The sequence below is a fragment of the Ambystoma mexicanum genome, chromosome 5q, assembly GCF_040938575.1.
Source record: "Ambystoma mexicanum isolate Mex_15411 chromosome 5q, UKY_AmexF1_1, whole genome shotgun sequence".
Classification (NCBI taxonomy): domain Eukaryota; kingdom Metazoa; phylum Chordata; class Amphibia; order Caudata; family Ambystomatidae; genus Ambystoma; species Ambystoma mexicanum.
In genome coordinates, this window is record NC_090933.1 from 321386159 (window position 1) to 321458247 (window position 72089).

Sequence of the window (72089 nt, forward strand, 5' to 3'; positions counted from 1 at the left end):
CCCCTCCTTTTCAAAATGCACATCCTTTATGTCTGTGCTGTCTAATCAAAACAAAATGTCTCCTGCCCTTCATTCATCCAACCCATTCCCCTTCTTTCCTCCCCCCTTCCTGTGCCGCCCACAATCGGGCCAATTATACCTCCGTAGCCTCCAGCGCCTCTTCTAGCTCCTTTTGTGCCTTACTGTCATGGGACGTGATAGCACTCAGTGTTGGTATTTATGAGGCTGGGGCAGTAGCCGGGGTGGGCACATATGTTGGGTTTGTGTGCCCAGTGGCTGGGCAGGTGGTAACTGCGTAAAGCCCTGTATGTGGGGGCACAGTTCCTGTCCCCTGTGTTCTCATGGACATTGCATCTAAGGTGGCCCCTTCAGTATTCTGAGTTCCACCCCCATCATGGTCCTCCACATCCTCTATCATCTTCCACAAATCCAATATCTCTTTTCTCTTTTGAAGCGGCTTAACTTTATATTTAGCTGCTAAAACATGTTCATGTGGTCTAGTATCCCTCTATTGTGGGTGCCCATTGAGGGTGCCCTGCTCTGGCCAGGGGCAGAGCATCCCCTCTTGTGTCTCTATCACCCACTGTTTGTGATACTTCTCTATTTTATCCCTGTACAATGGCAATGCACCATACACCATACAATGGTGTCCGCCCTCTCATCTTGCAATATGCATGTTCAAAACGGCTGCCTTTACAAATCTGCACTGGACACAGTTTTATTATAAGTAACTACCAGTCCACCGGCCCACCTCCCCGCCATCCCCTGTGAGCACTTATCAATACTGGTTCACCTCTGGCCTCTTCTTCTTGCACAAAAATTCATAATACACTTAAAACAACAAGCTAAAACAACAAATTAAAACAACATTCACTACTTCACAAAACAAATAGCGCCATCATCTTCCCTCACTCAGAAAGGTTTCCTACACGCCTGTTTTTCCTCCATAAAATCTTCTTAAATTACCAAAAATAATATTAAAACTAAATATTGCCAAGTGGTCTTAACGCATTCTTCCTTTACCCACAGAACACTCTCATCTACACACCCTGACCCTCGTTGTTATCCCTTGCAAGGGGTGTACTTAAGTCTGCATGTTCACCTGAGCTCCTCCGTCACGGGGTCCCAATAACCGTCTGCACTCTATCCAGAGCTGTGGCCCGCTTCAATGAGCAGAGAGGAATTCTGTAGAAATGGCACCTGCACACGTCTGGGGTTTGCACGCTTTGAACTGGTGATTGCAGGTGGTCACGGCCCTTCCAGAGAAGCAGCCTGGGAGCTTCTGGCATCACAGGGGTTGCTGGGATCACGTTGGGATCACCAAATTTAGGTAAGCCCTTTAGATGCACCCACCAGAAAAAATACAATGGACTATGGGAAAAAGGCCCAATACAACTCTTGCAAGGATAACAAGGTTTATTCCATACAAAAGGAAAAAGCGCCAACAAAGGACTCTGCTGACGCGGAACGTTCTGTCAGAAAATGCATGAGCAGCACATTATAATGATACATAGCATCATCAGTGACAACATTACATACAGTAGAAACCTGTGCAGCTGGTTGATGAGACTCTATATAAGGCCACCTGCTCCATAGGGAATGTCATTGGTCCCATCCCCGCCCGTCCATCAACTTCCACATGGGTGATGCTGCACTCATCATCTGTCACAAGCTGTTGCAATTAGCAATTTATTTGCAAACTAAACAACACATCTCTATCTAGATAGCAATGTACCTGGAGCGAGCAGACAGGGCCCTGTGGGGAAAGCGGAGGCCATACTAACTCACACACTTCCCTCACTCCCAAACAGGCCGGGACCCTCTCCAAGGTCTTCCACCCTTGTTCTGGGCTATAATTGTATCCCTCCCTGCACCTCGCAGCACACATCACGTGACGTAGAAGTGAAGGCAGGAAAGCCCTGCTTTCTGATCGATCAGTGGCCTAACAGGTTTTGCCTGGGGCTGGCTGGTACCTTGGAAGTCAGGGGTCCTAAAACTGGGGCGTTTGGGTGCCATAACTTAGAATTGGGACTGGTGGAGGGGGGGCAGAGGCCCATGCCCTCCTTCTCATGGGATCATATTGTTCACATACAGTTAGCCCTCCATGCATGGCCTTGCAGGGAACATTCCTCCCAGGGCATGAAGGTTGGAAACAATGTAGGACAATTAAGGGTTTGTGGATCTGTGTAGCTCTGGCCTTTCTCATCAGAGTATGAGATAACACCTATTTGTTTGTTCATGTTCGAGGCCTCGGCCTGGGGTGCTGACTGTCATGCTAGGTTTTATGCTTTGGCTGCAGTATGGCTGCTAATATCTAAGATGGCTACTATTCCTGCATGTGCACTACATCTACAAAGCATGCAAGGATGATATCGTACAGAAACCTTGAGGGCACTCGCCTGCCCCCTGGTCTCTTACAGTACCTGCAGCAGCCTTTGCCTTATCCTAAAGCGCTTAGGGGTGTGCGACAATCGTGTCCCCTTCCGAACACCAGTATGGACACCTGTTCTAATTACATTCTTCTTTCTCTTCCCTCAGTACTTCCACCATCAATCGCTCTTTGACAACTGCTCGTCATAATCCTGTTTCTTGAATAGTTTATGGTTGATTAAATAGGACAAATGCTCAATACTGATTTACTATCCATTATCATTCATGCTTGATACTGGAACTTATTTCCTCATCTGAATTACTATATGCATCAAACCCTATGCGTTTAAATGTAACCACGATATGCCACATGCTGGTGATTGGTTTTTTGCCTGCACACATAGCATTAATATCACGATGGGACTGCTAGACTTTCTTTCTATTCCAGGGTCTTTTTTCAATGTCAATTGCCCGTGCTGGTGACATTGATGTAATTTCGTTTTGCTTGGTTACATGCGCGTTGGACACACTGCCACTCTAAGTTCAAGCAACACGGTTATTAATAGTTTAAGTGGAGTGCGAAGCGTTTACCAATGTGGAGTGTTTAGTAAAGTTCTCGTGTTTTTCTCAGCAAAAAGGATATTGCAGAACATAATGCGAGGACAAATGATCCGTGCCTGATTTTCTGCTCTTTGGCAGACTGCGATGTAGTTATTAATGTTGTTTCAGTAGCCACTCGTTTCTGAAACCATGTAACCAGCCTGTGTTCCCTCTTAAATAAAAAAAAGTAATGCTCTGTTACCGTATTCTATTCTGACCACTAGAACAAAGAAGATTACCTAATGTATTGCAAGTCAACCCTCCCCCATTTGTAATATCCCTTTTTTTCTGGAGGAGACGTGATAGTGTGATTCCAAAGTCAGGTTGCATCATGTTTTCTTTCACAGAAAGCAGAAGAGCTAAACATATTGAATAGAATACACGGGGTTTCATGGTATTCTTATTGTACTTGGGAACAATGCTATGCAATGCCACTTCCTGTTTTGTGAAGAGGGTGAAAGGTTGTGTGCCATCACTTCCTGTGAGGTCACTTGGTGGGGCAAATGCCATCACCTCATGTGATGTCATTAGAGGTCACGGGCGTGTGATGTCCCCTCCGCTACCACCCCACCCCCCCCCCGCTGATAGGGAATGAAACCAGGCACCCACATCACACTCCCCTCTTCCACATGACCACCAGTTTGTGTCTGCTAAATATGCAATACGTTTCTCGCAATTTGGAAACACAGACAGAATTTTCCTCTATTCAAACAAGTCGCAAAAATTGACCCGTATGTTAGATGACACTGTTTTCTCCAGACCATTTGCTCCTTGAATTCTATGGTAGACCAGAGCATGGGAAGCAACAGAATGCGTGCAGCTATGCCCATGCATAGGGCCTAAATGCCCACACTTTATCTGTGCATCAGAGCGGTTCCATTCTTTCTACAGGGCTTTCCTATTTCAGTCAATCAATGCCTCACAATTACCCGGACGTTGACCACACTCATCATTGATCTGCAAAATACCATCCATCTAGAACATTTCTGGCCATGTGACGAAAGAGTCGGGGAGTGCCAACTGAAACAAGCACTCTGCAGAAAGCAACACTTACATCCAGCTGCATGCACTGGTGGCAGGCTCACAGAACATGCTAACAAGGTCATGTAGAAATATTGCCACGCCACTCAAAATTGCAGCTCGCTTGCTGGAGCTTTACCAGCAGACGACCGGGGTCTGGCTGGCTGGTCCCTTCAGTGGCACAGAATCGTTGGCACAAAATACATCAGTAACATTTGAGAACATGCAGTATCGATGTCCAGTAACTCAATGCTCAGTGCAATTCCTGACAGTCAGCAAGTGAAGATGCAAAAGAGGAAACGGCTACCTACATGAGCACACCTGACCGCTGATGACGCCCACCTGCAAAACGTGCTCACCCATCAGATTTGTCTCAAAGAAGCTGGTGCATCATCATGTATTTGCTGTAAAGATAGAGGCCATCAACAACTTGAAATCATCATATTCACTCAGAATGCACTTCTCATGCGCAGAACTTAAAACATGATCCTGTGTGCAGCTGGCCCAGTCCATCTAGGCAAGTATTTCATGCAGGAATGTAGAGAAAATGTGCCTCATTACGACCCTGCCGGTCAGGAAAGAATGGTGGCGGTAAAACCGCTGCCAACGTTGTTTCCGGAAAGGCTGATTCACAGTCCTGCAGGCAGGAGGTGTCACTCCCGCCAGGTCCGACCTGGCGGGTTTAACACCACCCGCCTGCAGGTGGACATGGAAACACCCGCTCTGTCATAGACGGAACCGGTGTTTCCATGGTCCCCATCCCCATGGAGTCCTGCGGGACTCCATGGGAATGGGGATTTACAGAATTCTGCCTTCGAAATTCTTGAGTCACCGGGGTCGTAATGTCCCGGTGATTCCAGGAATCACGGAGGCAGAATGGTAATACGGGTCTGGCGGTAGCCTGCTGGTTTTTCCGGCACGGTTACCGCCGCACTCATAATGAGGCCCACTGACATTTATTGTCAATGACAGCTTGTTGTTCTACGAGCAGCTCAGAGGAAGCTGAGTGGTGGAGGTCCTATATGAACACAATATTAGCAGTTCATATTACCGTTCTGATGCTGCCAGACCTGCTGAAGACACAAAGACATCCAGGCCAACATCCTCACAAAGTGAAACCATAGCAGCTCCAATATATACCACATCCAAAACAGACAAAAGCAAATCGCAAAGACCTGTTGAGCTGAAACACTGAGGAGGGGACAGCTTGAAGACGGGCTGAAAAGGCCAGACTTGAGAAAAGCTGAAACTATGGTGATGGCCAGAGTGCTTCAGCCACGTGTGACATTGTTACAACCAGGAACAACATAGGACATGCAAATACATTTGTAGGGGCCACTGATCATAGACTGATAGTGAACATTACCCCACAGCCATTAACTCTGTGAACATTAACCACCCATTGCGTTTAGCATACATTGTATGCATGGAGCTGCAATACTGCAATTATGACTTTATGAAAATGCTTTTCTTAGTGAAGTGGGGCAGTTTCTTACCCTTTATGCCAAATATTTAAAGCTCTTGAACACACCAATTAGGATCCCAAGGTTTCTAGCTCACCCATCGAAATGGCCATTTTGAACCAGGAGGAAGGTGGGCCTCAAAGGTGTGACTCATTTGGCAGATCTGCTAAGGAGCACAAGAGAGTTGATTAATTTCACTGAACATGCACCCAGAATCCCAATGGCGATTTGGGCCAAAACAATGAGAAGACTCACATGATGATGGTATCTACATTGGTGACACCGACCCCCCCCCCCCCACAAAAAGGCTGTGCTGTGTGTGCCATGGAGGCCAGGGAGCCCCAGATTACGATGATATAGCTGTTGAGGTGGGAGTCTATGATGGTCATAGGGAAACCATGAGGGGATGGGGGGCATTGTCAGGTGCATGTAACGGTTAAAGGGTGAGGTGGTAGCCTCTGGAGTTTGAGAGACGTCATAATACCTTTGATCATTTGTAGACATATTAATTCATATCAGTAACCATTTGAATCGTTTTCTTAGTGCTGAGGTTTTCTGGTGAAGTAAAGCTAACCAAAAATGACACGAGAATTATTGAAAAAGGACCTTTTTAAATAGCTAAAGAGGAGGGTAGTTTGTGGGTTTGTGTGCACCCTCGGGCGTAAGTGTTCCCATCACATTCCACGGCACTCACAGGACATTCACTTTCTGCCATCCCCTTTTTGACCTCGACTTGCATTGTGTCCATTATTACAGCCAGTGTCGGCTGTGCACTGTGCCATGCACACACACATCTGCACTGTAAATGGAAGAGGTGAGTATCACGCAGCCATGAAGAATGTGATGATACTATCATAAAGTGGCTGCTTGGTGATTTCCACATGCTATTTACGGTGAGCCGTACATTGGGCATTTGAATAACTGCTTTAAATAATGTTGCAGTGAACCTTCTCCAATCTAATTCACTGCAAGGCCCTAACTTTGTCTTCTCTGGCGCAGATTCAACCGTTGTGGTTGGCAGCATGAGCTTGTTTTTAACAGCAGGACTATGGAGATAAACTTGTGCGACTGCTCTGCTGAATAGAAGCTACGTGCCTTTTATGTAACTGCTATTTCTTTTTTAAATTCACACTCAAAGTAGAATAAGGATTCCAACAGCCACTACTATTGTCACACGGAATTAATATATTTCTCATTTAGAATATAAGTGTGGTCATACAATCATGTTTAAAATGAATACATTTAATTGTTCAAATGTATCATATATTCTGTCTCCGATTTGTATAACAATAAAAACTATAAGCAAATGAAGAGAGCTAAAATGGCGCTCTCAACTCGGTTTATGATATGCCCAGCGGCGTTGCTAAGGGCGGGGGCTAAAGGGGCTATAGCCCTGGGTCTTTTAGTTGTAGTCCTGGATAGAAGCTCAGGTGCTACAACCAAAATGCTATCTAGCCCCGAGTCCTGCCAGTCCCGACATTAGCGCCCCACCAGTCCCAACGTTAGCTTAGCCCCTGCTCTTTTTCAGACCTAGCAACACCCCTGGATATGCCTGAGCACACAAGTGACAGACATGACCATCTAAAAGGGTCCCTCAACTAGGGTTAGCAATCAACTACAATGATGATTGGAGAGGGATTATTTAATAGAACATCTTAAAACTGTGCCTGCATGATAGCACTGTGTATGTCTATTGATGAATGTGAATTGTAACATGTATGTTAGTTTGTGTCGTTTTATGGGTGTTTTAAAAAGTAGGGAATTAGAATGAAGTAGAAACTACTTGTTTTAAGTTATCCTGTAATTTATTTTGATTAAATATATTGTAAAGGTTTTTTTTTTAGACACAATAAAACAATAAAAATAGTACACATACTTACTATCATGGATAATAATAAATTGAGCTATAAATATTTAATATGTTACCTTTAAGATTATAAATGAATAAATCCAGGCAGCTGGTATCAGCTTTTAGAAAATGTATGGGAATAGAGATTGATACTGCGCTTCATTTAACATATCTGATCTTGAGCTTTATAGTGTAAGAAGAGCGCCTGAGAAAGAGAGGCTTGGAAAAGAGGAGGCAGCAAGATCTGGTAGGATAATGAGAGAGAAGGGAAAAGTTATCTTTATGAGGAAGGAAGGGAGCGTTAGATTAGGAGTGTGGTGGCTGTAAGAGAGACAAGTTAAACAAAACACAGTGGGCCTGATTTAAAATGCATGTTTCAATGGGGAAACTCCATTTTAAAATGCATGGTATATCAGGCCCAGGGCGTTGACAATGCCTTTAAGAAAGATAATACTATAAAACAGCTATAGGAGGGCAAACTGTACGGCACCGATATTGATGTTTTGTCCTATGTGGTGATAATGCTGGTAACCCCCAGAGGGAGGGGAGCAGGATTCATGTTGTGATGATGCCATAAAGGCATGAGATGACTGTGAACACCTATGAGGGTAAATGATGATATGGGAGGAGTCTGGGGATCTATTTGAATACCTGAAGTGTCATTTGTTTACACATAATGCCCAAGTGAATACTAGTTTTCTTTAAATACTAGTGGCAATAGGATAGGGACTGAGAAAGATTAATGATGGACTGAGGGGGCAAAAACATGTTTTAAGAGGTAGGAGGGGAACAGAAGGGGCTTGACTGTGGTCCCAGACAGTGGCAAAGGAAGGGTCAATGGAGACAGATAAGGCGAAGGAGGAACAAGAGGCTCAGGATTGTGAAATGGCAGAAAATATATGTGACTTTTTCATTAGCATAACACCACGTGTAGGGCAGAGACCAGGAGAGGCACAACAGGAGGCACTGTTGGGGGACATGTCTCCCTTGATGACCTTGATGCCCTGCTCCCACATGGCGCAGCAGCCAAATGGGATGGATTCTGCTGGGGCACAGGCATCCAGAGGGCCACCACCCACATATGACCCCTATGGAAGTGATTCAGAAACCTAGCCAGCTCGCATCCAAAAAGTACCATCTGGTCAGGAGGATGGAGAGTACCAGCAAGCTCTGTTTACATGTCTGCATACTCTGGACACCCGCGCACCTTAGGACCTTGGCTAAGGAGTTCCCAAATATAAGGGAAGAACCCCAATGATTTGTGGAGGAACTGCAAACAGTGCTGTAGAGTTAGAACTCACCATGGGCTGACATGAATCAGCTCATGAGAATAGTGATGGCACTGGAGGTGAGACAACGGTTAGTGGAATGGGAAACCTGGCCAGCCTCTGAACCAGACACAAGGGATGCCCTGGTGCAAAAATGTCGAAATGCAAACAGAACAAGTGTGAATCTCCTGCTGATTACTTAGACAGACTGAAGGTGGTGTTCACTCAGCACTCCAGTATTACGAAGCTGGAGGAGACAGCTCAAGAGGCTATAGCAAATTGGCATGTTTTCAGGTCTACTCCCCATATAGCTTAAAAATGTGTGTATAGGCAGGCAGACTAAGCCGTTAGCAGAGCTAGTGGCAGGAGCAAATCATTGCATCGCTTGCCAGGAGTAGAATAACAAAGTGTTTGAGAATAAGATCATGTCATTACAGATGCAGAGCCTTCAGGGACAGGTGCAGGGACAGCTCAAGGGAATGGCACATTATCTGTGAAATCAAGTACAAAGGGGGGCTGACAAAGAGGTAGAGGACGACCAGGGAGTCTGCAAGTATATCAAACTCAGCAGGGGTGTATACAAGACAACTGCAGCAAACAAGACAATGGGAACAGTTTGACGGCAACAGGGGTGGGGTGAACAGGGGCAACAGGTACACACAAATTGGAATAACCAGCAGTCCCCTAGAGCACCAGATTCTTTGATTTGTAATTATTGTAAACAGGAGTGCCACTGGAAAAAGGAGCGCCCATGTTGATGACAGAAACCACACCCACAAGGTAACATTTACAGAATAATGCCCAGAATAATGCCCAGCTGACACAGCGAGGAGGACAGATCCAAAGACAGACAGTCCCAACTGGGCCAAACCCTCAATTTCCAAACCCAACCACTATCCCTTTTGTCTCTGGAGATCTGCAAAGGTCAAGAGGGGACTCCAATGGATTCTGACAACCAGAAGGGGAAGGGACCCTGGAAGCACAAATGATTCCAGTTGATCAGAAAGGTCCATATGCACAAGGCCAGGTACGAGGGGAACCAGTACCATGTTTGGTGGACACAGGGTAAAATAGATGCACTTTGCAAATGAACACTTTTCCAAATGTTCCTATATCAGGAGAGACATTAAGAGCGGTAGACACTGAGAATGCCACTATTGTGCATATGGTAACAAAGTATCTTGCAATTTCTCTGCGGCACATTACAGACCGACATGTAAGTCCCACATCTTCTGTACATTTGCTGGGGTGAGATTTGCTGTGAAAAATTAGGTGGACTTTCTATTGCACTCTGCACAGGGTTTGTCTATGTGTACCCTCTAATAGCGCAATAGCAGTAATGGTTGCATTAAGGGAAGATACAGGAGGGAAGGTAGTGGAGAGAGAGGAGCAATGGTTGTAGGATATACGTGAGTTGAATGAATCTATACCAGAGTGTTTGTGGACCCCCATTGTTAATGAGGTGGGATATATACATCAGCAAAACTGTGTCAGGAAACAGGGTTGAAGAGGCCAGAATTCCCCCCACTAGTTCTATTTAGTATGAGAAGTCCTTATGAAATTCTTTATGGAAAACCTATGGGATTGCCTGTAGCATCATCAGTTAAAACTATACTAGATAATTTGCTATTGTCAGATCATCGATTGTTGGAATATATCAAGACATTAATGTCTTCTGTCAGTCTCATTCACAATCAAGTCAATGCTACTCTGTCATGGGAACCCGACTCTCCAGGTCATTCCTTACAGCCCCGTTACAGTGTCCTGATAAATGTTCACCAGAGAAAGACAGCTCTAGCCCTGAGATCGAAGGGATCTTTCTTGGTCTTACTCACTTCAAACCCATCTGTAATCTGCAAATGGGGGGGGGGTAGACCCCGAAGTGTAGCTATTGCTGTTTTGTCTATCCATAAGGGCTTGCACTAATCTAGTTGTAGGTGAGCCTGACTCTGTTGAACAAACTAGTTTAGCTATGCAAAATGTAACTAACTTTGTGACATCAGCTGATGTCAGGACATGATTGTAGTATAAGAAACAATGGCTAGTGCAGTGGCAAGGGGATAACTGTGATGTAAATGGAGCCTGGGAATGTGAGGTGGACCTTTGGTTGGAATATATACCACAGCCAGCTGAAGGCCCAGTGGGGTTGTAACTTTCCTTGTGAGGCTCTACCAAATTGGATGAGTGAAGAAGATTATTTGAAAGTTCTGAACCCCAAATGGGAAGTTCACACAGTGAGGCCCCAACCTAATCATAGAAATAGAGGAATTAGTGCAACCACTAACAAACCTACCACTGTAACTGAACAACTAACTGTATTGTATTCAGAACATTCAAATGTTTCTGATCTAACTTATTACTGTCACTCTTTTCTTTTTACAAGGAGGAGAAACAATATGATCTATAACATCTTCTGTTGTTATAAACAATGGACAGGAACCACATTGGTGACAGCACGGGAAGACCTTGGTGGTAATGGAAGCGTAGTTCCAGATATGGCAAATTTGCCCATGGCTATGCACAGAGTGTTAGTGCCAGGGCATTGTGAGATGGAAGATCTCAGTGTGGTTGTAGGAAATGCAAACAACAACCAGTACATTTGGAGTGTTATTTACCAAGCATAGTAAATGGGCAAAACAGTACTAAGTGATTCAGCAACTGCAGTTCACAGAGATGGAGACAGGAGAGGTCATGAAATACACTCAAGTATATAAGCAATGGTTTTCGAATAACACTACAACCTGGAAGTTATGGTTAAGTTGCTCAACCCATAGAAAGAGCAATTTTTGGGCAGCTTATAACTTTGCTCCCCCTGGACTGATCCTCATGAAACCTTGAACCTTGAAAAAAAAGTATACGCCCCCATCAGATCGATCCTGTGATGTTTGGTGTGGTCTCATCAAGTGGGAGAAAAGTTATAAGGGTTCCCAAAATGTGTTATTTTTTCCATAGATGAAATCGAAAAAATATTTTGCTCATGTCTACAGCCCAAACCGCTGGACGGATTTTCTTCAGATTTGCGGCAGGAGCGGTGGCTTGGTCTCAAAAGCATGCTTTTGTAAATTTTGTGTAAATCCATCCAGTAGTTTTTTTAATAACTACTATAAAATAGGCCCCAAAAATGTGTGATATCTAGGTCCAGACCGCAGACTCACTTCCCTGTTTGGTTGCAGACAGTCCTGTGATTGGCCAAAAGGGCCAATGTGATTTCTGTGGACATAGGACGCACTTGATTATTGGATGGTGAAGAGCATGCAACAGATTTTTGGGAAACGCCTGCCATGTTGGATCTGTGGAAAGTCGCGGGAAACCGCTGACAGCTCTGTGGGGAAAAAGTCTGGAAAACACATTTTTGGTAATTTGGTGGTGGAAGGAAGGGCTGGGAAGGGTCAGGGAGTGGAAAAAGATGATATGGGGCTGTTTTTCTAGGTTGAAAAATGCCAGGCAGGTGCCGTTGTTTTCCACAGACACTGCAGTAGTTTGCGGGCAGCGCAATGAATGGACAGCTTGGAAAAGACATTTGGGGTTATTTGAGGGTTAAAAGAGGGCATAGAAATGGAAGGGAAGTCGAATGAAGGCAATGCAGAGCTATATTTATATGTCAACTAAGGGTTTGGAAATGCCATCAGGTCCGCTGCCAATTTCTGTGTCCGTAGACATCATTTCAGTTGCAGGGCCTGGGAGTGAGTTTTATTGGTTGACAGTGTCTGATACGTACTTATACAGTTAATTATTTTGTGGACGCAGGCCATGCCCCCCAGAATTGCCCCCCAAAATTGATGCACTGGGTGAAATCACCACAGTAGTAATATGTGTATTGTAATTATAGGTAATGCAATAGGAGTATGGCCAGAATCACAAAAGTAGGAGTATGTGTGCAGTACATGTACATAATGTATTGGGAGAACAAAATGTTTGTAATATGTAGGAATTATGTAATTGAATTGTATACAGTACTTGTGATTGTAGTACAATTGAGGATTGTGCTAACAGAATCAGCAGTTTATTAAGATTGCTGTGGCTACGTACTGTTGTAGCATTATGCAGTTGGCTTCTGTGGTTTTTTTTCTGTGGGAAGAAAAGTACAATTGGTTAAGCATGATAGTTCAAAAGCTGCAGTGTTACATAGTTTTCAATATACACTTTCTTTCTTAGACCCTCATAAACAGTACATTTTAAGTATTGTGTTTGCTACAACATACACGTATGACACACTGCTGTTGTTTTTACTTTATATTATCATTGGGAAAAATATCTGTATTGGATAAAAGAAAATGAATACAGTTGCTTGAGTGTAAGGGTGATAGTATGTTTGTTTGAAGTATGTTGTAATTGAGGGAATGCATGCACTAGTTGGATACATATTCTAACTACAATAGCGGTTAGAAGATGTTTTGTCATATAACAATTCAGATAGTGTGTTTGAAGTGCTTTGCAATGAAGGGTGTTATTGAAGTAGATAGATACCTGTTGGCATAATCTAACTAGATTGACTTTTTAAAGTGTTCTTGCGGTATTATGGATGTAGTTAGATACCTGCTGGCATATCCTAACTGTTAATTGTGCTATAGTTTAGTTACTAAATTTGGGTTTAAGGAATATTAAGTAGGCATTTGATAACTTTGCTGGTAACCTATGTTTTGGGGTAACAAAGGTATTGTTACATTCAAACCAATTACTTTTTTTCGCATATGCAGTGTAGTGTAGTGAAGTAGTTGTGGCACCAGCGTGGTAGATTATACCTACTGTTGTGAAGGTTTTCTTTCCAAGAGATACTTGGCTATGTGAGAAGCCTGTAAGCTTACAGTTATTTTTGGTACCATCTTCATTGTACCTTAGAAGCATTAGTATGGCATATTGGCTATATCAGTATATTTGTATGGTGGAACGAATGTCTGAATTGCAAAAATGGCATAATATGCCATGATTTGCGTTCTAAAGAAGCTAGTGAAATGGATTCACAATTTGGTATGGATACATATAGAAATCATTCATTAGCAATGTGGTCTTGTGAAACATGGTTGCAGAGAGTGCATGTATGTTTCCACATGTATGAAATCTGTAAGATTTAATTTATAGGGATGTTGTTGGTTTTCAAAACTTGCAGTAAGTACATTAGGAATTCTTGTGGATCTTCTTGTGTGTTTATGATAAATGTTACCATTCCTGCACAGAAGTCCAATGTGTGCCTTATAACCGAGACACTGTAAGTGTTTTCAGGATTATTTGTGGGGTTTCTGTGATGGACGAGCATTTGCAAACACAACTGGTCTGAGCTGTTTAAGTAAATGTTGTGAACAATTGGTGGCAATTGAAAGAGAAGATTAATTGTCACATTAGCGTAATTATTTACCCCATTTATGTTTGTGAATTTAAATGGACCAGCGAGTTCTGTTTGTGGATCGATGGGCCTGCAGATCTTTGTGGAGAAGAGACATTTGTGTCTTTCTTTTCTGATGGATGTGACTTTGACTTTGCACTAGATAGTTCTGTGTTGTATCGTTTGATGCAGGAGTTAGTTGTTTTTTTGTGGTATTGTTGGGAATTCTGTTATAGATTTGTTTCTATTATGTGTCTTTTAAAAGTTTTCTTTGTTTGAGGTACAGGGTACATATTTAGACGGGTGGTGTATAGTCCCCATAGCATGTTGTATTCCAGGATGCAAGGAATGCCAGCATTGAAATCTTTGTATCAGAGTGAACTAGGAATAGACCAATGAGTGTATGCAGATGTGAAAGTGCTACCTAACTCATACCTTCTTTAAAGGTCGTGCTGCCAATGTCAATCAATGCTTGGTCTAGGGTTATACCTTGTGATTTGTGAATAGCCGTGTTCTACGTCAAGTTTAGGTTTTAGAATTACTTTGGAGTTTAGACACAAAGTTAATATTTTCTCCAAAGTGGTTGTGTTGGAGATACATTTTCTAAGCTATTTAGTTGTGCTGTTGCTTGTTGACACATAGGAGCTGTCATGCCATGCACTTCTAGTTTGTCTGTGGAGCTGATATGCAGTATAGGTTGAATTTCTTTTTTCAACATTGTTTTGTTGAATTGACTACAGCTTGTAAGCGTTGGCATTAAGGACATACATTTTAGAGTTTCGCCCATACAGCTCATGGATAAGTCTACTATTTAATATGAATTTTGCATCTTTACTAAGCAGCCCAGTTCTATTGATTTTTAAAATGTTAGCATATGTGAGGTCTGCTAACTAGCACATGTTTTGAGTTAGTTCTTTGAAGTGACAGTTTTGCCAGAGATGTACATTTCCAATGCTGCAGAGAGTGTTACAGCATTCTTTGTGTTCTAATGTTTTGAAAATAGGTTGTCATTTCAATGGCATCAACTGTAGGAGGTCTACAAAACCAACAACATGTTTTCCTCCAAACAATTCCTCGTACTTGGTTTTTAGGACTTTTTGCATTATGAGATGAATTAAAGCCAACATGAGGTTGGACACCATGCTTACTTCATCCATCAAGAACATTTATTTGTTTTCTGCATACCTCAGTTGCAGCTTATGCTGACTATGTGTAGTATTCTAATTTGTTTTGGTGTTATACAGGGGATGAGTAGTAGTCTTTTTAAAGTGGCACCACCAATGTTGTAAGCAACTAAACTCTGGGGTGCTGTTACTACAGCCAAAAGGTTGTTTTTTCTTTAGGTTTTATAGAAATGTGCTGATTATTTTAATTAGGAATGTTTTGACAGAACCAGCTTCACCACTTGCATGCAGGAGCAGAGGTTTATAATTTGTACAGGTACACATTTTACTTTCATGTTTAAAACCATGCTCAATTTCTTGTCTTGAGTGACTTCCAGATTAATGTTGAGTTGTTCATCATTTAGCTGAGATTCCAGAACTGACAAGCTTTGCTCAGATTGTTTATATTGATTCAAGGTATGTTTTACCAAAGCCATGGCTATTTCTGCTTCATTTAGAATGAGTGGTTTTTCCAAGTGGGGTTGGCTTCCTGTAAGGGAAGGTTGACTTCCCTCAGGAGTGCCTTTGTGTAGTTAAGCTTCAATTTCTTCCTCTTGTTAGGCTTAATGGTCCAACATTTCTTTGTGTTGTTTGAAATTGTAATTGGTTAAACTGCTTTCATTTGTTTTAAATGCAGCTTCAAATGCATCATAGTCACTTAATACTTTTTTTATTTTCTCCAAAGTTTAAGGTTTAAAAAGTTGGAGTAGGGCCATGTGATACAGTTTTCTATGTTGTGGAGTTTTAAATGATAACTTTACATGTTTAATAAGACTGAGTTTGGTCAGTTTCACTAGGCTTACTTCACAAGTTGAAACTGGCTTCCACTCTCCACCAAAGATATCACAAAAGTTGTCACATGTATTTACATGAACAGTTTCTGTATTTGTATAGAATGTTGTAGTCACCTTAAGTAATTTCTTAAGTGTATTCACTAAGAAAATTATCATTTTTCCTTTCATATCAAAAGCTTTCTTAAGTGTTACTTCTTCTTTCTTTTGCAAAAAACATTTGACCAAATATCTAGATTTTGGTTTCACAGTACTCCAAAGATTTGTAAAAACTTGTGAGTGATACAATTTCCTATATATATCTTTATTCCTTTTGTTGGCATATCTCTTATTTGAAATTGCATATTTTTAAAACTATCTTCAACACCGGGTATTCTCTAGATCTCTACTTCCATGTAGACAAACCTTTCTTATGGCTCGTTGTTGCTCCTTTCTTGATGGCATCTTACAAAAAAAAGCTGTATACAAGAGAAAATTGAATAATTAAATTCACACATTGTGTTTCGTTATATTTTCAATTTATAATATAACTTTTCAAGCCCACGCTGAAAGGTGGAGATGGAATTTAACGGGTGGCCAACCCCGAATTTGTGTGGCCAAGTGAAACAAGAGACTCCGTCAAAGCTGCGGGACGTTTAAAAGCCTTTGTCTGCCCGTCCGTCCAGGTAATAGTTATTCACATCCTGGGATTGGCCTGGGGTGCAAATAATTTTCTTTTTTTTATTCCTGACAAGAGATATGCTCAGATGGAGTCACATCAGACAAAAAAAAACTTGTCACCACAACTTAAATCAAAAAGCGACTTGGTCCCTTTTCAGATGACAGCAAACATCAAAAAAATGATCCAAATTTGCCACAATGATTCAAAAAGGAACCTAATATTATTACTACTACGCTACAAAAGATATCATCATGTATATCCTCCCTCCACTATCCATCCCCACTATCACTACAGTTTTAATGGCTAAGTGCCATGGCTGCACCATAAAACTACCCTACCAAACTTAAACAATAATACTGTAATCCCTGTACTACTATACTCTTCTTACAATATACCTCACATACTCTACACCAGATCCAGAGCCCTTCCTGGGTCTCCTTTTGATTTCATTGCTGAAGCGTTTGCTTGTGCCCCATCGTGGGTTGATTTTGTTTTTAATCTTATGCAGGAACTCTTGCAATTCCCAGCGCCGGTGTCGCTGTTTCCCCTCCTCCTCCCTTGCTCCCTCCCCTGCTTCCACTTCCTGATCCCTTCCCTCCTGCCTCCCTTCCAGCCCACCGCGCCCATGATTGGCTGCTTTGTGCAGTGCCTCAGGCATCCTGGCCTGCCGAGTCCTCAACTTGCTTCTTTCCATTGCTGCACTGAGGTAAGCACAGCGCTGCCAGAGCCCTTCCTGGGTCTCCTTTTTTATTTCTATTTCATTGCTGTAGCATTTGCTTAGCCACCTCCTGGGTTGCTTTTGGTTTTAATCTTAATGCCAGAACTCTTGCACTTCCCAGCACCGTTGTTGCTTTTTCCCCTCCTCCCCCCTCGCTCCCTTCCCTGCTTCCACTTTCTGATCCCTTCCCTCCCATCTCCCTGCCCGCCCTACCAGCCTATGATTGGCTGCTTTGTGCAGTGCCTCAGGCCTCCTGGCCTGCTGAGTCCTCAGCTTGCTTCTTTCCATTGCTGCACTGAGGTAAGCACAGCGCTGCTAGAGCCCTTCGTGGGTCTCCTTTTTTGATTTCGTTGCTGTAGCATTTGCTTGTGTCCCTTGTGGGTTGATTTTGGTTTTAATCTTACGCCAGAACTCTTGCGCTCCCCAGGGCTGTTGTTGCTTTTTCACCTCCTCCTCCCTCGCTCCCTCCCCTGCTTCCACTTCCTACCCACCCCCTCCCGTGATTGGTGGACCTGGTGACCATTACTGACCCTCCCTGGGCAGCCCTCTGCACGGCAGCCCCTACGGCTATGGGCCACTAGGCAAAGGGTGGCTACTTTGAGGCATCTCCAACCAGTGTCTGCAGGTGTCGACAGGGGGACGCCAGTGGCCAGCCTTCCCCAGGGTTGTCCGCACAGTACCCTGCTATCCCTGTCCACCTAGCAGACACTCACACTCAAACTTAAGTGTGTGTTTTTCTCCTGTTTCAAAAATTGCATTGTGAAAGCATTTAAAATTGCACTGCGAAACCTAGGCCCTTTTACCCTCAATTGGGACTCTCAAACTTGGGTGTGTTTTTCTTTCAAAAACTGCATTGTGAAAGTATTTAAAATTGCACCACGAAACCTAGGCCTTTTTCCCCTCTATTAGGACTCTAAAACTTAGGTGTGTATTTCTCCTGTTTCAAAAATTGCATTGTGAAAGTATTTAAAATTGCACTACGAAACCTAGGCCTTGTTCCCCTCTATTAGGACTCTCAAACTTAGGTGGGTCTTTTTTTATCTCCTGTCTTTAAAACTGCATTGTGATTGTCTTTTCAACCTGAGTGTCTGTTGTATTGTCCAATTGTTCAACTTGTGGCGCCTCTCTGTCTTGTCTTCTTGCACCCTGCCCTGTGTCCTTCCCTAGTGTTCTCCCCTTCCCTCTCCCGTCCTCTTCTCTCCTCTTCCTACCTACTCTATGGTGCTCTCTGTCTCTCCTATTTTCTCTAACTGCTTCTCTTTCGACTATCGTGCTCTCCTCACTAAATCTAGTGGGAAGAAGTTTAAAAAGGACATCCTGGTCTCCAACACAGGCCTCCCTATCGCTGACACCTAAACCAGTGCCTTCACCAACTTTCACCGACATCCTCTTTATTGTTCCCTCACCAGACATATGGACCCAACATATGGTCTCTGTACTCTCTCCTTTCTCTTCTTCTCCCATTAATGGTGGCACCCGGTGGGAGGCCCTCCTAGCCTGCTTCCACTCCTCTAAGGTCACCATCAATATGTATGTGAATGGCACTGTCTTGGTCCAAGGCCCTCAGGCCAACCTTCTCCTCTTTGATAGACGCTTCCTGCGCCTCATCAATTTCCTTTCTTTTCCTGCTGTCCCCTCTCCCCAATCACGGCTTCCTTGCTTCCCCCTGCTGCCTCCTCCTTAGCTACCTTGCCTTCTCCTCCTTCCCTTTCTGCCCCCTCTGGGGCTTCTTCTATACCTCTGCAGGGTGTACCTCTGATTTGTACCCCTCCCTGGGAGTCTTTCAGGGATGGCAACCTTCTCCATATTGCCACCCTTAACTCTTCCTCAGCTGTCAAACACTCCTCTGACATCTGTTGCCTTCTGGAGGAACTTCACCTCGATGTCCTCAGCCTCACTGAGACATGGTTTACGGCCAGCTTTGTCTCAAGCTTTCACACTCTCTTCCCTGATAGCTACAAGATCCTCTCTTCGCTCAGGTCCAACCGTTCCAGAGGGGGTGTAGCCCTGATCTTCCCTGAGTGGATTCCTGCCTCTGTCATTCCTACGCAGGCCTACTCCTCTTTTGAATGCCTTGTCTGCATGCTCTCTCTCTCTCTCTCTCTCTCTCTATCTCCTAGCCATTCCCTTACTGTGGCTACTATCTATTGGCTACCTGGTCAGATCTCCTCCTTCCGCTCTGAGTGGGCGGACCTCTCCTCTTCCCTCCTGGTCTCGACCACTCAACTCCTCCTTCTTGGAGACTTCAACATCCACATGGATGCATCCTGTCCTTCCTCTGGACTCTTTTGCGACGTCTGCGACTCTCTCTCACTCACTATTCTCCACTCTGGCCTGACTCACTCTCCAGGGCATACACTGGATGTTCTGATCTCCTCAGACATTCCCCCTTTTATCCCTCTCACCACTCCTTTCTCCTGGAGTGATCACTTTCTCCTTTCCTCCCAACTCACCCTATCTTCCCCTCAGGCCAAGCCAACTCCATCACTGCCATCCACCTTCTCGGTCATCTGACCCATGCTGCGTGTGTCAGTTGAGGCTTTCACCACCACTTTCTCACCCCTTTCTCTCTTTCTGTCTGACTCACACCCTGACACAGCCCTTTCCATGCTCTACTCTGCTATATCTGACACTCTCGATGTTCTTGCCCCTGTCATGAGGATCCTCCTGAAGCCCAAAGCCAAGTGCAACTCCTGGTACGAGGCAGACATCATCATCCTTCACCACGAGTGTAGGATGGCTGAGAGGAAATGGCGTGCTTCATGTACATCCTCTGACAAACTGGCCTGCTGCCTGCTCCAAAGGCAATACCAGCTCTCTGTCCACACTAAGAAGAGAGCTCACATCCATGCCTGCGTCTCTGCGGCATCCAACAACTTGGCTGAACTCTTTAAAATCTGCAAGGAACTGGCCAATCCTGCCACACTCTCTACCTCTCCTGTCCCTTCGCAGGCCCTCTGTACGGCACTGGCTTTTCATTTCATCTCTAAAAGTCAGGATATCCTGCCTCTCTCTCCTCTTCTCCCCTTCCACCCTCTACTCCCTGCTCTTCCTCTGGCCCTTCGTCAGCCTCCTCTCCTTCCTCCTTCTCTGCCTTTCCCCTTGCTCTCCCCAGATGAGGTTTCTAGACAAGTCCTATCTGTGAAAGTCTCGTCAAAACAGGTTCTTCCCTGTGCCTCCAAAACCATCAAGGAGCACATTGACTCCCTAGATCCTGCCCTGGCCGACTTCTGCAACCACTCCTTTGCCACTGGAGTCTTCCCTTCACCACGGAAGCACTCCCTTGTGCACCCTCCTCTTATGAAACCCTCTGCCGACCCATCCTGCCCAGCTAACTATCGCAAAATCTCCATCACTCCTTTCCTGGGCAAACTCTTGGAAAAGCTGGCCATCTCCCAGCTAAATCTTCACACTGAATCTGTTGGTTGTCTTCATGATCATCAGTCTGGCTTCAGAGCTGCCAGAAGCATGGAAACTGCTCTCCTGAACATCCGTGAAGCCCTGCTCTCCAACATTGATTCCAATACCCCCTGTGACATCATCTTACTTGATCTCTCTTCTGCCTTCGACACGGTCAACCATGTCATCCTGCTCAACTGTCTTTGTGATAACCTGGGGATCACCGGTCAGGCCGTGGCGTGGCTGACTTTTCTCTCTGATCGACCCTCCCAGGTTTAACTTGGTTCCTTGCTCTCCTCTCTCTCTATCTCTAGATGTGGTTTTCCTCAGGGGTCTAACCTCTCTCCCTGGCTGTTCAACCAATACCTGTCATTTCTTGCTCACCAAATTGCTACGCTCTGCCCCAAATTCCAGTTCTATACGGATGAAACTCTGCTCATTTTCAGGCTACCCTCAACCACCTCCTCTCCCTCTCTCATCTCCGACTGTCTGTCCACCACCCAGGAGTGGTGTGCCGCCAATGATCTCTGCCTTAATGCCAGTAAGTCCAAGATTCTCCTCATCGGCACACCCACACTCTCCTTTCCTGTCATTCTCTGGCCGGCCTCTCTTGGCCCTCCTCCTGCTCCCAACTCTGAGGCTAAAAACCTCGGGGTCATCTAGGACTCTATACTCTCCTTCTCTACTCACATCTCCGACTTCTCTAAGAAGTCACACTATCAGCTTCACCTCCTCAAAGGTATTCGTCCTTTCCTCTCCTTCCTCCAGAAGCTCACTGTCTCCAGAGCTCTGGTTCTCTCTAGGTTGGACTATTGCAACAGCCACTTTCTAAAGCTGCCTACTTCTACTCTCTGCCCTCTACAACGCATCCAGAACAGGACTGCAAGACTTGTCCTTGGCCACAAGCCCAGGGATCATATCTCTCCAGAACTAAAATTTCTGCACTGCCTCCCAGTTGCTGCGAGGATTAAGTTCAAAACTCTCTGCATTGTCCAAAAGGCCTTCTGGGGACTGGGGCCTCAAAACCTTCAGCTCTCTCTTCCTGAATATCTTCCCTCCCGAGTTTTTTGCTCATCCACCTCCAGCTGCCTCAGGATCAGTCGCTTCTCCAAGCAACAAGTTGGTGGTAGATCTCTCTCTTCCGCTGGGGCCTCCGTCTGGAACAGAATCCCTGCCCCCTTTAAAAAGGCGATCCATCTCCGGTCCTGAAAACACTGCAAAACCTTTCTCTTTGCTTCTGCTTTTTCTCCTCCTCTCCCCTGCTGATTTCCTGGCTGAAACTGAAACTGCACTGGTTACCTGGCCACCTTCTGATCTCGGGCCCAGGTCCCCTCCCCCGCCAGACGCACACCTGCACTGCCTTCCTCGCAACCCCCACATTTGGGGACTGTTTTCTATATCCCTACAGGCCCACTACCAGCACTTGACACTTGATGCCTGCACTTACCTTTCACCCCTGCACTTGCCACCTGCTGGCCGTAATTTATTATTGTTATTTATTCTATTATTCCATGTACTGCACTGTCCCTTCCCCCTTCCCCCACGCACTTTCCCCCTTCCCCTTTCGCATGTCTTCCCTCTGTTCTTCCTCCCTTGCCTCATCGTGCCTTTAAACACTTGGTGCATAATAAATGCCTTATCATATCATATCATACACATAACTTCACAGTATAATTTCCAAACAACTTCTAAATAGAAGAATTGTTCAGTAGAAACAGTGTGACATTTCTTCATTCACATTCATTCAGGTGTTGCAAAATAATCTGTAACACATCTTTGCTTTCATATACCAACCAACTATTTATTAATCTATGTTATGTTCTCAATTAAGAAGTAACATGATAAGAGAACATAGCATCAAGATAATGCACTGTTACTTAGTTGGTCCAACCGGCTCCAGTTTTCACACCTCACAAGCCTCTAAGTAACAGCTGAATGCCAACTCCAGGCACTCACTATTTGAGTATACTAGTGGTCACATAACTAGGCCCCACCACTCTCTTGCTTCTCCCAGCACCCATTTTGTTACTCCTCCTTAGCCATCCTTAACAAAAAGAATGCACAATTAACTACCTCCCATGATTCCACCCATTTCAGCATACAAACACAATAGCCTAATGCAGTATCCCGCATTTCCCCTACAAACAAATAACTACTACTGCAAATCAACAAATGGATATCAGCATGTATGTCCTCCCTTCAATGTCCATCTCCACTCAGCAAAAGTTTCAATGGCCATATGCCCTAAACCATCCCCAGAAAAACCTTCTTAACAAACCTCTTCAATAATACTGTTTCCCCCAACCCACTGTGCACCCCCATATATTGGACATCTTATATACCACATTATCCATTTCTTGCATACCATAATAATTCGACATCCACAGCACATCTAGAAAAAAAAGGTGTGATGTGTCAAAACCCAATACATGCCATAACAGAGAAAAATGGATTCGGAAAAAAACAGGATGTAGATGACCTGACACAACAGATGTTGGAAAATGCCAAATATAGCACAGTAAACCACCAAAATAACCTCAACCACCAAGGAGGTGGGTATGACTGCCACATGCTCAGAAAGGAAGCAGAGGTGCATCCACTTGACCCGCTGTGGACATGACAAGCCCACCTGCACCTCAGAGAACACTCAGAGTACCATACAACCTGGTGTAACAATCCTGCTGTATCTTGTGCAGCTGTTCCTACTGATTAAAGGCATAATAACATTCATGCAACAGATGGTCCTGCATGTAAGGAGGAGAACATTATGGCCACACATACCCAGGGTCAGACTGTACTCAACGGGACAAACATAGTACAACATCAGGGAACTGTATTAGCTGCACCAGCCCACCAAACAGACTCCTTCCAATACACTATTGGCATGGTTCATGACCTGAAACAGCCAACATTCCCACACATACTGACAAAGGTGGTAATAGCTCCCCAACACCATGCAACAACACACATGGCTACCCGAAATCCAAGGGGCAACATATGATATAAAAAGATGGTTTTACATCATTGACCAGTTCCCAAACACCATTGCTTTCCTGAACTGCACACATGTGCCATATGCCATGCCTGTCACCCGTTGAGAAGAAGTATGTCTTTCAGAACTGGAAACAATTGCAACCCCTAAATGACAGATTACATGTGATGCAGACATGACCTGCGCACCCTGGTTCACTAGGAACCCTAGGTCCACACAGGACTTCATGGTAATGTGAACTAGTACCCTGGATGCATGCATGGCCAGACACATGGGACAACTGCCATGCCTGCTTGGTAAGTGAAACATAGAGGGTGAGAAGGGAGTGACTCAGAGGTTCAAGAGTGAGTGCCTACAGACGAATCACTAATATTACTAAACAACAAAACATATCAACATGTCCTTCCTTAACTACCCATTCCCACTGCACTATACTCTCAGTGGCCATGTGACATAAACAGACCCAGAAACCCATGTTAATAAACCTCATCCATACTACTTTATCACCCAATAAACTACGTACCCCCATTCATTGTACATCTTTGAATGTCAGTGCATTGCAGAACAACATATTGCATTACATAGCATGGAACCCAAATAGGTTCATGTACTTCCAAAGCATACTGTTTGCAAGGAAATTGCAATAATGCCAAATATGATTGTTCATTATTATTTCTAAATTACTACCAATGATTACATGACAGTGACAATCCTGCAGTGTACAACAATGTCCCATATACTATGAACCCCTACCCACTTAGCCACTATACATTCTTCACTTTGTAATTTAATACAGTAGAAAATCACCAACATAGGGTCACAAATAATAGCTTAGTATCCAACTACAAAGTACACACACAGCCAAAATAGTTGTCAAGCATAAAGTTATACTGCTTGGTTCAAACTAGGATTTCTTATGTACCTTCATTCATATCACACCTTCCAATGTCACTGAGAAACAAACTTCATTTGCAAATATATTGCCTGTCAAATATAAACATAGCATACCATGCAATACTGCTTCATCACTCTCCTAAAATATAGAAAACCCTACTTTGCAAAAAAGATTTATAAACTTGACCAAATGAGACACCTAAACATACTTCAATTATATTACAAATACAATAATTGAAACTGTAAATAAAATATATAAAAACACTCACCTTCAGCTACTCCAAATACTGAATAGATCCTCAACGTAGCCAAACCCAGAATATGTGCACACTCTAAGTTCTCAAATCAGACTGTCAAATTTTCACACAAATGTCACTTACATAGCTTTCACAATTGAATAGCACAAAAATGGGACTATAGAAAGCAAACAAGAAAAATGACAAACACGTTTCTATTACAAACTATATCTAGCAATAAACCCCAACACAATCCTTCAAAGAATACTTTATGCAATATTTACACACTATATTAAACAAACACTTTTATTTTTTTCCCGTGGCTATAACACTGGTTACATGAAGAAAAACCCACCTATAGACGCGGCTACATGGACATTTGTCAAAAACACATATTACCAAGATTTTAAAATAAATTCACATTAGCCTTCAGGTGAAAACATCCAAACAGAAACAAATATACAATTCTGAGCTAAAACATCAAAAATATCATATGATCACTGCACCAAAATACAACCAGCTATAGTCACGGGTATAGTGACAGATCCATATCCGTGGCTATCAAAGACCGCAAATTGGCCCATTCAAAGCTGTGAATCGCATCAACCGCCAGTAGTCGTGGCTACATGTACCATTTTTAGAGATTCAAAAAGAAATATTGACAGGCTGTAACAGTTCAAACAACATAAAAGTACACATGAGGGCCTGAAATCGGAAACACATATGAAATTGTGTGGTATAAAATCCATGGAACAACATGATCAATGCATGGAAATTGGAATGGTCATATCCGCGACTGAAGCGCAAAAGTTATAGTCAGGGCTGCACCCGTCAAAAATACATGATGTGCCATTTGCCTGTTCGTACCCGTGGCTATCAAACAATGCAACATACAATTGATGAATTCATACCCACAGCTACGGTGCGATAGTTATAGCCACGGCTGTACCCGCCAAAAATACTCAATGCGTAATTTGCCTGTTTGTACCCACAGCTATCAAAGACTGCAACATGCGATTGACGCATTCATACCTGCGGCTCAGGTTTGATAGTTATAGCCGCGGCTGCACCCGCCAAAAATAGACAACGTGCTATTTGTCTGTTGGTACCCATGGCTATAGCCTGTTCCGTGGTTGCTACCCCGGCTGCAATATGCCTGACAGGACACAGCATTTAATTGGCTACTATCATAACAGCGGCTATTTTGAAAAAAGGGCATCAAATGTATTTTGCTTTTCCAATGTACTTAAAAAGTTCTCTGGGTGGATCTTAAAAGAGTCTTTGGGTTCTTATACCAACATATCACCAACATTTTCAATCAGAGAAATACCCTTCACCTGCATGATGATTCAAAGCATTTTGAAAGACATGAATGTGCTCTTTCTTTAGATGATTAACTCTCTTTTCGCAAAGAGAAACAAACCTGTGCTCCCTGTCAAAAATATTTCTCCACACTCATAGCATATACATCTAATTTTAAACACTCCATCTAAAATACATTATTAAAAAAACAAAAAATCCTTGTAAGCTAATGCTTTGAGAACTCATCACCTATGTCCTCAACATCACTATTAAACCCATTCTCAAAAAATGTCCACAATCTTCTGAACAAAGAGATTCCTCTCTTTCTGAAATTGGCTCCATGTTTCAAATATCAAATGAAACAATAAATATCCCCCAAAAACAGCACTATTTCCTAAGGCTACACCTCACTCTCAAACTATAAAAATGTACTATGTACATAAACTCTTACCATAATAATACAATGGTATCTAGAATTGTATTGGCATATGTAAACATCACTACAAAATACACATTCTCTCAAAGGCTCCGTACAATTCAAAAGCATCTGAGACACTTGAAATCCTATTTGCAGTAACCCACCACACAAAAAATGAACAACTAATCACAAAGCAAACACAAACATTCCACCTTCTCTCCTCATTAACCTTACTCCACTCCAAATGCTAACTCTGAACCCAAAAGAAGCGATTCTCTGTACCAGTAATAAAATGGAACAGTACATGGAATGATTAGAGGAGAATTACCCTACAGAGGAAGAGATTAAAAAAGAAGATGCTGAAAACAATGTTCCAGAAGAAAGTACACCACAACCAGGATTTTGTAAGCACATTCTATATATTCATGTACAATCAGACTAAAAATTATATTTACTGGAACAAATACCACTCACCAAACACATATCATTTATCTACCTATTACCAAACTATCACATGTGCATACAAGCAACACACATATTTTCAAAGTGTATTATACCTTCAATTGTTTAAAAATTTTTCAAATATTTTCAAACAGATGAAGAAGTGATTCAAGTCTCTAGAAGATTAAAAAAGGAAGCACAACAACAAGAACCCACCAATCTAATTATGGATTCCTTGACTGAATTAAAATACCTATTGATGAATATGCAAAAAGGCATCAATGAAAACGGACATTGAACATTGAGAAGTAATCATGGTCAGTACAAATCCAGAAAATTGTGCTGCAGAACTAAAACAGAAAGAAAACCCACAACCACATCCCTTCTCAAATAAACCTGTTTTCAACAAACTGTGTTACACTCAATACATATTTAAAAAATGTTCCACATTTAATTTATTTATTTTTCAAATATGTTTAGCTGCTACCGAAAAATCCAATTACGCCCCAAGTCTTATAACCGCGACTATGTGATTGTGTTTCTTTTTTTCGATTAATTTAATGCAAAATATGAATATCAAAAGTCACAGTAAAAAGGCAGTACATGAAGAATGCACGTTTCACACATTACAGCTATAGCCACGGGAATGCATCATCGAAATCACGCCTAGGACATGCCCCCAGTCTTTGCTGTGGCTGCCCGCGTCTCCAAATGCTGATGGCTCATTGGGCTGGATCATAGCCGTGGCGATACACCTATGTTTAAAAAAACGTATAATATCCTTCTATCTGAAAAAAAGAAAACAGAATCAGTTCAATGACACACACTCTTTAATAAACACTCTTTAATACACACATTTTTATGACCCTCATATTTTATATGCAGTGCATCATATGCACTATATAAAAGATGCAACATTAGTGCATAGTGCGCTATTGCACTCTTTGCACGTACTAATCATTGGGTCATTGGGAGAAAAAAATTCAACCTGGATAAAAAAAAAACATACAACAATTTAACAATTTTTTTTTACTTTTCCATTTTTTCAGTATGCCTTTTTTGTCTTGCCTTTTTAAAAGTTTTACTTTTTCCTTCCTACTAAAACATTCCAATATGTCTGAACATGAGAGCTGGAGTAGTGACGACATTGTCATAATTTGGATCGACAATCCTTCACCACCAAGGAAGAAGAACACTAAATTGAAAAAAACAGCTAACACTTGCCACTTCTTCAAAGTAAAGGAACATTGCTCCAGCAAAGAAGCAGAGTAGGTACTGTGCACCTTCTGCAATAAAACTCTACATTGTGAGCTTTCAGATGTTCCATCTCAAAGCATGGAAACATCTATTATGATTAACCATCTAGTACAAATCCATTGGATTGAGGTCAATGATCACTATCGTAAAGCAAATGACCATCATAAAAAAATGCATTGGGCACATTCCTTGCATAGAAGGCAATCAACACTACCTACATAAACTCCATCCACCAGTGCATCCACAACTCTATCTGCAAATAAAGCCTCTACATCAGCAGTGGCATCCATTACACAAACTCCTCTCTTACTGACAACCAATCTAACCATGATGAAAGTCATGTGTACAAAATGCTGCAACCGGGTAGTTAAGGAAGAATCAACATCTAGCAAAGATAAGATGGCACCACACCCAAAATTCTGGGTAGCCAGGGCTACCACAAGTCCACAAGCACACAACATGGCACTTGCTCTAATATAGCCCCAGCTACAATGGGGGAGGTGTAGCACCATCAACCAATTAGAAAGTACAACACACACACAAACACACACACACACATCATACATACCTGCTCATACAAACTACTAGACATTCAAACTAGGAATCATTTTACTGGAAACAGAGAAATACTGCCGATATCATGGCTGGTTTGAAACCTGTCTGGCTGATTCGAGAAGGTCGGCTGTTTTAGTTGCTGGCTTTTTCGCCACTACACCAAAACAAAGTTCTTTAAAAAAATATAAAACTCAGACACCCCAAATTATACAACCACGTATACTGAAATACACATACCCTCAGCTATCTGTAGTCCTTTGTAGCCCCGGATGTAACAGAGAATGTCAGCAAAACGGCTAGAAAAAAATTATTTACTGCCCCTACCCCCTGCACCTCATCTATGTCAGCTCCCCCCACTCCCCAGATGGCCTCCTCATCTCCCATGCCCTCACCCTTTCCCCTCACAACCCACGCTGCTTCTATGACACAGTTTGCTATGAGAGCCCTGGAGCCCCTCCAACTCCCAAATTTCACAGAGTGCTTTCTAGCCATTCCTCCACTTCTACCCTGATGACATTTGTATATTTTCTGACTTGCAAATAGCTTTTTACTGTGTTTCATTTTCTCATAACCTTGGCTATAGCCGCTAGTATCTCTCGCATTGAGAGAAAAACAAGATGGTGGCCGTTTCATTTCGGAAAACCATGATCCTGCAATGCAACATAGGAGAAATAACTATATTTTTTGGAGAAGGGGGCACCCGTTTCTCTGTCAAATTTTAAACTAACCGCGGCACGGAATAGCTACAAACCACACGTGGATCGCGAGTCAACGGTTCGTGCCCAAGTTGTTTTGGACATGGTCCAAATCCGGCCAGAGATTTGGGCTGTGCGCTTCGGCAAAAGTGTACCCTTTTTGTCTACGGGAAAATGAATGGGAAGTAAGACACACTTTTGGAGAAAAACATATTTGACGCTTAATAACTTTTTGATTTATTTACAAATATTTATGAAACATTGCAGTCTGGGGGGCCCGCTACCTTTTAATAACTTTCCAAATTTCAGCCAAATCCTTTTCTCGAATCAAAAGTTATTAACAATTGAATTTTGAGGAGTTCCTATGTGTCACGGAATAACCTTAACTATAGGGTGGCTATCGCTGCCCTATAAAGTACATGTATACATTCCATATCAGATGTGTAGTGTTGTACATTAAGAGTTCTAAAAACATAAGCATGTTATGAAACAGAACGTTTGTGGTAACAGATCATCCATGAAAACCTGTGAAGCAACAATGAGTGGATTAAGAAAGTTGTACATCATCAAATTTAGCCATTATCATGTGCTATATTTGTATGCTCACAAAACACATTCATTTCATGTTCCCTATTTAAACCACCTATGCTACATCTTAAAAGACAAATACATTTGGATTCCATCTGTTGCAGATCAAGTGTGATATCCCCTCATTTTGCTTACATTAAGCCAATACATTTTGAATAATTCCTGTTATACATTTGATGACATTCCTGTCAATGTATGGCAAGAGGCAGGTTTGGATCTTGGCTGCCAAGATTCGCCAGGTGTTCTCGAATATGTATTCAAAACTGTTTGATTGGGCTCCCTATGTGAATCTGGTTACAAATGCACATAATGGCATATACTACATGTGTTGTTCTGCAGTTTGTGAAGTTCTTGATCAGACTCTCTAAATCCTCTTTATAGTTAAAGCTAGCACAATCCTTGTAGGCGTGCTTGCACATACTGCAGGATCCACATTTTTGAAAGCCCCTTGTAGTTTTCAATCAATCAGATCCGGTCTCTTTACTGCTTGTGTTTAAATCAACAGGCAAAATTTGTTTCTCAACATTGAAACCCTTGTAAATGCACATTTTGGATTGCTTTCTATATGAGGCAGCAGGTCCATGCCAATGCTTCAATATGATGTGTGTAGTACATGTGAGTCTTCTGTGTACTGCATGACTATAGTGATTCAAAATATCCCACATTGGGCATTGTTGCACAGACTATCATTTCTGACCTGTTAATTGCCTTAATTTTGTCATGTGCCATACTTATCAGTTTGCCAGAGTACTCTCTTCCGAAACATCTTGGTCAGGTGATCACACTCTCTTTCAAACTGTTTATCTTGACTGCAAACTGTTTATCTTGACTGCAATGTTCACGTGCCTATTAGAATTCCCCAGGGGTATGGTCATTATAGTTGGTCTTCTGTGGCAGCTGTTGACATATAAAGTAAAGTTAACTTCTGTACTCTTCCGATATGTGAATATCTCAAGTGTATTGTTTGCAATATAAATATTTAAGTACAGAAAGATAATGCTGTTTGCATCACAGTTTCCTTTAAGGGTCAGTCCAAAGTTGTATCTCTTTAAGTATAGCATATAGGTTTCAAATGTCTCTTGAGTCCCATTCCATATAATCACAATCTCATATATGTATCGCCTCCAGCTAAAAATGTTGTTTACAAATTCATTGTTGTTTAGTGCATGTGTTCCTTCATAATGGGCCATTAACAAATTGGCTAGTTAGGTGCACATTTTAACCCCATTGCAAACCCCTTCCTCTGAAGGTAGTAAGTGTCCTCAAACAGAAATGCATTGTTACTCAGAGTAAATTTAAAACACTCCGTTATTATTTGCACATGTTGCACGTATGAGGCTGAGAAATTGCAGTAAATATGCGCAATTGCTTTGATCGCTAACTTGTGTTTAATAGAAGAATAGAGTTCACAGACATTTCAAGTAGCCAGTAGGTAACCCTTTTCCCATACCAAGTTTTGCAAGATCAATAGGACATGAGTACTGTCTCTAATGTAAGATGGTGTCTTATAGATGTAAGATGTTTCCTGATTGTCTTGTTTATATATTGTGAACGGCTCTCTGTAGCCCCACCAATGCCAATCATTATATGGTGTACTTCCGGTAGCATATCAAACTCTTGTGTATTTTCAGCAGGAAGTATATTGTTGGCATAAACAGATTCTTAGTGCCCAAAAATGTTCTTTCCTCATCCGATCAAAAACACTTTCGGTGCCACTCCAATACCATTGCATGCAGCTCTTGGATAATAGTGTTTGTAGGGTCTGTTATGAGTTTTTAACAGCACCTAGGTGATTCTAAGTGTGTGATTCCCATTCTGATGTAGTTGAGGTGTTCATAACTACTACATTGCCTCCCTTATCTTCTTACTTAACCCCTTAACTGCTGAGGGGTTTCCCTCCCAGTACTGGGTCCTTTTTTTGAGATTTTGGTATGTCACATTCAATCCATTTGCGTTACAAGAGATAATCTCAACCAAATTTGGCCCCTTTTCTTCCCACATGTAGGCGGTAATAACGCTACCTAGAAAACCTAGAGAAAATAACAAAGAAGATAGCAAATCTTGTGTTTTTTCATAAAATGACAATAAAATGATGTACAAAAAAGACTGTGTTTTTTCCTTGTAAGAGCTAGAAACAAATGGTTTGCTGTTCTGAATTTTCAATTTTCCCGGCTTTCAAGAACAGGTTTAGTGGAAACAAAAAAACATATTTTTATAAGGTTACCATCAGTTCTGTGAGAGGCAGGTGATTTTTTCCTTTTTTTCTAATAGGACACGCATGGACGGAATGGAAGAGAAGGGTAGGAAAGCTGAATGGGAAGACAGAAAGCCATACATTTCTGAAAAGTAGACAAAATTCCAAGTTTAGGAAGGGGTCATTTGTGCAGGTCAGGCAACAACTATGTAGATAAAATTCCCAGAGTTGGGGAAGACATTTGAAAAATTACAGGAAAAAAAGATATGTGCTGGACACGACTGGACCTGTAAGATAATGGCTTCTGTGAATATTGAGAAAAGCAATGCACCGCTGCATTCCCCCAACCCTTCTAATTAGAAAATCACACATTTTCTGCAATGTTTCACAAAATAAGCATTACCACAAGCCAAAAACTGAGACATATTACACAGGATTTTTATGCTGACTGCCTAAACAGACATATTTAGCATGTGAAAATAAGGAAAACAAATGTGGTGAGGAGGTGCAAGCATATTTTTTCGAAAGAACACAGGCAGACCTTTTGAAGAATAGGTGACTTGTGTAGGCTACTAAAGCATACAGTGCCTAAAGCAGCAACTAAATGTAGGTTACATTTGGGATATGAAAGGGTTGTGTAACAAATTGCAGTAGCAAATGTATGAAAACCTTCTCAACACCAAGAGAAAACAACAAATGTCCTACTTTCCACATTTCCACAGGTGTCCTGACAAAAACAGTACCTCACATGTGTGGGTGCACCTACCTGGGCACAAAGGGAAAATGCTGAACCACTTCTACCCCCAAAGGGTTTCGTGAGAGGACATTTTTAGGATGTTGGTCTTGTGGAAAACCTACAGATTTGGGCATGGGGTGTCACAGCCATGAAGGAAAACAGAGAACCCCATGTATTTCTGAAGAAAAGACACCCCTTGTAATTCACTGAGGTCTAACCTGCGCAAATCACCCTAGAATGGATTATCCGCAAGGCCTGTCAAAGTCCAAAATGTAGGCAAAAAAATAAAGGTTAAGACATTTGCCACCAGGAAACAACCGAAACAAGCTGCCAACAGCACATGTCCTTACTTCCCACGTTCCCAAAGGTGTCCCGATGAAAATGGTACCTCACATGTGTGAGTCCTGTAAAGGCCCATCCCCGTCTTAGCACGTGAAATACAAATAAATAGACACACCCCAACGGGGAATGAGACTAAGAGAACAGGTGCATGAGTTACTCTTTATAAATAATTAGCATACAGAGAACTCTGCTGCCTGAGAGCGCTCTGGCAAACAATACACTTACAAGTGATTATAAGGGCAGAAAGCGTCATAATTGATGTCATGCATGAATGTTACAGAGTTCATCGTGGTTGGACACAAGCTCATGTTGTATAGGCGCATATAGGTGCTGCTCCTCTGTGGTTGGCTGCTGGGTTGGCGTGAGGGCGAGCGTCTTTCAGTGTCCAGGCGGGGGGTGAGGGTCAGGTCACTGCGAGGCACGGTAGCCGCTAACTAAGCTAACATAATACACTACAGTGAAACATGCACTAAATAATCGTCATTACAACTCCTTTGAGCAGATCATCATAAACCTATAAATTGTATTTGTGTAATCACGCCATTACTTATTGGGACTTATATGGGGTACCAGGTTAAGGGTCTTGACCAGTATGATAACATTGGTTGCGGGTGAGTCTGGACTTATCAAACAGGCTGGGGGGGTTGACGTTTGTTAGTTGCAGGAGATAATATACTGCGACAGAGGTCTGATTTTAGCTAAGGGCATGCTGGGGTGGGCTTCATGGAAGGGTCACATATCTGGTATATCAACAGAATACCTTGCAGGGACATAGGGTTACACTGGCAATAATTTTCAACAGTGAGGGTGAGGGGGCATGGGCAGGTTTGTGGAGATGGATGAGCTAAAAGGCCTATTTCAGGCCGGTTCACACATAGGACAATGATCTCAGAGGAAGAGCAAGATGTTACATTTGTTTTTGTTGCAATCGCCTCCGGCTTGAGCGTGTGAATGGAGCTGCAAAACTTTCAGACACAGTGAGAAAGGGTGTGCGGTGTGCGTGGGGCTGCTAAGGGGAGAGATGCCTTTTCGTATTATCGCAGTGAGGCCCATTTAAAAAGATGGAGTCGAGGGTGCACAAAATGGATGCCACATGTCCCACGCAACAGCCCCATCTAAGCGAATGTCAGCATAAGGCTTATATTAACATAATGGCGATGGAGGCGTCCCCCACCATTGGAAGAGCACATGGTCCAAGCTGTCCTGAATGTATGGCGGGGGCCCAAACAACCCCTCTCTCCCACACATTCCCTCCTTTCAATACATCTAAAGTAACAAACAACTTATTATTCTTATTCTCATTTTGATAACACTCTGCTTCCACAACCGCTTCAACGCAAGCAGGTGTTCCTTTTATTGGCATCCACGCCCTGCACACACTTCTTAAACTATGTCCTTTCCTTGCATATTTATCTGGGGTGCATGCAATATATATTCCTCCATCCCCATCCAGGTCCACCCACACTTCCCTGTACCATTGCAGCTCCCTTGGTTCTTTTATGGTGGTGTGATATAAATTATCTACCCTGTCCCCATTCTGGCGATATACAGCTGTCATGCGATACTTTGGTGGGTTAGGTTCTCCAGTTTGATTTTGTGCATCTATCATAGTAGCCACCATTGTCTGTCGGCCCATTGTTACCATCATCATCGTTGAGTTAGTTATAGAATTTACACAGCATCGGATACCTAGTTGGCACACACAGAAAAATATTAGTAAAAGAAAAGCGATGACAGGAACAAAAATGTTCATTACGGTGTTGAACCAGGACAGTATCCAGTTGAACATATTGTCAAACCAGTTGCTAGGCTCTATTCCTCCTCCTTTCGACATCCTCTCCCCCAGACTGTGTACTGCCGAGATCACGTGGGTGAGGGTCCCATTATCTGCATCTTCAGAGGGTACGAATGTACAGCATGCCCTCCTGATTTTTCAGCAAACACAGCTGTCCATTGCTTTGAGAAGGTCTAGGACGTACTGGTTCTGCATTGTCATTAGACGCAAGGCGTGAAGTTCCACCTTGATCACATTGAATCCCTTTTCAGTGTCGTTACCAGTTGAATCAACTCCCAGTGGATGATTTGTTACCATTTGGCGTTGGTTCGCACCTGGAGTCCTGGCGTTAAGAGGGAAGCAAAGAATGTCTCTGCAGAATTGAAAAGTTTGTACTTTGTTGGGATCTCAGCGAGGAGAGCAGATGATTCATTGGAAATGTAGTTTGATGACCGTTTTTTGCAGGAAAGTCTGTCCTTCAGGTCACTTTCTTACAACAAATCGTATGAAGGAGGTTCTGTTATTGCTAGTTGGGGCGCTGCCGATGTGCCAGCCGATTGCCCTGCTGCCGATGTGCCAGCTGATTGCCCTGCTGCCGATATGCCACCCAAACCTTTTCCTCCTTGGATATGGCTTTCTGGGATTACCATCAGAGCTGAATGCAGGGTGGCCAGAATGCAAGTACCTATCCATGATGCCGGTAGATGCAGGTAGGCTTGTTTGCCACAGACCAAATACATGTCCATTGATGCAGCTGTACCTTTTTTCATATCTGGAATAATGATTGTTTTGTTGCATTGTTTGTTGGCACCCATTTGTACCTTCCCTTCTCTGTGAAAACAAAGCTCATGTGGTATTTTATTTTGGGTCTTGATAGGTTTTTCTAGAGCAGTAACCCAGGTGAGTTTTGCAATGTGCTGGGACCAAATAGGAGCACACGTTTCTTTGATCCATTGGAACTTTTTTTCAATTAGTCCCCTAAGTGCTTCAACTTTGCACTTGATCGTTTCGTCATGTCACTTGTTTTCCGTGAATATTGTTCCTTTTATGGCGAAGAATGGTTCTTTAATGCAGATTACTCCTTGGCGCCTGCTTGTGCATGTTTTCGCATTCTGCAGCAGTTCTATTGTAACCGTGTGTGCCTGGAAGTGCTCCCAATTTTACATAATACGAGATGAATTAAACATTGGGCGTCTGACAAGGGTACTTCTTTTTTTTGGGTGTGCCTGATGCATGCGGTATGAGAGAGCAGACAAAGCAGCTCTCGCTTGTGGCTTGTTTTGCTGTGGCACTCATGTCCGAGTACCATTTATTTGACTGGTCTGGGTGGCGGAGGTCTTCGATTTCATCTAATCCCAGGCCATAGTAGATATCATATCTTTTCCCTCCCGCCCCCCTTTTCCGTCTCCTCCTCCCCCCTTCGTTGTTATTCATAATTTTTACTTTTCGGTAATTTATGGGAAAAACTCCTGCCCATGCTGTGTCATTGAGTTCATTCACAGTGTATCCAACCTGTAGTTCTGGTGCCTCTGGGGTAGTAGCAACATAAAAGTGCATTATAGTGCCTTATGAGGCAGGTTCTATGGTTCTCCGTACATCAGAATTTATCAAGTTAGATTCATTCTCCCAAAAGTAATCACCATCATACTGGTTGGTTTCATTGTCATTACGCGGACTTATAGCAGCAAGTGGAAGGAGGGGGGCTGTTTCTCTGCGATTAATGTGCAACGTAGTGAGGTTTGTAGTAACAGAATAGTGATGTTTCCACATGGTTTTCACACCTGCCCATATAAGTATTGATCCTTCTCGTATCAGCTGTGCCCCGCTCCCCCCCTTTTTCATGCCTTTCACAATGAAAAACACAGTATAGTACCATGCCATGAAAAATAACATCACCGAAAACAATATTGCAGAATATTTCACGCCACACTCTAAATCAGCTCTATTAACTACCCTATCACTAACTGAAATTGTGCTGTTATCTGTGAGTGCACTCCTTTCGGCCATTGTGTCACCTGGAGGGGTGATATGAAATGGTTAAGTGACAGGCATAAATTTCATTATTCATTTCATTACATTTGTCATTTTATCAATTCTATCTACTTGTTGCTAAATAATACTTTGTATGGTGTGCACACCTTAATGCTATTTTTCTATATTCCTCATGCATTAATTGCTATTATGTTTGTTGGTAGTTAACATGATTTTCTTTCAATAATGAGCATCATTTCTGTATACAGGCTGTGAATTCTCATTTCAATTTACACAGCATCGGATACCTAGTTGGCACACACAGAAAAATAGTAGTAAAAGAAAAGCGATGACAGGAACAAAAATGTTCATTACGGTGTTGAACCAGGACAGTATCCAGTTGAACATATTGTCAAACCAGTTGCTAGGCTCTATTCCTCCTCCTTTCGACATCCTCTCCCCCAGACTGTGTACTGCCGAGATCACGTGGGTGAGGGTCCCATTATCTGCATCTTCAGAGGGTACGAATGTACAGCATGCCCTCCTGATTTTTCAGCAAACACAGCTGTCCATTGCTTTGAGAAGGTCTAGGACGTACCGGTTCTGCATTGTCATTAGACGCAAGGCGTGAAGTTCCACCTTGATCACATTGAATCCCTTTTCAGTGTCGTTACCAGTTGAATCAACTCCCAGTGGATGATTTGTTACCATTTGGCGTTGGTTCGCACCTGGAGTCCTGGCGTTAAGAGGGAAGCAAAGAATGTCTCTGCAGAATTGAAAAGTTTGTACTTTGTTGGGATCTCAGCGAGGAGAGCAGATGATTCATTGGAAATGTAGTTTGATGACCGTTTTTTGCAGGAAAGTCTGTCCTTCAGGTCACTTTCTTACAACAAATCGCATGAAGGAGGTTCTGTTATTGCTAGTTGGGGCGCTGCCGATGTGCCAGCCGATTGCCCTGCTGCCGATGTGCCAGCTGATTGCCCTGCTGCCGATATGCCACCCAAACCTTTTCCTCCTTGGATATGGCTTTCTGGGATTACCATCAGAGCTGAATGCAGGGTGGCCAGAATGCAAGTACCTATCCATGATGCCGGTAGATGCAGGTAGGCTTGTTTGCCACAGACCAAATACATGTCCATTGACGCAGCTGTACCTTTTTTCATATCTGGAATAATGATTGTTTTGTTGCATTGTTTGCTTGTGCATGTTTTCGCATTCTGCAGCAGTTCTATTGTAACCGTGTGTGCCTGGAAGTGCTCCCAACTAACTAAAATTGTGCTGTTATCTGTGAGTGCACTCCTTTCGGCCATTGTGTCACCTGGAGGGGTGATATGAAATGGTTAAGTGACAGGCATAAATTTAATTATTCATTTCATTACATTTGTCATTTTATCAATTCTATCTACTTGTTGCTAAATAATACTTTGTATGGTGTGCACACCTTAATGCTATTTTTCTATATTCCTCATGCATTAATTGCTATTATGTTTGTTGGTAGTTAACATGATTTTCTTTCAATAATGAGCATCATTTCTGTATACAGGCTGTGAATTCTCATTTCATGAAGTTAATAAAGAGAAAAGGGAGAGAGAGAGAGAGAGAGAAAGAAAGAGAGAGTTATAACTAATTTCTTGCTTAAAGGAATGGTTCGGTCAACCTTTTTTATTGTCCCTATGGGTAGGCCATGTTTTTTTAAGCCTAATTCGCTCAATTTTAGAAAAATTTCCTATGGACCTTACCCGAGTTTTTGTCCATTAAACGCACGCGAAAACAGGCAGCAGGGCGCTGCCATTTTGTGATAATCCTATCACTTGCCCCATCGTCCTGGCTCACCTGCTTTTGCGGTACTAAATCCTATCCCCCGCCCCTGAGCCTGACATTATCAAAACATTCATATTCCCCACCTCTCTCCGTGACGTTACTGTGCTGCGTAGGCAAACGCGCCCAGTCGTCTTCTACGCGACTTCACAGAGAACCCGGAAACCAACACAGATCAACTCACAACACAGCGCGCCACAATTCGGAATATGAAACTGTACTTTAAAATCAAACAGCAATACGGTACATTTGGTAAAGTACATTTATTTGACATTATATGTTTAGAGAATATTCAGCAATTGGCATATTAAATCGGAATGGAATTTATTTTCTTTTCTCTCAATCCGCAAATCCGGAAAAGTTTATCGTGAGTCACGCGCTGTTCCTTTATGGTACACAGGGTGTTGGTTTTCGTTAAAAGAAGCACTTTGGACGCACGGTGAACTGCAAGGCTGTTCCATCAACTAGGCACTAGGCCACCGTAAAGGTCGATATGTTGCTTCTAGCCGCTAGAACTGCATAAGGGCATATGGGCCCTTGGCGATCGTCCCATAAGATAGTCAATGTAGTGCAGTAGTTTACAAGAAGCAGCAGCTGGTGATTGAAGAAGCCATCGGCCGGGGTCTGGAATAGGTGGCAGTCGCAGTACGGTAAGATGTACCTGTTTAGAAAACATAAAAATTGAAATTAGTCTCACAAGCCGATCTTTATTACTATTATTCATTTTATTTATCACAGGCGAGCTGAAACTATTTGCTTGCGAGGATAGTGCAATGGAGTATGTTCGGCTCTAAAAGCAATGCGAAAACTAACAAAATAAATCGAGGGAAACACACAAACTAATGATTTTTTTTTACCTTTGAACCACTGAGAAACGACTGTTTGTCTACATGCATGTAGAATGGGCACATGCATGCCCATGTGCCCAGTAGAAAGACGATCCCACAAATGTTGTACTTGCTCTTCATTCATTCATTCATTCATTCATTCATTCAGGTATAAAAGCGTTTAAAGAGTTACTTAAATTATGTTTGCCATTTCCATTGTATCTCTGCGTAATGCAATCTGTAAATCCCACTGTGTTCGTGCCAATGATTTTTCATATACTGAACTAACATGAAACTCGGTCTAGTTTCAGAATTTTCAGCCTTATCGTCTCTTACGTTATTGCCCCCCTCCTTCAAATGAAGTCCTTTCGGCATGGTCCCTGTCTCTCAAGGTCAAAAAACAATAGAACCTTACACTGCCAGTGCGATTCGCGGGCCTCTTCAGCCCGCGAGCAAAAAATCAAAGCCGCTGACCTTCACTCTGCATGAGCGTACATTCTTACTTTGCAACATCGCGTGTAAAGACATCTGTGAGAACTTGAATTTTCGACTCCATCTTTGTACTAGGCCTCAATTTGCAAATGCGAACTGGCTTCTCTCCCATCTGCAACGCCTTGCTTGGCGGGTTCTAAGGACCCCAATTTTGTCCTTGTTGTCCGCCAGCTTTGCAGCCCTAGAGAACCATAACTATGGCGACATTGACTTTTTGGGAGAAGGTCAGGGAAAGTATAAAGTACCCAAGGAGTTGAGTTGAAAGTGAGATTTATTGTTTATTTGTTTTATTATTTTCAATTCGCAAGTCTCCCCTCGTTTAGCAGTGCGCAGCATTTACATGAGATTGCGAAACTTAGTTACAGCAACAAAAATATATACATACACATATTCACAAGGTCAGCGATATGAGGTGAATAGAGAGAGAAGTCAAAGATGACACCCATGTTGTTCGCCACCCAGGATGGTGACTGGAGGGTTTAGGGTTAGCATACCTTGTATGCACACTGTACAATAACATTATTTTCAAAAAGACAATCAGATTACAATGATTTATTTAAACCGGGATTTGAACTTCTCAACAAGCTCTGCTTTGGGTGGACATGGCACAGTGGCATTGTTTGGAGGCAATGCATCAGTGCTCTGAACAGAAACGCTCACAATTCCATATCTGTGCTTCTCTAGTACACTAACAATAAGGCCTTTAACAAAGTTGAACTCCATTTCCTCATATACTGGTTTCACCGCCCATTTCTTACTTCTTTTTACAAAGGTCGTAGTGTAGCGAGGCATCCCTACATTTCCCGTAGTCCTAGACTGTTCACGGCCCACATTCTCGTTATGGGCCAAGACCACTAGTAGAGTCCTATGTTTCATGCCCTGTATGCCGAAATGCAATCGCTTTGGCCTGTACTTTAGGCACATATTGTGGAACACCTCCAATTCTCCTGTGTGACAGAATTCTGTCAGTCCCCTCAAATCTCTTGATAGAGTTTTATCGAAAACAATCTTCGCAATGGCTTTGTGTGTAGGTGAATATGCATTCAACCACTTCTTCTTCCGTGCCTCCTCTGTGGACAAAGGGCCATGTTCACATTGGTGGAAATGTTGGTTTTCTGTCCAGCAGTGAACGTTGGTACAGTGGTGCATCAGTGACCGCCATTTTTCAAGTAGGATTTCCACTGACCCTTCACAAGTTTTGGAGCTCTACCAAAGAGGGTTGCTGATAGACTGGGACCACTGTGAAATACTTTCAAAACCTTTTTTTTTCCCTGCAGCTGAGATTTTCTTATTGATTGATTTAGCAAGATGCCATACGTCAAATTGATGTTTAATATGTGGGAACTGCTCTCTCATTGTCTTGGCAATTGAAACATGTCTCTCTGTGGCTATGAGGTCGGTGTGCATTCCCCTTGATTGTAGATATTGCAATGATTTTATAATTCCTAGTTTCTCCATGGCCACTGAGGATTTACATTGGGACACCTGCACGACCACCGAACTCCCAATTTTCTTACTATCCATGTCCTGAAAGTGGTAGGTGCAATACTTGGCAGAAAATCCAGGGTTGTCGCACTGTCCATCGCCGGCTAGCCTGAATCATTTCCCTTCGAATGTACTTGCTAGAGACAATTGTTCAATTTTCCAAGCATCACTAATAGCCGGAAACAGATAATCATGTTGGTATTTGTAGTACTGCATTTTAGAAATGAAATGGAGTCCCACAAACTGAAAGAAAGACTCTAACTTTCTAAAACTGGACCCACTAAAAAGTAAGGCAGCTGCACACAGTAGATTACCTGCTGGCAGCTTCCCCAGCATCGGTTGTGCAGACCATGAGAACGCATGATTTAATCTACAGGCGGCATGTATTTTGATGTTACTGCTTGTTTTTGACGAGTCACATGAATCAATGGCTCCCCACATACTTCCCCTCCAACTGAATGCCCACATTTCAGCATACTCACAATATCCATCAAACAACTGTCAAATACTATGTATTTGCCCTCTTTCATTAGACTGTCATCCGGCGTGAAAGTTGTTTCGGACTGTACCGTTCAGGACATATAAACAAATTTGAAAGAAATATCGCTGATATCAAGTTCTGATGCGTCGTTGGGTGCTGCTGCTGGTTCATTCTCTGTCATTTAAACATCTGTTACTTCAGCATTGATGGGAGAACACAACAATGTCGACAGCTTTTTGGGTGGCATTTTTTGGCAGGTGTAGATTGTGTGAATTGATCTGCGACTACTTCAGAGCTATCTTCAATACATTCAGTATCATCTTCTTTTGGTGGTGCGGTCAAACTGTAGCAATGGTCCAATAAAACTTTACTGGATTCTCCGGACACATTCAATTCATGTTCTGGCCATTGGACATGAGCATCTCGAGTCTCAAAACGCCGCGTCTGAATTAATAGAATAGAATTAAATGGTCTGGCAAGCAACATCTCTCATTTACTTCACTGTCTGTGTATGTATAGTTCGTACACACACGGGTAACTAGAGGACAGATTGGAAAAGGGATGTTCATTTTAAACACAATATAAACACAATATAAAGTATAGTACAATTGACAGGAAAAAAACATAATATAGTCCCCAACACAAAACAATTCCTAAAATTATGAACTGTTTGTAACTAACCTTATTTTTGTTTCTTTTCTTTGCAACTTTCTTGACTGAAACTTCAACATCTGCATGCTGTTGCTCCGATTCGTTTCCGCATGTCTTCCCTTCCTCTTGCGCTGCGACGACTATATTTTCTGGATCCGCATAGACAGCACGGAATGACGCTCCATCGACTCCCTGAAAACATAGTACTTTCAGTACTATGTATCACAATATTAAAACACACGTGAGGATGAACACACAGGTACATCTCAAAAGCTAAACACAAATTAAACATTGTGTAGAACAATCAAACGACAAGTATTCAAGCTCTGATGATCTAGTTCGATGGAATTGTCAGTATCCATACCTCTGGCTCTGCATTGACTGCCATGATGGCGATGGCACAGGTACATATAAAGAGATAACCACAAATGATGCATTGTCTAAAAGAATCAAGGAATATCTAAATATGATCAGATTTCATCGACTTATTTCTCCAATTTCTTTACATTTGCATCACCTACAAGGGATGTTGTAATTGTAGAGGAAGCTCTGTCGTCTCCCTGAAACACAGTACTTGCGTTAATAGTATAGCAAATGGAATCACGTTATATGATGACCCTCGATGGAGCTGTCAGTATCCATACCTCGTGCTGCCGAAGAATATGCAGGGATGTTGTAAATGTAGTGCGCACTTCCAAAAGCTGTTGCGCCGATTCGTATATGCAAGGTCCCGCTTCCACTTCCCCTGGAATTACTTAAATGTCAGGCTCCGCATTAAGTGCAGGGGTTGACGCTCCATCAACTGCCTGAAACATAGTATTTGCATTAGTAAGGATTACAATATTGAAAACCTTGGCCCGCCTTGGTGAGCAGTTTGTAGTTGGGTACCCTCTTGTAGTGCGCACGGGCTGGTTGACCGCGGAGGCAATGGTTTTGCTGTGGGGCATCCCGGATCTCGCCGCACGGCACGGGGACTCGGGGCACTTGTCCCAAATCACGTTGCGGTGGGTCACCAAATGTAAAGGCCCATCCCCGTTTTAGCATGTGGAAGAATTGGCATCCAGAGAACTCTGCTGCCCGAGAGCGCTCTGGCAAACAATAAACTTCCAATTGATTGTAAGGGCAGAAAGCATCATAAGTGATGTCATGCATGAATGTTACAGAGTTCATTGTGGTTGGACACAAGCTTGTGTGGTATAGGCTCATATAGGTGCTGCACCTCTGTGGTTGGCTGCTGGGATGGCGGGAGGGTAAGCGTCACGAGGTCCATCTGTCTGTGTCCACGCAGGGGTGAGGTTCAGGTCGCTGCGAGGCAGGGTAGCCGCTAACTAAGCTAACATAATACACCACAGTGAAAAAATTCACTAAATGATCGTCATTACAACTCCTTTGAGCAGATCATCATAAACCTATAAATTGTATTTGTGTAATCACACCATTACTTATTGGGACTTATATGGGGTGGGTCTTGACCAGTATGATAACATCAGTTGTGGGTGGGTCTGGACTTATCAAAGAGGCTGGGGGGGGGGGATTGACATTTGTTAGTTGCAGGAGGCAATATACTGTGACAGCGGTCTGATTTTAGCTAAGGGCATGCTGGGGTGGGCTTCATGGCAGGATCACATATCTGGTACATCAAGAGAATAACTTGCAGGAATACAGTGTTACACTGGCAGTAATTTTACTACAGCGAGGGTGAGAGGGCACGGGCACGTTTGCGGAGATGGATGAGCGACAAGGCCTGGCTCAGGCCGGTTCACACATGGGACAATGATCTCAGAGGAAGAGCAAGATGGCTTGAGCGTGAGAATGGAGCTGCAAAACTTTCAAACACAGTGAGAAAGGGTGTGGGCCTTGTGCGCGGTGTGCGCGGCACTGCTAGGGGGAGAGAAGCCTTTTCGTATTATCGCAGTGACGCCCAGTTAAAAAGATGGAGTCGAGGGTGCACAAAATGGATGCCACATGTCCCACGCAACAGCCCCATCTACGCCAATGTCAGCATAAGACTGATATTAACATAAGGACGATGGAGGCGTCCCCCAGCATTGAAAGAGCACATGGTCCAAGCTGTACTGAATGTATGGTAGGGGGCCCAAATGACCCCTCACTCCCACACAGTCCTCCTACCTGGGCGAAAAGGGAAAAGGTTAAACCACTGGTATCACAAAGGGTTTCGGGAGAGGACATTTTTAGGATTTTGGTCCTGTGGACAACCTACAGATTTGGGCCTGGGGTGTGGCAGTCACCAAAGAAAACAGGGAACTTCATTAATTTCTGAAAGTTAGACACCTGTGGTAATCCACTGAGGTCTGACTTGTGCAAATCGCCCTAGAATGTAATACCCACATGGCCCAGAATTTGAGGGAAAAAACACAATTTTCAGACATTTGCCACCGGAAACCAACAACATACACTGTCAACAAAACATGTCTTACCTTCTCACGCTTCTCACGTTCTCACAGGTGTCATGACAAAAACGGTACCACCATGTGTGGGTGCACCTATCTGGGCGCAAAGGCTAAACCGCTGCTATCTCTAAAGTGTTTCGGGAGAGGACATTTTTAGGATTTTGGTCTTGTGGACAACCTACAGATTTGGGCCTGGGGTGTCGCACCCACCTTGGAAAACAGGGAACCACATGCATTTCTGAAAAGAAGACACCAGTGGGAATCTACAGAGTTCTGACTTGCATGAATCACCCTAGAATGTATTACCCATAAGGCCCGGCAAAGTCCACAATTTAGGGAAAAAACAAATCTTCAGACATTTGCCACCAGGAAACCACTGAAACACGCAGTTGACAACATATGTCCTACTTTCCCACATTCCCACAGGTGTCCCAACAAAAACAGTACATCACATGTGTGGTTGCACCTACCTGGGCGCAAATTGAAAAGCCTTAACCACTGCTATCCCCAAAGTGTTTCGGGAGAGGACACTTTTAGGATTTTGTTCTTATGGATAACCTACAGATTTGGGCCTGGGATGGCACAGCCACGAAGGAAAACAGGGAACCCCATGTATTTCTGAAAAGAAGGCACCTCTGGGAATTTACAGAGGTCTAACTTGCGAGAACTGCCCGTAGAATTTATTACACACAAGGCCCGTCATGGTCCACAAATTAGGGGGAAAAAACACAATTTTCAGACAATTGCCACCAGGAAACCACTGAAACAAGCCACCAACAACACATCCTACCTTCCCACGTTCCCACAGATGTCACAACAAAAACGGTACATCACATGTGTGGGTGCACCTACCTGGGTGTAAAGGGCAAAGGCTAAACCACTGCTATCCCCAAAGGTTTTCGGGAGAGTACATTTTTAGGATTTTGGCCTCTGGACAAACTACAGATTTGGGCCAGGGCTGTCACAGCCATAAAGGAAAATAGTGAACTGCATGTATTTATGAAAAGAAGACACCAGTGGAAATGCACAGAGGTCCGACTTACGCGAATCGCCCTAGAAATCATTACCCACAAAGTCCCAAATGTAGGGGAAAAACTCAATTTTTAGACATTTGCCAACAGGAAACCACCAAATCACGCTGCCAACACCACATGTCCTACCTTCCCACATTTCCACAGGTGTCCCGACAAAAACGGTACCTCACATGTGTGGGTGGACCTACCTGGGCGCAAAGGGAAAATGCTAAACCACGGCTATCCTCAAAGGGTTCCGGGAGAGGACATTTATAGGATTTTGGTCTTGTGGACAACCTACAGATTTGGGCCTGGGGTGTCGCAGCCACCAAGGAAAACAGGGAACCCCATGCATTTCTGAAAAGAAGATACCTGTGGGAATCCACAGAGGTCTGACTTTTTCGAGAATCACCCCTAGAATCTTTTACGCACAAGGTCCGTCGTTGTCCACAAATTAGGCAGAAAAACACAATTTTCTGATATTTGCCACCTGGAAACCACCAAAAGAAGCCACCAACAACACATGTCCTACCTTACCACGTTCCCACAGGAGTCCCGATGAAAACGGTACCTCACATGTGTGCACCTACCTCAGCCAAAGGGAAACGGCTAAACCACTGCTATCTGTCAAGAAGGCATGGTATTAAAGCAAGACAGACACAAGTGATCACACTTCAAGGGCGTTTATTAAACTGTAAAAATGGGTGAGATAAACATCTAATCTAAACCTAAATCTAAGATGGAAGCAAGCTACAACCATCAAATAATAATAATACAGTCCTAGTAGAGTCTAGTCAAATAAAAAGGGCCTATACTAAAAAACCTATTGCCAATCCTTACTGCTATGCTTCAAAATAGTCTGGGATAATGTTCACAAGAAAAGAAAGAAGTGTTTACAAAATGATAAGTCAGGATGTTTTATCTGGGGTCTCCCTTCCCCATGTTTTTAGCATGGGACAAGACAGGACTCTTGAGCACACTACACTCCTGGTCTTTTCTGGCACAAGGATACAGTTCCTTTGTCAATATCAGGGCCTTCTGTGCCCAAGTCTCTCTTATGCAAAGTCTCTTGCTTCAGAGGGCCTGTTGTATGATAAACCAACACAAAGTTCCTTCCCAGTTATTCAAGTAGGGCGAATACGTTTTACCCCTGGATCCCACTCAGGTGGGCTCAGACCAACACCTCACTGTGGACATCCCTCAGTCTGGTTCACGTTTGCCCTTTATCACAGTTCACTTAGCTTCCACAATGTGTCAAGACTTTTGACTGTATGAGGGATTTGGCTTGACCCTTGTATGACCACTTTGAGACCTCACATCGGCCTCCCGTAAGGCCCCTTGGTACTTGAAGTTTCCAGAATATTAGCAATGCTTCATTCTCCTTGTTCAGGAGAGGTGTATCAGTCAGAGTCCTTTGAATGAGCACCCACCTGGCACAGAACTACTCTTTTTCTGGTACCAAATTCACTCACAAAAGACCTCTGTCTATTATCATCTTGCTTCATATACAATGTTGCCACTGCAACCTTGACCCTAACAGTCTGGTTCATTATCAGTTTCTTCTGACTCATGGGCTGTGCTGAGTCAAGGACGGTACCACAATGGCAACTGCTTCTCCCCACCCTGACTATCAGAGTGGGAGGGCCCTATGCAGTGATGTCATCCATCATAACACTAGCCAGCTATGATTGCCAGTCTTGTATTTTCTTTCTTGGAGGCTTTGCGCATCTGGGCTGAAAAGGGCAAGGGGAATTCCCTCCTGGTCGTCCCTTCAGGTCTCCCTACCTTTCTCCTCCTTTTGAACTGCCATCCTGGAATGGCCGCTTCCTCATGTTTTTGGTCTTGATCAGAGTGTGCTTTCATGCTTAACATTTTATCCCTATGGGGAAGGGAAAGGGCAGTCAGTTGTATTTAGTTATCAGAAATTGCCTGGCTCTGCCTGATCCTTGAGTTGGCACATTTCAGGCAAAGGTGTTAGTCGGTAGTTGCTCATGGTGTGACATAGTGTTTGTGTAGCAAAGGGGGGTAGAGTTTTTTTAATATCCTACTGGGCAGGATGGGGAAAAGGTATCATAAGGAAGGGGATAGCGCGTCTCACCCTTCGGTGTCCCACTTCAACTCCCCGAAGACCCCCCCATCCAGATGATCCTCCCGTACTGGTCCACCCACAGGAAGTGGATCCAATAGTGATGGCCGTGTCCTGGCCACCTGAATGAAAGATCCCCGGGGACTAGCCGGTAAGACACCTTCAGGTTTCTCACAAACCCTTCCTCCATGCAATATAGCCGCATCTGTTTCACAGGGGAATCGGGAAAAGAAATCTACATTCCCCTGATCCTTACCTTTTCGGTGTTCCACAGTGAAAGGGGAGGGTTGCAGGTCTAGAAACCATTGCATGCCACGGCGGTTGGAGCCTTTGAGTTGGCTAATGCAAACTGGAAGAGAATGGTCTGTGACGAGTGTGAACTTCCTTCCTAAGCGGTACTATCAAAGGCGGATAATGGTTCACTTGATGGACAGGGCCTCTAGTTTCACCACAGAGTAATCTATTTCAAATGGGAACAGCTTGCGAATTGTAAACCAGATGGGATGTTCTAATCCATCGCAAAATGAGATAGAACTGCTCCTAACCCTGTAAGGGAGGCATCTGTCTGCAATATAAATTCTTTAGAAAAAGCTACTACCTTTAGGATCGGGTTCTGGCACAGGGTTTGTTTTAAGATGTTATAATATAGAATATATCATCCTCGTCTGTCCAATGAAGTTTCTGGGCTTCTGTGCTGTTTTGTCTGAAAGGTTTGGGATAAACCTACAGTAATATCCTATTAACCCTAGAAAGGCTCTAATATCGCTTTTAGTTTTGAGTGTTGGTGTACCTAGGATGGCTTTCACTTTCTCATTCTGAGGCTGTATGTTCCCATTCCCTATGAAGAAGCTGAGGAAGTTCACGACTGATTGGGCGAGTCTGCATTTAGATGGATTAGCAGTTATGCCAGCCTCTCTGAGGACTTTCATAATAGTATGAAGATGTAAGAGATGGTCTTCAAAAGTTTTACTATAAATGATGATATCGTCAATGTAAGTTCTATAGAAATCGGAATACGGTTGCAAGATTTTATCCATGAGGCGTTGGAAAGTGACTGGCACGCCATTTAAGCTGAAAGCGCGGGCTTTGAATTGAAACAGTCCTAGGGGCCTTGAAAAAGCTGTTTTTTGCTTATCTGGCCCATTTACTGGGACTTGCCAGTACCCTTTTCTTAAGTCTAAGGTGGAGAGAAAGGTGGCTGTTCCGAGTTTATCAATTAGGTTATCGATGCTTGGCATGGGGTAGGCATCGAAGCCAGAAATTGCATTAACTTGACGGAACTCTATTCAAAACCTCCAGGAATGTTCAGGTTTAATGACCAGCACGACAGGGGAGCACCATGGGTTCGAAGGAGGCTCGATAATATTAGCTTTCAACATTTTGTTTACTTCCTCGACCACTATCTGTTTACCGGCTTCCAGGAGTCTGTACAGTTTCAAATGAACCACTTTTCCCTTAGGTGTTCTAATATAGTTCCCTTTATTCTTCCTGGTTTTTCTGAAAATAACTCAGGGAATGATGTAACAACATCTTTTAGATCTTGTTGTTAAATAGATAGCTGTAGAGGAATTAATTCAAGTCTATTTCTTCTGGAACCAAGTACTTTGGCATGGGTGATGGACGGGTTCTTTTTTCACTCTTTTAAGAGATTTACATGATATAAATGGACCTTCTGTTTCCTGTCTGGTTGGGCTACTTTATAAGTACAGGCTCCCATTCATTCTAATATTTCATAGGGCCCATGCCACTTATAGACAAGCGTGTTTTCAGAGGTGGGTAGGAGGACTAGTACTTTCTGTCCTATGGAGAATTACCTTAAGCTCACCTTCGGATTTTTGCTGGCTCTGGGCCCTTTCCATATGAGTACAGACTAGATCTCTAGTACAACCTTTCAGTGGGTCCTGCATCTTTACTGAGCCTTCTGTAGATGTTTCTCTTCTATATAGCAACCCCTGCTTTAACCCCTTAAGTGCTAAGGACAAGCTATCTCGTCCTCAGGATTGTCTCGGGAGGATACCTCAGTGGCAACGTGCTTGCCTAGGATGCAAGACGACAAAGAGAAACACAGGTTCGATCCCCGGGTCCACACTTATACACCTCTGGGTATTAAGTGCATTATAAATAACATATCATATCATTATGTTTCCAGTGCTGAGGACAAGGTAGCTCGTCCTTTTTAGCACTTCTGTTTGAGGAATCGCTGAAAAGCAGCGATCGCACACACTCTAAATCCAACCCCTGGGCTGTGTGAGGAGGAGGTAATGCGTGCTGATGTGACACTGAATGTACATTTCACTGCTGCAGCCATTTCTGGCTGCGGCAGTGAAATGGAAGGTAAGTTCCTCCCTCAATGTCTGGTATTTCTATGCTGTTTTGATTGAGGGAGGTGTCACTGGAAAGGGGAGCCTCTCCCCTTTCCAATGACACCTTCTTTGAATCATTGCTGGGTGTGGATCGCTTGATCCACGCCCAGCAATGCCACTAGACCACCAGGGATCTGTTTTTGAAGTGGGGGTTGAGAGGGCCACTTACTATGTAAATGGGCCTCTCTCCTGGCCACTACAACATGGGACAGTACATTTTGCTGACCCTGGGGATAGATGGGCACACTAATGTGCCCAGCTGCCCCTTGGGAAGGGGGAAACAAAAAACACAAAAAATAAAATAAATGCTTGTTCATGGGGATGTTGTGGGGGTGGGGGGCACACTAGACCACAAGCGATGTTTGAAATTGAATGGAATTGAAAGGTGGTGGCCCTCTCCTCCCACCCCAAATGGATGGGGGCATGTCATGTAGCCCTCCCTGGGGGCAGATTGGCAGTGTAATCTACCAACCTGCCGCTAGGAACAGGCAAATGTGTGTTTGCTTGGAGATGAGGGTCACTAGACCACCAGAGATTGAAAGGGGGGGGGCGGTGATCGGAGCATGATAGTTATGATTTGTTTTTGCTGGCCTGAGCACAATAAATGAATGCTTTTTGTTTTGTTTACAGGTTGTTTTAAGTGAGAATCTTCTATGTTATGTAAGAAGTTTTTTAAAAATTATACGGTTAGGGTCCATTGTCAGTGGGGTGGGTGGGGCTGGGGCTGGATTGTTGGTATGGGCGGAAGTAGGCTGGGACACAATTGCAAAGTCAGGCAACAAACTTCCCCCCATGCCAGCAGAACATTAGTGTTTTCCTGACAGCAGCTGTCTCCCATGTAGATCGACCATCCCCAAGGGCAGCAGCAGTACCAGGGAGCCCCGGCAGGGTCCCCATCCCTTCTCTGAGGTAAAAGCTGTAAAGCGGCCCAGCCAGAGCTCCAGGCTGGGCTTGGGGACGGTCGACCCACATTGAAGACAGGAGTCATAGGCCAGGGATATCATCCCCGACCATCCTGGAGCTCTGGCTGGGTGGCGTTACACAATTTCTGCCCAGGAAGGGAAGGGGACAATGCTGGACCTGCCTGAAACCCAGCTGGACTTGGGGCACTCAAAGCACATAGGGGACATCCGCCCAAGACCAGGGGCATGATCCCCAACCATCCTGGAGCTCTGGCTGGGTTGTGTTACATAATTTCCACCCGGGAAGGGATGGGGACAATGCTGGGCCTGCCTGAAACCCAGCTGGACTTGGGGCACTCAAAGCACATAGGAGACATCTGCCCAAGATCAGGGGCATGAACCCCTACCATCCCGGAGCTCTGGCTGGGTTGTGATACAGAAAATCCATCCAGGAAGTGAGGGCCAGCCAGAGCTCAAGGATGGTCGGGGTGATGTCCCCAGCCTGGGGCTGCTGTCTACCATGTGAGTCGAACATCCCCAAGCACAGTGGTTGTCCAAGGAAGCCCCCGCAGGTTCCCCAACCTTTCCAAGAGGGAGAAGCTTTAACGCAGGACAGCCAGATCTCCTGGATAGTCAGGGGTAATGTCTGTGGCCTGGGGAGGTTATTTCACATTTGGTTTGACCATCCCCTGACCAGAAGCAGTTCCAGGGAGCCCGAGCAGGGTCCCCGTCCTTTCCCAGAGGGAAAAGCTGTTACACAGGACAGGCAGAGCTCAAGGACAGGGCGGCTGTCTGCCATATGGGGCGACCATCCTCAAGTGCAGCAGCTGTCCAGCAGGCACGGTACCTATTCATTCCCAAAGGGAATTTTTTTGATGCAGCACAGCAAGAGCTCCAGGATGGTTGGTAGGTGATGTCCCTGGCCTTGGGTTTCTTTCCCCCATGTGGGTTGACCATCCACACGCCAAGCAGTGGTTCCAGGGAGGACTGGCACATTCCCCATCCTTTACCGAAGGGAGAAGCTATAACACAGACTAGCCAGAGTTACAGGATGTTTGGGAGTCATGTCCCTGGCTTTGGGCACCTGTCTTACATGCGGGCCAACCATCTCCGAGTGCAGTAGCAGGAAGCACTGGCAGGGTACCCATTCATTCCGAGGGGTAAATTCTGTAAAGCAGCCCAGCCAGAGCTCCAGGATGTTTGGCGGTGAAGTTGCAGGATTTGGGCAACTGTTTCTGAAGTGGGTCCACCATCCCCAAGCCAAGCCTGGAGCTCTGGCTGGTCTGCATTACAGCTTTTCCCTCTGGGGAAGAATGGGGACCCTGCCGGGGCTCCCCATAACTGCTGCAGGACTGGGGACGGTCAACCCACATGGGAGATAGGTGCCCAAGGCCAGAGACATCACCTCCAACCCTCCTAGAATTCTGGCTGGCCTGCGTTACAGCTTTTCTCTCTGGGAAAGGATGGGGATCCTATTGGGGCTCCCTGGAACCGTTGCTGGGTGTCGGGACAGTCAACCCACATGGGAGACAGCCACTCAAGGCCAGGGATATCACCCTCGACCATCCTGGAGCTTTGGCTGGGCTGTGTTATAGAATTTCCCTCCAAGAAGGGATGGGGTCTCCTGCCGGGATCCCTGGAACTGCCGCTGGGCTTAGGGATGGTAGACCCACATGGGAAAAAAATGCCCAAGGCTAAGGACATCACTCCTAACCGTTGTGGAGTTCTGGCTGGGCTACGTTACAGCTTTTTCCTCCAAGGAGGGATTGGCACACTGCCGGGGCTATCTGGTGTGGAAAATCTGTAACACAGGCCAGCCAGAGCTTCAGGATGGTGGAGGTGATGGCCCTGGCCTTTGGCGGCTGTCCCTCATGTGGGTTGACTGTCCACAAGCCCAGCAGCGGTTCCAGGGAGCCTTGGCAGGGTCTACCACGTTGGTCGACCATCCCCAAGCCCAGCCTGGAGCTCTGTCTGGCCTGCGTTACAGCTTTTCTCTCTGGGAAAGAACGGGGAACCCTGTCGGGACTCCCTGGAACAGTTGCAGGGTTTGGGGATGTTCAACCCACATGGGAGTCAGCGGCCCGAGGCCAATATCATCACCCCCGAACATCCTGAAGCACTGGCTGGCTGCATTAAAGGGCTGGACTCAAGCATGTGGGCCTGCCCCTCTCAACAACCCCTCCCCCAAGGAGGAGCAGATCCTTTCTGCTTCCCTGGGGGTGCAAATTGTGCATCTGGCTCCATTTTGCCACCCCTGGGAAGCAGAAAGGAGCACTAGACCAGCAGGGAATTAATTTTAGTGGTACAGTGCCCCCCCTCAAGCTACCACACAAACCCACCCATGCCACAAAGGTAGCAAAATGTTGTTTTGCCTTCTTTGGGGGCAGATGGGTGCTGTTATGTACCCATTTTCCCCCAAGGAAGGCTAAACAACATTGCACTACAAAACATTTTTGATTCACCTTCCTTGGGGGCAAATGGGTGAAGAACAGTAACCATCTGCCCCCAAGGAAGGCAAAACATTGTACCCCCTTTCTTTTATTATTTTGGTGAGTGTGGGGGCCTGTTTGGCTCGGGGGGGCGGCCCAAAATCAATTCCCTGGTGGTCCAGTGGGGTATGCTGGTCGCAAACTGCTTGTGTGAGGACACTTTAGAAAGGGGAGAGTCTCTCCTTTCCACCAAGCCCTAACCTGTCCAGGTCGGGCAAAAACATCTCTGCAAAATGTACATGATGAAGCCTTTTAGCTTCAATGATCACGTCATCATTGCATCCCCTGAACTCCATGCACAGAAGATGGATTCCTCCATTTCACTGTGGGGGCGAACTGCCCCCCAAAGGAAAGCAGTGCGGAGTACAAGGTATATCATCACCCGCATAGGAAACGTAGTGTGGAGGAAGATATGCCTCGTCCTCCGCACTTAAGGGGTTAATCACTATATCCCCGTCATTGACTAATGCTGCTAATGCCTGATGTTCCCTGTGACTCAAATTGTTAAATCTTCAATCTTTCTTAGTTGCTTTCACATTCAAATGATGATGGATATCCCTAATCACTGGTTTGTGAAATGTGTCGATGACATTGTCAAATTCCAGCTGCGGAGTCAATTTGGATTTAGGTTTTAATTCCTTAAGCTGTAAATTACTGATTTGTACCCCCAACTCATTTCATAATGCCTGTTGTTCAATGTGATCCTCCCGTTCTAAAGACATAAGAAGGTGGGTATTTTCAATGTCTGTAATCGAGAAGTCACTAACAGGTGTTTGCCCCCATCTCTTTGAATACATTTTTCCCTAAGTAGCAAAACATTTTTTTAATTTTAATTTTTGAAAAAAATTGAAGACGTGAATCTGAAAATGTATAACATTGGCGTTCGTTGTTGGTGAAAATAATAGGCCCCTGTTCAGTACCAATCTCTCTATATCTGTAATGATTTGGTCAGATAGATTGGTAACCAGATTATCTTTGGATGTTTCCCCACTTGTTTCTTGGTGGCTGATCTTGTTAGTCTTCCTGTTGGTCCTTGATCCTCATCTGAGCTTCCTTCCTCCTCCCCTCCTACCCCTTGTGGAGTGTTCTGAATACATCTGTTTGTTACAATAGGGTCTTGAAATCTGACTTGTTTTTACGCTGTTACTCTGTGTCCCCATCCTGTATCTTCTTATTTGGACTAAAAACCTCCTCTAGGTTATGTTCTGCAGTGTCACAGTGGTTGTGTTAAATCCTCTACTGTGATTAGTATCACCATCGGATACAATATCCGAACAGTCCAGGTTTGTACTCGGGGTACTATCACTGGATCTGGGTGGATGAGTACCATACAATTTTGTCTAAAAGGTATGAACTGTATCCTTGCGATAGTCATGGTCATCCCGATAATATTTTCTAAATTTCCGAATCTTAATTTCATCTGATAAGCTTTTAGAATAGTGGACATTTTTCTATAATTTATTTGTTTATTACTCTCTGCGTTAACCATTCTCCTATTTAACTTTCTAAATCTGGTTCTGAATTCTCATATGCTATCTAGTTGCATGTTCTTTCAAAAGTTTTATCATGACCTTGGAACTCTGATTAAGATTGGCTTCCCAATGGTCATCCAGATCTTGATCCTCCATATTTTCAAAGTTGGGTAAAATTAAAATCCCCAGGCCACTCGCAATCTTATTGTTTTATAAATAATTGGTGTCATATAGGCCTGTTCCTAATATGTGTTTATTTCATTTTAGGACAGCCTCTCCAATGTCACACATGTCTGTTGTAAGGTTTCAGTTACACAGGAATTGCTACTGAAAGTGTTACTCATATTCCCCTTGGGTGCAAAAAAGGAAGCACTCTCCTCTTCTCTGTTGAACAGGTAATCCATTATATAGATTGTTGTCTTGTTAGCAAGTACTGAATGAGTGTATGGTATCAGTGGTAAGAGGGGGTGTGGTGACATAATATAGGACAGCAGTTGCCACCCTATAGTTTAGGTGAGTCTGATACACAAAGGAACCCCTCAGAATTTGATTGTTAATAACTTTTGATTTGAGCAACGGATTTGGCTTAAATTAGGAAAGTAATTAAATGTCTAAAGGCCCGCCCAGACTGCAAAGTTTTGTAATGATTAGTTAAAAGATAAAAAGGTTATTAAGAAGCCTACTTCCCATTTATTTTCCCAAAGACAAAAAAAGGTCAATTTCGGACGGATTTTGACAAGGTCTGAAAGAACTCGGGCGCAAAGCATGGACTTGTGATCCATGCGTGGTTTGGGGTTATTCCGTACCGTAGTTATTTTGAAATTTGTCAGAGAAGGGAATGCTCACTTCCCAAAAAATCATAGTTATATCTCCCATGTTGCATTGCAGGATCATGGTTTTCAGAAATGAAACAACCGCCATCTTGTTTTTCTCTCGATGCGATAGATATTTGCGGCTATAGCAGAGGATATGGGAAAATGATATGCAATAAAAAGCAATTCACAGGTAAATAAAAGAGGTAGAAAAGAGGTAGGGAGATGGCTAGAAAGCACTGAGTGACATTTGGGAGTTGGAGGAGGTCCAGGGACCGAGTTTGCAACACAAAGCTTTCTGTAGCCTTGGCTATAGCCGCAAATAGCCGACATCTGAAAGCAAACTGTGTCACAGAAGCAGTGTGTGCTCTCGGGTGAAAAGGAGCGGGCAGGGGAGGACGCCATCTGGGGAGTGGGGGGAGCTGGCATAGATGAGGAGGAACTTGGTGATGGCGTGGACGGCAAGGAAGCATTTTTGTGTGTGGCTGTTTTGCCGATATTGACGGCTATATCCGAGGTTACAAAGGACTACAGATAAACGTGGGTATGTGTAGTTCACTAGCAGCGGTTACAGATAACCACGGCAATGTGTAGTTCAATACCCGTCGGGTATATTTTATTGAAAGACATTATTAGAACTATAGTGATGTCGGGGGTGAAAAATCACGGGCAATCAATCAATTGCCATCCAGGTTTCCTATTCATACAGTCACCAGGACAGGTTCTGCTTAGCTTCAAAGGGAGGAAGGGACCAGCCTCCTCAGGCCATGTTGCCTGATAAATGAGCCAACCTTACAAGACCACTTAGAGGAATTGGCCGGCCATTTTTCTTGGTTTGAAGTTAAGCAGGACCAGTCCCACTTTGAAGCTAATCAGGGTCAGTGCAGTTACCGCATGGATGGGTGTCGGAATGGGTATCTGAATTATTTACTTTTTTAAAACCTTGTTACTGTAATTCCTTGAAGGTTTTGAACACAATTCTTTGCCTTTTGATGAATTGCAATCTGGTACGAACCCTGCTTACCTTTAAAGTGAGATGGGGTCAGTGCACTAAGGCCATGTTGCCTAATATATGGGCCCCCCCTTAGAAGAACACTTATAGAAACATGGACTAAGGGGGCTGGATCCTTCTTCGCTTTGAAACTAAGCAGGGTCGGTCCCGGTTACTGCTTGGATGGCAGACAGTCCACAGTCATGAATGCTGTGTGTTTCCTTAGTTTTAAATATCTCATAACACACAGCATCCGCATTTTTATAAAACAGAAAGAATGAAATTAAAAAAAAAACATATTTATGCTGAACACTGCTATCTGAAAACCCTGGCCTTAAGGAGTTTGAGATGCAGCACTTAATAACATGCTACAATTATCTTATTGTTTGGATTTTCACAAATTTCATACCTAGCCTTTTATCATTGAACATATAAAATGATAGGCTATGTATGAAATGCATGCCCTATGAAGCACCAAGCTATTGTGGCCTAGTAGTTTAATGCTGGGCCTCAAACTCTGGCAGACCATGGTTCAAGGAAGTATGTTTTTTTATTTAACTAATTTAATTTAATTAAAAGAAAAGCAACACAAGTGGGAGGTGGTGAGGTTCTTTGCAGTGCAGTCCTGTGATCTTATTTAGCATGAGGGCATTTAGACCTGGCTGCAATATCAGACACGTCCAAACATCCCTCACACCAAAATAAGGGTGCCGGAATGGTTTTCTTGACAAAATGCCCATGCCAAATCTAGTATTTGTAGTCTCACAGTCAAGATGAGGGAGTATAATGTCACAATTGTACACTTTTGTATGACATAGTTCTATATATTTGAATGACAGTATGGTATGTGTACATTTGAAGTTAGCTTTATGAAGCAGAGTATTGTTGAAAGACAGATATGTGGGTGAGGAGGGGAACTAATGAGAGGGCAAGAAAAGAGGACACCTGTGGGAATCCGCAGAGGTCTGACTTGCGCAAATCGGCCCAGAATGTATTACCCAGAAACCCTGGCAAAGTCCGAAATGTGCCAAAAAAACACAATTTCCGCACATTTCACTCGGCTCACCCACCGCCAACAACAAATGGTCTACCTTCCCGCGTTCCCACATGTCTCCCGACAAAAATGATACCTCACATGTGTGAGTGCAGCTACCTGGGTGCCAAGGGGAAAGCCGAAAACACGGCTAACCCCAAGTCTTTTCGGACAGCAGAATTTGTGAAATTCTGCTGAAGCGCACACCATACACATATGGGCCTATGGTGTCCATGCCACCAAGCAAAACAGGGAATCCCATGTATTTCCAAAAAGAGTACACCCGTGGGAATCCACAGATGTCTGACTTGTGCAAATCGGCCCAGGATGTATTAACCAGAAACCCCGGCACATTCAGAAAAGTGCCAAAAAACAACAATTTACACACATTTCACTCAGCTCACCCACCAAAGCACGCCACCAACAACACATGCCCTACCTTACTGCATTCCCACAGGTGTCCCGACGAAAACATTACCTCACATGTGTGGGTGCAGCTACCTGGGCGCCAAGGGGAAAGCCGAATAACGCAGCTAACCCCAAGTCTTTTCGGACAGCAGAATTTGTGGAATTCTGTTCAAGCGCACACCATACAGATATGGGACTAGGGTGTCTAAGCCACCAGGAAAAAGAGAGAACCCCATGCATTTCCGAAAAGGGGACACTAGTGGGAATCTGCAGAGGTCTGACTTGCAAAAATCATCCCAGGATGTATTACCCAGAAACCCAGTCAAAGTCCGAAATGTGGCCAAAAAACCCCAATTTCCGCACATTTCACTCGGCTCACCCACCGAAACACGCCGCCAACAACACATTGCCTACCTTTTCACGTTCCCACAGGTGTACCAACGAAAACAGTACCTCACATGTGTGGGTGCAGCTACCTGGGCGCCAAGGGTACAGCTGAAAACACGCGGCTAACCCCAAGTCTTTTTTTCAGACAGCAGAATTTGTGGAATTCTGTTCAAGCGCACACCATACAGATATGGGACTAGGGTGTCCAAGCCACCAAGGAAAACAGGGTACCCCATACATTTCCGAAAAGAGGACACGCATGGGAATCCGCAGAAGTCTGACTTGCGCAAATTGGCCCAGAATGTATTACCCAGAAACCACGGCAAAGTCCGAAATGTGGCAAAAAAACCAAAATGTCTGCACATTTTACTTGGCTCACCCACCGAAACATGCCACCAACAACACATGGCCTACCTTCCCGCGTTCCCACTAGTGTCCTGACGAAAACGGTACCTCACCAAGTGTGGCTGCCAACAACACATGGCCTACCTTTATGCGTTCCCACTGGTGTCCCGACAAAAACGGTACCTCAAATGTGTGGGTGCAGCTACCTGGGCACCAAGTGGAAAGCCAACCCCAAGTCTAGGTCTGATTCCTGCAAATCGGCCCAGAATCTTATGACTCAGAATTGCTGGCAAATTCCGAAATGTGCCAAAGAAAACACAATTTCCACACATTTCACTCGGCTCACCCATCGAAACATGCCGCCAACAACACATGGCCTACCTTCCTGCGTTCCCACGAGTGTCCTGACGAAAACGGTACCTCACATGTGTGGGTGCAGCTACCTGGGCGCCAAGGGGAAAGCCAAACATGCTGCTAACCCCAAGTCTTTTCGGACAGCAGAATTTGTGGAATTCTGATCAAGCGCACACCATACAGATATGGGCCTAGGGTGTCCAAGCCACCAAGGAAAACAGGGAACCCCATCCATTTCCGAAACGAGGACACCCATGGGAATACACAGAGGTCTGACTTGTGCAAATCGGGCCATAATGCATTACCCAGAAACGCTGGCAAAGTCCAAAATGTGCCCAAAAAAACACAATTTCGTCTCATTTCACTCGGTTTACCCATGGAAACACGCTGCCAACAACACATGGCCTACCTTCCCACATTCTCACAGGTGTCCCATCAAAAACGGTACCTCACATGTGTTGGGGGCATCTACCTGGGCGCTAAGGGGAAAGCTGAAAACGTGGCTAATGCCAAGTGTTTTCGGACAGCAGAATTTGTGGAATTCTGTTCAAGCACACATCAGACAGATATGGGCCTAGGGTGACCAAGCCAACAAGAAAAACAGGGAACCCCATGCATTTCCAAAAAGAGGACACCGTGGGAATCCACAGAGGTCTAACTTGCGCAAATCAAATCAGCCCACAATGTATTACCCAGAAACCACAGCAAAATCAGAAATGTGGCAAAAAAAAAACAAATTCAGCACATTTCACTCGGCTCACTCACTGAAACAGACCACCAACAACACATGGCCTACCTTCCCGTATTCCCACAGGTGTCCTGACAGGAAAACAGGGAACCCCATGCATTTCGGAATAGAGGACACCCGTGGGAATCCCCAGAGGTCTGACTTGCGCAAATCGGCCAGAATGTATTACCCAGATCCCCTGGCAAAGTCCGAAATGTGGCAAAAAACCCAATTTCCGCACATTTCACTCGGCCCACCCACCGAAACACGCCACCAACAACACATGACCTACCTTCCCATGTCCCCACACGTGTCCCGATGAAAACACTACCTCACATGTGTGGGTGCTGAGGGACACCCTAAACTGCTGGGGAATTTTGTAATGTAAAGAGGTTTGCACCTCTCCACCACCCCCCCAAATGGAGGGGTGGGCCATCTCATGTAGGCCTCCCTGGGGGCAGATAAGGGTGAGGGCTCTCTTGCACTTCTCCCTGGGGCCAGGTGTCCCTTCCTAGGAGCAGATATCTTCCCCCAGGGAGGGCTGCATGACATGGCCCCCACTCCATTGTGGGTGGGGGGAAGGGGGCCACCACCCCTTCCCATTAGAACATTCCCTGGTAGTTGGGGTGCCCCACAGCCCCCCCTAAAATGCTGTCTACCATTTTCACTTTTTTTCTTTGTTTACCAAACTCCCCTTGGCACAGATGGGCACAATAGTGTTCCATTCTGCCCTGAGAGTGCCCAAAACCTACTGCCCCATCCATTGGGGGCCCTGTCCAACATTTTGTGGTGGCCCTCTCCCCCACCCCAAATTGGTGTGGGGGCACCTCATGCAGGCCTCCCTGGGCCTCCTACGAACGGCTGTGTGAGGTACACCCCCCTCCATTTGGGGTGGGGGTGAGAAGGCCACCAAAAAATATGGGACAGTCCCCCCAGTGGGTGGGGCAGTAAGGTTCGGGCACCCTGGGGACAGATTGGCACACCAATGTGCCCATCTGCGTCAAAAAAAGTTTGGTCAGCAAAGAAAACATTTGAAAATGGCAGGCTGCACTTTAGGGGTGGGGGGCGGAGGGGCACCCTAAAATGCCAGGGAATTTTGTAATGGGAAGGGGGTGCGGGGGTGCACCACTCCACCCCCCCAAATGTAGGGGCAGGGCATCTCATGTAGACCTCCCTGGGGGCAGATAAGGGGGGGCTGTCATGTACTCCTCTCTGGGGTCAGGTGTCCCTTGCTAGGAGCAAATATCTGCCCCAGGGAGGGCTGCGTGACATGGCGCCCACTCCATTGTGGGTGGAGGCCACCACCCCTTCCCATTAGAAAATTCCCTGGTGCTTTGGGGTGCCCCACAGCCCACCTAAAATGCTGTCTACCATTTTCACTTTCTTGCTTTGTTTACCCAACTCCTCTTGGCGCAGATGGGAAAAATAGTGTGCCATTTTACCCCCAGTGTGCCCTAAATCTACTGCCCCACCCATTTGGTGGCCTGTCTGACATTTTGTGGTGGCCCTCCCCCCCCACCCCAAACAGATGGAGGGGGAACCTCATGCAGGCCTCCCTGTGGCTCCATCGAACGGCTGCATGAGATGCCCCCCTCCATTTGGGTTGGGTGGGAGAGGGCCACAAAAAAATGTGGGACAGGCCCCCCAGTGGGTAGGGTAGTAAAGTTTCGGCACCCTGGGGGCAGATAGGCACACCAATGTGCCCATCTGCGCCAAGGGAAGTTTGATAAACAACGAAGAAAATTGAAAATGGTAGGCTGCACTTTAGGGGGGCTCAGGCTTTTGTTTACAAAATTCCCTGCCGCTTTGGACCAGGGCAGCAGACTGAGAAGACAAGCTGTAGTCAGAGGGTGGTTGTGGCCTTCTATCTGGATTGCCTGGGTGCGGAGTTGCGATACTGCTGCATGCTAGCAGGACAACAAAGAAGGGTTGCCCGTGATGACAGCACAGAAATCTTGCTCATATTTAATGTAAGTATATCTGTGATCACTAAAAAAAAACTTTGTTAAGGGGACATTATGGTTAAGTTGCGCTACTAAAAACCTGTGAAATTCACTAAAAGTTTTTTACAAACGTGACATAATACAAAAGTCTCATTATGGTTCAAAGTAAAACAGAAAAACCCTTAAAATTCGACAGTTAAGGTACGCTAAGCAACCATAACTCCCTGCAGCACTGTGCACTGCTAACAGTAACACCCAGGACATCAAAGATGACATCACAAATGTCATTAATGACATCACTGATGACATCACATGTGCATGTTCTTTTCAGACAAGGGGTTGTGAAGGTAATTTTGGCAAAAAAGTATCAGGGATTATTGGGACATGTCTAATAAACTTCATACTTCATCACGCAATGTAAGCGTGTAAAGAAAATTCCATTGCAGTGTTCTTTCTAGTACAGGAATCTGCTCATACAGAAATGTAGGTATTCGCTGCAGCATACACCACAGAGGTGCTATATTTGTACTTTCCAAAGTTGTGTAAAAAAATGGTGAATGCTTCTGTATGAAACTTTTCTGGTCTGTGAAACATGTACTAAGTTGCTAATAATGCATTGGTTAGTATATATTTCTAGTAATACACACAAAACTTAAATAGACTACAATGCATACAAATGTGGGGCTTATATATGGAGAGAAAAGTAAGCAAACAAGAGGCAGTATCATTAGAAACTGTATAGAATGTACATGATAGTATTGACGCACAAAAATGATTGCTGTGTTGCAGGCCTGATTCTTCCCCTATATATGTACATTATAAGATGCAATACATTTCTAAGGAAAGTAGTGTAAGAACATCAATATCTATAAATGTAATACCTTTTGAAAGCTAAGTTTCTGACTGTCAGTAAATAAAGCCACCTTGCCTACATATGGCACTGAAGAAAAACGAAGGGGCTACACATGTGATGTCATCAGTGATGTCATCAATGACATTTGTGATGTCATCTTTGAAGTCCTCGGTGTTACTGTTAGCAGTGCACAGTGCTGCGGGGAGTTATGGTTGCTTAGCGTACCATAACTGGCGAATTTCAAGGGTTTTTCGGTTTTACTTTGAACCATAATGAGGCTTATGTATTATGTCACGTTTGTAAAAAACTTTTAGTGAATTTCACAGGTTTTTAGTAGTGTAACATAACCACAACGTCCCTTAACAACGTTATTTTTTAGTGAATTGTACAGGTTTTTGGTAGGACAATTTAAGTATAAGGTCTTGCTTAGAAAGACATTTTGTACTGCATGTCACAGATTTTCAGTAGGGCAACGTAACCATAACGTCCCTTTACCAAGAGTCATTTGGCAAACAGTATACACCTTGCGAAGAATGCCACATGAAAGTATGCTGGCGTACAGCACCGTGACATGTCCCGGAATTAGTACACACTTAACTGTACCATCTATGCCTCGTGGGCAGTGTGGAAATAGATCTTATATTTATGTCGGAACGTCCACCCTCAACATTTGCTGTACACAATGCCAACATGTGTTGGTATACAGGGATTACCAATGCACTACACATTATATATTGTTAGCAAAAGTTGTACTTATCTGAAAAAGATATTAGCTAAAAGCATCCTTCCTCCCTAAGAAACAGCAGCACTGGTGTTATGAGAAAGCATAAGAAACAGTGGCGCTACCTTGCACATAAAAAAACGGACAAAATGTATCGCTGTACATCTACCAACCCATATTACCGTTTATTGCCTTTTTGCTTATTGCCGTTCACAAATTCCCTTATTGCCTGCCGTGCGTTAATAACAACCTTTCACAGTGTATTGAAAAAAATAAAATAATTTACATACACTCCGAATACTGCATATTTCTCAGAAAAGTACATAGACGCCATAGTCTTTGCCAGTAATACTCTAAATTAGCAAAGCAGTAACTACTGAAAAGGACGATTAGTTCTTGTAATCCGGAGCGGCGGTCGCAGTTCGGATTACAAAACAAAATCCTCTTTCAAGATGGCCACCATAGAAAGGGAAGGCAGTTATTCCATACTTAGCCCCTCTTCCCTTTCCATGGTAGGCTGCAAAAAGCACAAGTACCTGACGTGACGCTGCACTTATAAACAAACATACAGCGATGTACAACCTAATAACTAAAATTTGGAAATGATGCAGTTGAATGTAAAAGAAAACGTGAACATTTTACAGTTTGCAAAGTAGGTTTATTTAACAACAAAGTGGCAGAGACCATCGGAGTAAGGGCATTTTTAGTACAATCATAACAACACTTCTAAGGGCGGCATTGCAAATGTCGAAGATCACAAACACATTGTTTTTTTGGCAGACAAAAATTTTGGGATTTCGTTGAAGCAGTCGCTTTGTTTCCACAGTAATTTCTCAAAAGTCGTCATGAACTTCAGCCTACAGCACCATAAATGAAGTGACGTTGCTCCGCATAGCGAGTTCAGCGTATGGACAAAGCGGGCTTAAAGACTCATTCCACATAATTGTTATGGACAGGCAACCGCTCACCAGCTGCTGCATTTGCCATCCAAAGAAGCCGTTACTCCGCAAGTGAAACCCATGACACGCACAATACGGCAAGATGTACCTAGTCGGGAAAGGTTACAGAAAATACGTGTCAATAACCAACCTGTACCAAAAATTTTTTTAAAAGCCACAAAAAATGTGCAAAGTACTACACAAAGGTACGTGTTTAAACATGACATTTTAATAAAATGTTACTAATGTCCATTTGTACCTATTGTGCCAAGCTACAAACACCGAGATTTTGCATTCGCTGTAAGAGAAAAAAAATGCCAACTACACAGGAAGAGGATAATTCAGTTATGAAATGAAAAAGGAAGGGAGAATGAAAAAAATATTACGTCGCGTGATTTCAAAGTAGACTAAAAACGTGCAAAGGTTTACACAAAGCTATGTGGAGATAGTTAACGTTTCAAATAAGAAATAGGATTGCTAAAAAAGAATGAGTGCAGTCATACACTACAAATGTACAACCTGGGCACTCTCAAATATTACTGCAATAATGTAATAGCGCAGAAACATAATACAACAATTATATTGGCACAATTAGATGTGCGGTAAGAGAACAATAAAGCGCGGTTCGCTGCAGATTGGGCAAAATGAAACTTACACAATATTTACTGCCTCCATTCTGTTTGTGTAAGTTACACCAATGTGTTCGCATGGAAGATTCTTCGTATACTGATATTCCATGTCCCTTACAAACATTTTAAAACATAACGTTATCAATTGCTATTTTTTTCGACCCTTTCATTCCGTGAACTGCCAGTAAGTTTCCCTTTTCACTCAAGGTCAAAAAACAATTGCCCTTTATACATTCACTCAGATGCGCGGGCGTTTTGAGTGGTCAACCAATAAAGCAACTCATGTGGCCTTCACTCAGAAGCCAAATACATTCTTTCGTTGAAGCAACATATTGCAATCCAATTATGAGAACCCGAAGGGATGTTTCCCGCAAACACTGCAGATGGTTGCTGTAGTTGACAAAACTGAGGACACCAGTCTGGCGGCACTTTTATTCCAAAAACATTTTAACCCACACGCAGTAATTGGTTGAGGAATAGTAAGCAGGAACTTCCATTTAAATGTATCACTTTGGTGAGAAAAAAGCTCCACTTTTTCATTTTGCGCTTCCACATCCCATTCCACCCCCCGCAAAGGCCACCTTCTGAAATACTGTTACATGATTGTGTCAAGTCCAATGCAGTCTTGTTTTCAATGTATTACTGGCGATATCCGCGTACACTAAAACATGAATAAAACGTAAACATTAGAACCCACACGCAGTAATTGCTCATGGAACAGTAAGCAGGAACTTCCATTTAAACGTTTAACTTTCGTGACAAAAAAGCTCCACTTTCTCTTTTTGTACTTCCACATCCCTTTCCGGTCCCCTCAAAGGTCAACTTCAGAAATACTGTTACATGAGTGTGTCAAGTCCAATGCAGTGTTGATTTTGTTATGTTACTAGCGATATCCGCGTACACTAAAACATGAATAAAACATAGGGGGGGCACCGAAAAAAGCTCCCTTACTTGACGCTGTTGTACAATCTATCAGGGAATGAGTCACATGTTCACGTGCACAAACTTTTTCCCCTATTCAATCTAAGGGGAAAAGAAATGTTTTGAGAACCCCTGCCCCTTATAACTTGCACCCCCCCTGCACCAAACATCATCAAACTTTCCAAAGAAAGTCACAGTGAGCGATACCATTTTTTTTGCAAACTTTGGTGACGATTCATCAAGTATAACACAGGTATAAGGCAGTCTAAAAGTGTTCTTCCTATGGAAACAGCAAATCCACCATAACAACATAGCCACTAACGTGCCTGTCAAATATGCTGTAGTGGTTGTTGGCTGGACCTACAGATTTGGATATATGTCCGCATACATTTGAATGTATACGTGTTTATTGGCTTATAACTCCATTGCTTATAAGGTCGTTTCTGGGTGCATGGCCTTCGGCCTTGCACCCAAGACAGTACACCCTCCCCAGAACCATCTGACATGCTAACATATACTACCGGTGTATGCATTGCTCTAATATGATGTGGTGGATGTGGGCAGGGCCTAGGGTTTTAGTAGTATGTTGTATGGGCTACAGCCTACATCCAGGCAACCAAAACTGTACATCCTGCCCACAACCACCTCAGTGATGTGCAGTAGTAAGGGTGTATTGTATTGATAGGTGTAGTTTGCTTCACTGGCCAGAGACTGCACTCCTAGCTGTATGTCCATAGATATTGCAATGTGTGGGTGTGCACTGGCTTACACCTACAGTGCTTATAACTTTGTTCTTGGGTGCTGTACACACTCCCCACAACCAGAAAATCATTAGTCAATACTACAGGTGTATCCATGGTTGTGACATGCTGTGGTGGTTGTGGCCAGGGCCTACAGTCTTGAAAGTACGGCCTCTGGCCTACGGCCTGACGCCATGCATCCAAGACTGTAGTCCCTGGCCACAACCAACGCAACATGTCATAACCATAGTGGCATACTAATCAGTAACAGACCCATAGGAAAATGTAATGTAATAGCGTCATGTACTCAATTTGAATGGTCAGGAACACAACGCGTGTCCTTCGAACATTTTCAAGGTGCCTCTACACAGCACGGACTAAAATACTACCCTTATCGCACCCCTCATTTTCTGCATGTACAAATATCCTGAAGAAGGCGGCAATGGAGAATACATCATTAACAGTTGCCGCCCAAACAAGTACAGTATTTCAGTCATCTCTTACGCTCTGAACCTCTCCAAGCACTGTAGGTGTTTAGAAGACTTTCCCAAACACCATTTTGCATGGCGAACACATCATTACCACCTGCCGCCCAAGCAAATACATTATTTAAGCCATCTCTTACTCTGTGATCCACCCCACGCACGGTAGGAGAGCAAAACAGTTTCCAAAACAGCATTTCGCCTCTGGTGGCGACCGCGCTGTCTTCGGATCCAAGATGTCGGGCGCATCCACATATTCTAACGCACATCACGGCTCGCTGTAGCCAATCAGCGAAGACGTTGCGTGTCCGCGGTCATGACGTCACCCCTCTGGCCAATCGGTATCTTGTCCGCGGAGCGAACAGGGAACTGTGACCGCGGAGCGTACATCCATATCACTAATTTTGAGACATATTTTTTGTTCGTTTTAAAGTAAACTACTGGATGGATTGGCACCAAATTTACAAAAGCACGCTTTTGGGACCACGCCCCTGCCGCAAATTTGATGACAATCAGTCCGGCGGTTTGGGCTGTAGGCGTGCACAAAGTTTTTCTCCCATTCAGTCTATGGGAAAAAAAGACATTTTGGGACCTCCTCTATAACTTTTGCCCCCCTGGACCAAACATCACCAAACTTTGCAAAACAATTCAGAGTGGCCCATATCCTTTTTTTGCAAAGTTTGGTAAGGATTCGTCCGAGGGAGCGAAGTTATAGGCCGCCCAAAAAGTGCTCTTCCTATGGAAACAGCAACTTAACCATAATTACACAGAAACTACCGTGACTGTGTAATAGTCACTGTAGTTTCTGTGTAATAAGTGAGGTGCACGTGGGGGAATGTATTCTTAGACAGGGAAAATGTATTTTTATGTAAAAGAATTCAACACCTTTCAAATGTAATTTGGGGAAATTTCATTTTTGTACTAAGCGTGGTTCTTGCCAAAAATTCACAACCCAAAGTGGAAGTGGGTGAAACACATGTTGTGTCATTGAGCTGAGTTCATGTTGAAATTTTCTTTCTTACTGCTTATTTTTACTGAATACATGATTATTTGTATTGGTATTCAATGTCGCTGTTTTACGATCAGTAAGTTCATTTACAAATGCACATTTTAAAAGTTACCGCATTCTTCATGGTGCTCAGGTTGTGTCATTTGATTTACTGTGAGTTTTACAGATAAACAGAGTGTGAGTGCAGTGTTTCGGCTGTGCATGCTTACAGCTGAGCAGATCTGTCAAAGACAATATTCAAGCCTCGTAAGTAAGTTGCTCGAGAGACAGTTAGCACTGTCAAGATTTCAAGTGCGTTAGGCCCAGAAATCTGTATTTAGAGGTGAACCCAAATAGAATACAGGTGATAGAGGGAATTCTTGTCACATCATAGAGGGTATCATCAGAATGACACTATACCACTATACCCCCAGAAGGAAATACCACAAGATTATGTACCTCAGACAAAATCCCCAACAACACCACACTCTAAATTGTATGTTTTGAGGATTTGAAGAGGAAATCGATTCTCTCTAATTTCCGGGCATCTGATAAGATCACATAGTCAAAAATAGCGACCTAGCACCTTGATATTACAACAAGGATACTTTATCATTACAGGAGTACAATTAACATTGTTCCTGATACACATTTTACACAATGGCACTGAGGCCTTAAGGCAAGTGTTTTAGAATGAATGTACTACCTATTGGTAACAATGTAAAAGTGCCTACTATTACTCATATCCATATATATATATATATATATATATATATATTCAGTGAAAAAACTTTGTTAAAGGGACATTATTGCTCAGTTGTCCTACTAAAAATCTATTAAATTCAGTGCAAACACTTTGTTGAATGTACATTATAGTAGTTTGCAGTAATAACAAGCTTTGCATATTATGGTTACAAGTAAAACCGAAAACCCCCAGAAATTCACCAGTTATGGTAAGCTAAGCAACCATAACTTGTGCCAGCACTGTGCACTGCTAAGACTAATACCGATGACATCAAAGATGACATCACAACTCCTCCACAAGTGCATGGGGACATAGAAAATGAAACAAACACTAGAAATAAACTAGAGAGCCTGGATGCAAAATTTGAGGTATTGCTGAACACTTTTGCCGACATAAAAGATTTTGTACAGGGACATCATGGAGAAAATTAAACACCACTGCCCAACCTGCACCTGTACCCCTTCCCCCATTGCAGCTAACCATCCCCACAAATTCCCTGTAAACAACTATGGTACAATGAGACCTTAATCCCTGTCTCCCTGAAGCCCCACCTGTGGAAATCCCTAAATCCACTATGTATGTTTCCATTTCTGCTACCCCTTCCCTTTACTGATTCTGTGTATTTATGTGGGTAAATAAAGTTCTGTGTGTACATTGTTGCTGTGTGTCTATGTGTTAGCATTTTTAAAAGTCCGGTTTTTAGTCTGCGGAGCACGCGACTGCCCGGGATGTCCGGAATTAATCATAATGGAGGTGTCCTACGGACACCGCGCCTGTCCACAAAGTCTGCATTGAAAATGGAGGTGTCAATAGGACTCCCTGCCTGTCCCCATGACTGCAAACCTGTGACGTACCTTAAATTAGTTCAGAGATCCAACCACTGTCCTGCCGACACCTGGGCGCACGTGCATCACATTCCATGTGTCCTACGGACAACGCTTCTGTCCGTCATGTCCACAAAGTTGTGGCGTACTTTTAATTAGTTCAGGGACCCCACCCTTGTCAGGCAAACACCTGGTCGCATGCACATCTCATCCCCTGGGTCCTACGAACACTGCGCCTGTTCAGAACTGTCCGCCAGAAGTGTGTCACACTTCTAATTAGTTGGAGGACCCCAACCCTTTCTGTAGGACAACTATGCACATGCGCTCAATGCAGCCCACACAATTAGTGTCCTACGGACAGCCGTCCCATTCGCAAATGTTTGAGACATCATCATATGACTGCTACCACCCACCCTCAACGTAGGCCCTTATTCACGAACAGGGTCTCTGGCCTCTGAACACCCAAAAAGTGCTTTTTGGGCCAATCCAAGGTGATTTACTGAGAAACGTCACTCTTGCAGACGTCCCAGACTATGCCCCTAGCCATCTGCACACTAACACTTTTTGAGCCCAGCTTGGGGATTGAATATTATGCACAGCATGTGACTGTCCCCAAAGCGCTCCCCACACCCCTATAAAAGGACACACCCCAGTGCTGCTCCTCAATCTGTTTTTGGGTTTCCATGACAGAGCACGTGGTGTAATTGCCATTGCTACAGCTGGATTGCAGCTGCATTGCTACCGCAGTATTGCTCTACAGAGCACTTCACTGCAATTGGCTTTGGTGTTGCTAAATTTCCAGGAGTACTGCTGAAGGTTGCTATATACCATATGGCTGTGTTCCTGCTCTTTTTCAGATTGCTCTGTTCCTGGCTACTTTTACTTGAATAACGGCATCGATGTCTACCTCTGATGCTGCTTCTGCCTCGGCACCAACCCTACCGCCATCAACACCACCACCACCTCCCCAAGAGCATAGAAAGGAGAACAGGTGTGATGATTCAGAGGAGGAAAAAGAGGATGAAGAGAATAAGGTAGGGGAAGTCCCCATTAGCACCTGCCAACTTGAGTCTTGTTTGTTTAAGCTATTTACCACCATTGGAAATAAGCCCAAGGTTAGTGCAGCCAAGGTTTGCTGCAAGGAGTGCGACATGGTACTCAGTCATGGCAAACCTGTGATGTACAGTTATGGGATTACCTCCATGCGGTGACACCTAAGATCCAGTCACAAAGCAGCAGTTCGGAGGGTCGTCCCCTTCGAACCGGGTAGTAGGTTGACTTCCACCACAGCATCCTCGTCATCTGCTGTGGTCACCACAAGGGACTCTCCAGTGGGGCAGCAGATCCCTCCATCAGCCTTACAGGCAATATGAAATTCAGTAGATCCTTACCTTTCAAAGGTCAATATTTTGTGTGTCAACTGTGACACAGTACTCTGAAGGGTTGAGCAGTTCCAAAGTGGTTTTGAGGATTGCGGTCCGACACCATGCAGGAAACTGCCCCCTACCTCAATGAGGCACACCCAACATCTTCCTCTCTCTATCTGCCCTTTCTTATCCCTGTGGTTGGTGCCCCTTCCCTACCCTCCCCTCCCTTGTGTATCTTTTCAAAGACACCTTTTACGGCTTAAAAATAAAAGTGCCAAAGAAATGGTGCAGGCCCCCACGAAGTCCGTGAAGGCCGTGGACAGCGCAGTATTCCGCTGACATGTGAATTGTGCAGGTTGTGGCAGCATGTCAAC